Raw genomic sequence first — 72,089 nt, forward strand, 5'->3', positions numbered from 1 at the left:
CCCCGTCCTCGAGAGGTTTTAATAAACCTCTGTAACCTGCAGCTTCTGACTTGTGTTCACTTTGCCGACAGGAGAACTTGATGTGGTCTTTTACTCTTGTAATGTAGCTCATCCACCTCAATGTCAGACGTGCATCCTGACACGCTTCTTTTCTGCTCATTAGATTTGTAAAAACAATTATCACTTGAGGAAACCGTCTGTCTGGTTATCTTAAACCAGACAGAAGATTTCTTCTGACTACTCATATCAAGCTGCAGTCAAATTATTCGCAGTACTCAATTTTCTCTCTTTTCTTTTTTTTTGTATGAAATGAAAATTTTTAAATTTGTTATTAATACCGTTTCAGCGTAAGTTTAAGGCATTGTCAATTGGGCTGACCCCTTTTGAGATATCAAAAATTTCTTCACAATTTTGCATCCTCAGTGTCTTTGGATCACATCAGCCCCGTTCGGTGGCGATCGTAAATTTTTTTAGGAGGAGTATATCAAAATCCATAGGTTCCGTCTTTGCGAACGACCCAAAATAACTGACTTCCTGTTAAGTTGAGCCCAGGACATGCAGTGCGAAAGCTGTTCGGCTCAATTCCTTGAGCTCCAAATGTGTACCGAGTTCCGTGTGCAAGTGTATATGAGCTATGCAGCAAAATCTTGTGTGGGGGGCCCCTGAGGGCCTCAGGCTATGCAACTCTCAGGCATCCCAATCGCACCAGATTCCAACCTGTCTGCCAATTTGCATGAGTTTTTGAGCATGTTAAGACCCCCAAAAAGCTTAAAAGAACCATTAAGTATGTATAGATATATATAGCTGTACAAAATATAGGCAATAATGTATGGAAAATGTGTAAAAGTGTGCAAAATTAAATGAAATGTCCAGAACCACAAGTTCTAGAAACAGTTGAACACGAAAATCCTATTACAGGTGCATGAATGTTCCTATTAAAATGGCTTATAAGAATTTGTAAACCACTTAAACGAAAGCTGATTTCGCCCATCTCCGCCTCAATTTAATTCTAATTCTATACCACTTTTAACACTTTGGAAAAAGGAAAAAATCGTTAATCTCCCACCACAGGCACCATTTTAAATGGCGGACCATGGTCCAGGCCCAGAACGAGTGACTGTTCCATCCAGTCCCTGATGCTTTCGTGAAACACAACAATAATTAATATACCAGTAATCTAGCACTTTTTTTTTCCCGAAACCACCATTATGAGAAAAAACAAAGGTCATAAGAGCAAACATATTTACAGCAGTCTGTGGTTAGGGCGTGTACAATACCAGAACTGTGAGCGCAGTATGATGGAGCAACCAGAGTCCTCCCATATTCATTTACTGTCCAGCAGCGTGCAAATGAAGATTCACTAAAGATTGAAAAATACAAAGAAATATACAAGTCCAAAGTTTAAATTATCCACATGTTTAGCATAGTTACTGAAAATTGACAAATTTTATTGGAATGCAAATTTTTTTTTTTAAAGAGTCCATTTTTATCGACTTACAGAGAGACTGCATATATATATATATATATATATATATATATATATATATAAATAATATATAAATATATATATATAAATAAAGAGATCAGAATCCGAACACAAAAACTCAGCTCGAAGAAATTTAATTGAGCGAGCCTTTTTAAATATTTTTATTCAGTACCTCTGTTCTAGAAAATTGTCAAGTCCTGGGATGAAAAAACAAATATGATTTAATTTTTAAAGCAATTTTTCATACCGATCTACAGTATCCAGGTGAAATGATAAACTGATGAAAGGGTGTGAACAGATCACTCAATAATGAGCAAATCGTTTGCTATTATTAGCCAGTTAATGCGATTGTGAAATTGTTCCAAAGTCTCAGCAGAGAGACATCTTTCATCTTCTGTAACCTACTTATGTTGTGTTTCACAACAGTGTGCAGTTTGAAAAAAGTAAATGCGATTTCAAAATTATTATACATGGCTCTTACAACATCACCGTCTGTCACTGAGGTTCCCTAGAACCACCCCTGCACTTAAACGGCCACATGTAGGCTTATCGTAGCGCAGGAACGTAGCACATTAATCTTCTGAATCTGCAAACCTGCTTCTAACATCAGCAGGGTCTGTAATGGTGTGTCTCGGTGCGTACACACGAGAACAGAAACCTGAGCTGTGGCAGATGGTTCATTCTGCAAGAACCCGAAGTTTTGTGGTTTTGATAAAACGCGACATTAACAGCAGACCTCATGGCCTTATGACATGAGAAGAACTTGTGCATGGTAAAAGAGTTTAATTCGAAGTGACATTATGGGTCTTTTAATTTTTTTCACCTATTTATTAGCACCTCCGGCTCCATCGTAGCTAATTTGGTGTTAGGATGGATCATTCAAAAACTGGTAAGTTCTACAAGGAATGAATGCCAAGTTGGAGATAATGACTGCATAAAGAAACACTTTACCAAGTAGAATAATTTTCCAACACAATCATATTTATAGGTATAAATGTTTTACAGCATATTTACAGCATAAACATATTTTCAGTTACATTATAACTAGTGATGGGCCGATCCACGATTTTCCAGTTCCGATTCGATTCCGATTCACGACTGTCGATACCGATACAGATTCCGATATAATACATCTTTTTACTTTAATATTAGCATTATTTTTGTTGAAATTGTGCTGTTTGTAAGGTTACATCACAGAATAAATAAACTATTAAGCACTTGTTAAAAGAGCAAAAATATACACAACTACTTTGAATTTAAAGGCATTTCAAAGGAATTTATGTCACACTTTACAAAAAGGTAGCAGCAACAGCTGTATAGCAGTTTCTGAAACGTATTTTCTAGACGGCAGATTGTACCTGGGCTCTAAGTGCTCCAACAGGCTACTAAATCCGACATTTTCCACTACAGATAGCGGTTGGTCATCAAGTATAATGAAGTTGAGCAACTTCTCTGTTATTGCTTTCGCTTTTGGGTTGTCTGCTGTAAATTTGTTGCGTTTTTGGAAAACGTCAACAAGCGTCTGCTGCCTGGTGTCTTCTTCCCTGTTTGCTAGCATAAACTCCTGGTACTCTTTCCCGTGAAATCTCTGCAGGTGCTTGATTAAATTAGTTGTATTGTACGACGCAACCGTACTTCCACCCCTCGGCACGTTGGCTTTACACACATTGCAAGTAGCCGTCTTGCTTTTCGGCATTTCCAAACTAAAGTATCTCCAAACGAGCAACATTTTGTTCACAACAACGGCTAATGTTATTCGCTTGCTCAGATCGAAGTTGCCGCAGGTTCATGGTATGGAATAAGAAGCGGTGCATCGCGTCGAGTTTAAGGTAGAGTGCAAGCTGCGAACTGGAATATATAGATCGGGCCTGTCCGACCGATATCCGATGACGGACTTACGGCTATATCGGACCCGATACCGATATTATATCGGATTGGGCCCATCTCTAATTATAACCCACACTGTTCAATTCCGCACACTGCAAAAAAATGAGAGCAAGTAAAAATATGTTGAATACAATTACATTTATATATGCTTTCTTAAAGTTCTCTTAAATTGCAAGCAAAACTTTTTGTTCTACTGCTTCTGCCAAGAGATAAATTCCTAGAAATAAACTAGCAGAACAAGAAACATTTGCTTGCAATTTTAGTGATATTAGTTTAGAAATAAGTTTAATAATATTATATTCAGTTTGCTGAAACTTGAAATAAAATTAGAAATTTAGATCTATTTTTTATTTAGATTCTTTTTTGGTGTGCTTGGATTTGCACATCATGATGCTTTACATTCATTATTACAAGTGATTTTTATTCGATTGCGTCATTTCACTTCCACTCCAGTAACTATTTTCTTCACTGCCCTTTATTGTTGGGAGGAAATCCCTGTGCTGCCGGTTCAGACTGATGACATCGCCGCTCTATCCATATGCAGAGAAGCAAAGTCGGATGAATTCCGATCGGACCATTTACATTCAAGGTGGGTGACAATGGACAGGACCAGTCAAACGTTTGGACACCCCTCTCAATTAAATGTTTTTTTTGTAAAGCAGTTGGTCATCTGGTCATGAGTACTTCCTATTACGCGCACTTCCAGTAGCCGGTCAAAAAAAACCCTCTCAATATACCAAAGCCAAAGGTGTTTTATACAAAACAGACACTGCAATGCACAAATCTATCTACAACTACACACAAAATATTTTGGTGCATATGTGAACGAATGTACTGCATAGTCTCAAATCAAATGTACACTGAGGCAATCCAGGACCACAATGATGGAAAAATGCTGTCCTGTAATGCAATTTTGATGTATCCGCAAAGAGACGGAAGGATTCACAGTCTTAATGTGACCAGTCGTATGCGCACGAACAACAATGGGGCGTTGTCCTCTCGGCTTCTCTTTAAACATGGTCAGCTGACCTCCTTGCGTCACCGGGACTCCCCTCAAAATTTGGAGAGAGAGTCTTGCAAGAGTAAAAACGCAGAACCAAAACAACTGATGGGGCAATACATCATATGGAAACCGTATACAGCGGCATATAAAAATGATTGGCAGCTTTATAAAAACCTTTATTATAACATTATGTGACTGCAAAAAAAGCAGCCGGTGCCAAGAGGAATCATAAATTAAGGTTAAGTGAAGTTAAATGTCTATTTATTTCATATTTTCCTTTATTTACATGTCTTTTTATATGCAAAAATATAATTACAGTGGAACCTAGAGTCACGAATACCCCGGACCAAATCACTTTACGACCAAAAAAATTAGCCTAAAACTTGTCTCTGTTCACAAACTCCTCCTCGGAACACAACCCAAGAAACCACCATCCCAAGCCGCAGCTATCAGCTACCCTAACCCAGCGCCAGTTTTGCACAGTCCGTGGTCATGCCTATGATAAAATAACTTAGAGAAGTATCATCCGAACAAGTGTTTGACCTTATGAACGATAACGCGGTGTCTTTTTTTGTGCAGGACAGTTGCGCAAGTATGCAGTGCGAAAGAAACTACTCTCTCTGGACGGAGGTTTAGTGAAACTGGCTGCCACGTACGAACCAGAGGCCAAAGAAAACAAAAAAAAGTGCAGACCACTGACGGAGAATTACCCAGTGTTATTATGGAACACTAACACTAACCTTTTTCACCTTACCGAGTAAGGTGCGTCAACAGTGCACGTAAAAATGAAGTGTGCGCTCTCTCCTGTACAGTTTATATTTATACTCAGTGCTGTATTATTTTTTTAATATTTCAAAGTTAAATACCGTTCAAAGTGACGAAGAACGAATTTATTCTACTTGCATGTATTCCTATGAAAAAAAACTAATTGGTCTACGATCAGTATGATCAAAAAGTAATTTTTGGTAAAAATCTTATGGGAAATATGAAACTTTGCGAAGGTCAGCTGTTATGGATTAGAGATTAGAGCCGTTATGAAGGCTTTACAAAGCAGAAGTAGCAGACACATCTCAATATCAACTGTGCAAAGGAGATTTTTGCATATTTTAGACATCTTCAGCATTGTTTTACAATGTAGAAAAAATATAAATGAGGAAAGACCACGGAATTAGAAGGCGTGTCCAAACTTTTCATTGGTAGTGTCCACATATATATAGTATATAGACGAAAGTAACTCACATCCGATATGAAAAACATCTGATTTGTGAGTTCAGTCAGCCCTAAAAAAAAATCTATCACTAACATTAGGGTAATAAAAAAAAATTGGATTTGAGTCACTTCGACCTGTGAATGTTGTTTTGGTGATCAAAAAATGTTTAAAGAGTCAAGACCTGCTCGTTATTAAGGACACATCATATGATTTACATTTGCATTTTCATCCTCATCAAACCATTCAGTGAGCCATCAAATCATACGTGCACGCGACGCAAACTTTTTGCATGCAGCATGCAAAACAAACTGCACACAGCATAAAACCAAACCAAACGAATCACAAATATCAATAGGTCTGAAATTTCCTTCTGATGTGGTAAATTACCGAACCATCAAACTCTCTGTATAGTTATTACTCACTCACATTATGAGCAGATATTATTCTACAGAGCTAAAATGCTAAGTTTTAAATTAATGTTATTTTGGTTTGCTTTTTAATAAATAAAAAAAAATCTGAAAAGTGCAATATTATACTCTTGAGCTATCCCATCTAAGAAGATAGTGGGAGTCAAATGATCTATTATGTAATGCTATTACAGGATGCGATAAAATAAGAACCTTTTACGATTTTATGTTCTTACTGAACTCAGACGGATTACTATTTAGTCTACATTGTAGAGGTGGCCAAGAGACTGTGCCAAGTTTTCATCAAAAGCCAAACACTAAAAGAATAAGAGAGAGAGAATAGGCAAGAAAGAATTTAATTCCTTCTCTGTCCATACATTTACCTCAAAGTTCATTAGAGGTACTTTGTTCTCCTAACACCTTTTTGCACTCCTCTCTAACAGGATTTAGCTTAATACACCTTGACTCATTTTACTAGCATGAGGATTTGATTGAAACTATAAAACATCCTGAAGTTATACAAAGCGTTTGCGAAATGGCAGAAATGTAAATTTTAGTTAAATCAGGCCAGGTGTGGAGCTGATCAAACAGAAAGTGAAAACATGCTCGAATGACTGTTGCTGTCTGCCAATTCGGGTTACAACAGTGTGCAGTATTTACATCAAATTCTTTTCGTGATATATCTGTTATCTATTAACACGCGCTGCCGCTAAACGTCTCCTGACTTGAAAATTTGTAAGATTTCACAGTGATTAATATCTGTACTCAGATCGCAGGTGTGAAAATGTTGAGCAAAAGCCGATCAGTGATTTTTCGACGACGCTTGCAGTTCTGACTCATACGGACACTCCTTGATGCCTTCGTCTCCGTTCTTCACGTTCTGTAATGTCTGTTATATCTTGTCACTGAACGTGAGAACAAACCTCCTACTTTCACAGGAAGACACCGTTCAACTGACAAATTACAAATGGCCAACCATTTTTACTCACAACTGTTTATACCAAAACTTTTGTTTTTTTACATATGACCATGCTTGTTTTAAGATTTCAATAGTAACTTCTTGTGACAGGAATGTTCAATAAAATAATAGACTACTAATAAATTTATTTAAAAAATACACAAAAAAATTATTTAAGGAAGAAGCCTATTGTGTCAACGATATATGTTTTCTTTTACTTTTTTCAATTTACAACTTTAAGTTTCTCAGTTTTGATGCAATGATTTTTGTCTAATTCTAAAAAAAGAAGAGAGACAGAGAAAGAAAGAAAGAAGGAAGGAATGACGGCTTGTATTTGCTATAGTTTCAATAATATTACATTTCACCTTGCTGGTAATTTATTAGTATCAAGAACAAGTATGGTTGGTTAATTATTTTAGCCAAGCTGGATTATTTACACCTCATGCAGCACTGTTATGGGAAGAAACTCAACTGGATAAATGGTTTATTTAATAACCAAATGAATACTTCATGTCATGTCATGAGCATTGGTAGTTTAGAGGGTAAGAGCACTGAGGTACCGACTGGAAGATTGGTGATTCAAGCCCCAGCTCCACCAGGTTGCTATAGTTGGGCTCTTGAACAATATTGAACAGCTGCCTAATAATATCGAGTAGGTCCCCTCTTTTGCCACTAAATGCACTGTGGGTCCTGACACCTTTCTATTGGAATCAGCATTAACCTTTTCAGCAATTCAATCCACACTAGCGCTTCTATTAGATTGGACTACACGGACCAGTCTTCAATCCCTATGTGCATTAATGAGCCTTGCCCACTCATGACCCTTCCACCAGTTTATAGGTTTTCCTTCTTTGGATCACTTTTGGAAAATCCTGACCACTGCAGCCAAAGAACATTGGGTATATTAGGCAGCAATTGAACCTTTTTGTCTTCAATTTGATGTCCTGGAAGCATAAAAAATGGGTGAGCATAAGGATTTCAATCACACTGACAAGGAAGGACCCTATATATAGTCTCTTGTTGTTGGTCTGCAGTCGTCAGGACATAATAGAAGTGATCCAAGGAAGGAAATCTGGTTAACTGGTGACGACGGGGTCATGGGTGGCCAAGTCTTACTGATGCACATGGGGAGCGAAGGCTGGCCTGAATATTCTGATCTAATAGAAGCGCTAGTGTAAATCAAATTAATGAAAAGGTTAATGTTGGTTGTGACAGAAAGGTGTCAGGACTGTTATGGCGGCACAGGGAGGAAACCTACACAATATTATTTGGGTGGTCATAATGTTATGGCTGATCGGTGTATATGTGACAAATAAAGATTGAACTTGGTCAAAAACTTTAAGCAAATTTAAAAGCATGATTTAAATTAAGTGAGCTGGCAGGAAATAATGGCAGTGTGTTCAGGATGTAACGTTACACTGAAGGCCCTGGATACACACACTGTATTTTACAGTTATTTGGCTAATACAAACAATTTTAGTAACCTAAACGATACATTTAACCCAGGCCTTATCGTCTAGAAAGCTGGGAAGTGGACATTTCTCAAGCTTGATCCAAAGTCCGTTTAGCTTTCGTTGTGTTTAACGAAAAAACAAACACAAACAAACCATGAAAAACAACAACAACAACTCGTGTTTGTAAAAGGCCTTGTGTCCAGCAGAACGGCCACTGTCGGATAACCTGAAGCTAGCAACAACACCTAGACAAAGCCGGTAGACAATGAACAACTTGGAGGAAAAGAGCGCAAAGAAAGGGTTAAGGAAAAGGAAAGCTCGGTTGGTCAAAACGAGAGAGAGCAGGCCGTTTCGGGGCTAACCCGAGCAGCGCTAGTCAGCTAGCAAGCACACACACACAGCTGCTATGGAACTCTCTCTCTCTCTCTGTGCGTAGCAACTAGCTAGCTAGCTAAACAAATACCAGACCTTACACAGTGTGCATATGCATCTTACACTTTATTGTTTTTATCCCTCGTTCCAGCATTTTCAACAGCAAATTACATAACCTGAAAAACCCCAATCCTAATGCCATGCCCTCACTACTTTGACTTGTTTTTTTTTAAAACACACAAAAAAACCCGCCCAGATTTATACACAACACGTTGCTCCTGAGATTTTTCCTCCTTTTTTTTTTTTTTTTTTGCACATACACTTAACATTTTGCTAACGTCCCCATGCTCGGCTGCACGCCTGCAACGCAACGCAAAAACACAACCCGCACGTTTGCTTTGCATGATTTTGTTTGCAAACAAAGCTTTCGCGTGAAAACGAACAACGTTTTACAGTCATTCTGCAAAAGAGAAAAATCTTAATAGGAAAATACACATACAGATTGTGACAACTCAAAAAAAAAAAAAAAAGGAGCAGTGTTGGGGTTGTGACAGCGTCATACCTCGGCAGCTCCTCGTCCAGTTCCGCGGTAGATAAACGAGTGTCGGCATTATTATTGTTGTTATTATTATTTATTTATTTATTATTTAATATATATATATTTTTTGTTAATAACTGCAAACATAGATAGAAGTTGTGCGCGAGCTCCGGTCTCCGCTTGGACTACTCACCCGGAGCACGAGCGCCCCCTCTATGTCAGCGCGAGCACTCGGGAGTCGCAGATCGCGAGGCTCGAAAATCGTCTGAGAAGTCGGTATGGATTGAAAAAAAAAGTAATAAAAAAATCATCCCGGCGTTATGATGCACGTGCATATTTTATTCTTACTTTTATTTGTTTGTTTTCTTTATTGCAGCTTTTGACATGTAATGCGTGGTTCTTCTGTAACTACCGCCCTCCAGCGTCTACCTGGCAAGAGCGGGATTTCCTGTAGAGCTCTCGCTACGTGGCTGTCCGACCTCAGGCTCGTGCTCGTCTTCAGTGCCAGACTATTGAGGTCTGAGGTCTGTCCATGCATTACGTTTCATGGCCTTTCATGATTTTTCCAATGATGAACACACTAAATATGCGTTAAAATTCCAGAAAACTTTTTGAACCTCACAAAAAAAGTGAAATTAATTTCCATAACCTTGGTGCACTTCAGGGTGCGGGTTCGATTCCCGCCTTAGGGTCTGTGTGCATGGAGTTTGCATGTTCTCCCTGTGCTCAGTTGGTTTCCTCCGGGTACTCCCTCCCACAGTCCAAAGATATGCAGATTAGGTTAATTGGTGTTCCCAAATTGCCCATGGAGCGTGTGATTGTGGGTATGTGTGTGTGCCCTACTAATGGATTGGCCTATGTCTCCTGGGATAGGTTCCAGGCCCCCTGTGATCCTGTATGCAAAATAAAGCGGTAATAGATGCTAGATGAAACTTAGTATGTTTCAGGAGGAAAGCCTTTATTTATTGCTTAAAAATAATTTAAATGTGCAGATGCTTTAAGAACATTAATAGAGCTATTTCAGGTGACAGATGAAATATTTATTTTAAAATGTCATAATATGCTCTTGTTTTTTCTGTGATAAAAAATGCGGCATTTTGTACGCGGTAAGAATGCAAAACTATTTCATAGGCTATGGAATATATATGAAAAAGGGGTTTCTGTTATACTTTAATAATAAAGTATTACAGAGTTTGTGCACCACTGTTTATTTGTTTTTATTGTGTGTGTGTGTGTGTGTGTATATATATATATATATATATATATATATATATATATATATACAGTATATATACTGTATATTATAATATGTTATATATTATAATATGTTAATTTTAAAGCAATACATTTAGTTTTAAAATATTTTTACACGTTTTTCTTTTTGGCTGACTCAGTATATACACACACTATATTTACTGCTTTAAGTTATATACTGATATACTGTGTATATGATAATATTACGATGATAATAATATGATAATATTATTAATATTATATGAATATAATATACATCATATTTTTATTTTCCTGAAGTTTGTATACATTTTTGGCTGACTACAATATAAATATACTGTATATAAGCTGTATACAGCCCCACTCTGCAACCCACAGCACCCAAAGGATCTGCTAGCAACGTCCTCGTGCCAGACACAACATCACATCCCCACAGGTCTTGTGGAGTCATGCCCTGAGGTGCCAGAGCTGTCCTGGTGGCACAATGATGATGTGAATAAGGTAGGAAAAGTGTTCTTGATTGTAGTCCTGTTTTGGTTATGTAATGCCTTGCATAGGTTTAGCCTACAATTTCTAGCATTATATTGTCAATGAAAGCAAGCAAAGTGAACTGAAAATGAAGGCACAAAATGAACAAATTATGTTGACATGATGTAAATTTAATAATCTTTTTTTTGTTGGTCTATTTGGTAACAAAGAAGACAAGAACAAATTGTGATTTAAGTTACTACTTATGCAAAGAGACACCTGTCTGATGAAACAGTACTTTAGATCCCTGTGAAAGAAAAAGGGGACTGGGATGGCATGTGGGTGTCAAATTTTGAGCCATGATAATGTGATGCATAGAACACCGAGGACTGTAATGTGATGACACCAGATTTTAATTTGCTTCTTGCTGTAACGGTATTCTGAATGCTCTGTCTGAAGGCGGATCAAAGCTCTACAAGAAATCATACATTTTACAAAAAAACTCATCATTTTTTATTATTTTTGACATCATATTCTTAAAATAAAGTGAAAAGCATTACAGAACAATATATTGCTTTTCAAGGATAGCATAGGTTCAGTATAGGTTTAGCTTCTAGAATCTAAGTGGATAAACTTACCTGTAAACTGTAAACTTGTTCTTAAGAACTAGTGCTGCACAATTGTAATATGGACCTGTGCAATTGTTTAATACGAAAAGGCTGCAAATTCTTAAAGTTAACATATGCATAGTAAGGAATTTATGTTTAAGAGTTTGTGTATAATTTAGGTATTTGTTTATTTTATAAATACTTCTGAGGTGATTAATCAATATTGGCAAACATCCTAATGAGATCATTTGTGCCATTATTCACTTTCAGCCTAGATAAATTTGTTTGAATACAAAATTGCACAATCGCAATACGTGTCAAAGTAATCACAATGTAATTTTTTTTAAAACAAATTGTGCAGCCCTACTAAGAACTGCTGCTGTATTCATGAAGACCAAGATGCATACAACACAAGCATGGGGAGAACATACAAACTCGCACACAGACCCCAATGTGGGAATGGAACATATACCCTGGAGATGCAAGGCGAGTGTGCTAACCACTACACCACAGTGCAGTCATCTAGGGTTAAAAGTATGCCAATTAATCCGAAGTTTACTTTATGAAAACACACACACAAAAATTATATGTAAAACACAAACCCTGAAAATAAGTATCATGAGAAATATTGCAATACCAAAAAGAAACAAAAAAAAAGTTACCGTTACATCCTGAACACACTGCCATTATTTTCTGCCAGCTCACTTAATTAAATTATGCTTTAAAATTTGCTTAAAGTTTTTGACCAAGTTCAATCTTTATTTGTCACATATACACTGATCAGCCATAACATTATGACCACCCGAATAATATTGTATTCCTTCCTTGGATCACTTCTATTATGTCCTGACGACTGCAGACCAACAACAAGAGACTATATATAGGGTCCTTCCTTGTCAGTGTGATTGAAATCCTTATGCTCGCCCATTTTTTTATGCTTCCAGGACATCAAATTGAGGAAAAAAGGTTCAATTGCTGCCTAATAATTACACCAAAATTAGTTGGTTTCACCAAAATACATGATAGATGAATATATAAGCATGGAAACATGCTGATTATAACTTCAATAACATGCAAAATGTTAAGAAAGAGACTTTCTTGACATTGTAAGACAATTTTTTTGGACAGACTACCATTGTAGAACAGATGGATGCTTAGGCCATCTAGTGGATGTAGATGAAAATGTTCAATAAAAACTCAGGTAAAAACAAAATGAGTTGAAGTGCCACATTACATGGATGAACAACTTTCCTTATAACCACCTTATTTCATGTGGAAATCAATAAAATACCCTAACGTGGTGCATTGGGCAAGAAGGCTTTTTCTTATAGTAAGGTTAAGTGGGTTAAAATGGCGTCCGCTGTATAGCGTAGCGTCAATGGTAGCCGCTAGCTTAGTTTTGTTTATAGAAGCTTACAGTTTGGCTCAGTAAATTTGGCAGGTTGTTTTAACATATAGACTTTGTTTTAAAATAGGAAGAAGTAAATATTAAGCCTGATATATATTAGGAAGTAAAAAGGAATTCATTTAAGGAGGAGAATTATGTTGCTAAACTTTCTAAAACCCAATGTTTGTGGGGGGAAAAGCCGTCAGTGATGAAGTTTAAGTGAGGTGAATACAGTACATACCACACAAACTTTATTGACAGGAACAGACCACGTGGCTAAATTAATATATAATTGGTCAAATAAACACTAGCTAGTTATGTCCATAAGTATTCGGACACCTTCAACATAAGCTTGAAGCGCAGACATTTAGTTCAAATTTAAAGTGTTTCCATAAAAATCTAGTAAACAGTGTGGGAATTACAGCAGATTATGTAATCGCCCTGTTTCTCCTGCATCTTTTCAATAAAAAAAAAAAAGCATGTAAATGTCCACTGCTAAATTCAAGTGTACTGTTATCTGTAATAACGAAATATTCTACTTCAACAAGGAAGCAATCCATCAATAAGCTGAAAAATGAAACCCATCCCTATCAGAGTGGTGATAAAATAACGTGTGAAAGTTTGGTACCTTGGAAAAAAAAACTGAAGGAAGAAATCAGTTCATGGTAAGGGAAAACCCCTAAGCAACAGTTCTCCAGGAGACAGGTGTACCTCTGTCAAAATCGATAATCAACAGAAGACTTGACCGGAGTACAGTTTCAGGCCTCAGGCAAAGGATCATTTTTATGTCTTTATCCAATTTATCCAAATATAGATTTAAATACATACAAATTTAGGCTTATAATCTGGAGCTGGAAATAACCATTCCAACTCTAATATACTCTGGTAGACAGCAAAAATATCAATATTTCCACTAAATATTTATAGACCTGACAATATTTAAGTAAACTTTCAGTTTGATAGCAAACAGTTAACTTTGTGTCGTCATGTTACAGTTTAAGGAAGCCTTAGCTAGCCCACATTTTCTGGATTACTACGATTTTATAACACCCAGCTTTGATCCTGAACTTAGGCCACACTCTGTTTTCTCCTCCTCTTAAAATCATGCTCTAGATGGGTAACTTACTAATTGATTGTCATTAATTGTAAGCACCTCAACCCTGAGTAGAATAAATAGATGCGTACAGAAAAAGAACGACTGAATACTCTGGAAAGCACTTATCGTAAAATTGATATTTTAAAAGCAGCATAACTGTTGCACGTATTTGCTGTTTTGTGATTGAAACTTTGGGATACATCATTCAACCATTTAGCTTTTGGAATTAAATAGCTTTCATTAAAAATAAAATGAAAAGAGCAAGTACCTTAGCTACTCACACAAGATGCCTGGTTGTTTTTTTAAAAAAAAGGTAAGCTCATCTAGTTTATCTTTGCACTTAAAAATACTGGTTTTCCTTATTGCTTTTCCACCAAACTGACACAGAATTAGCTACATCCATGCAATTAAATCTTAAACAAATATTACCTAATGTGTGTTCAGACAAAGAATTCCTCCATTATAAGGGTACCAATGTTTGTTTGTAATTTATTCAGATTCAAACAGCATAATTACATTTCAGTAGAAATGACTTTATTCTACCGATTTGTGACTTCTGGGAATGCACACTTGTGCTTTCTGCCACACAGTTAGAAAATAACACCAAAAAACAAAAAAAAACTAAACAAACAAAAAAAAAAAAACAGTAAGGCTAACAGGAACAGAGAGTGAGACTAACACATGAACAGAATTCGCACACTATTAACTGCATTTGACTTTTGTCTAAACACTCCAGTGCTGTTTTAGGGAGATTTTTTTTTTGTCTCAATCAATCAGACTCTTTAATCTATTAATACATATTTAACATAACGTTATATTTCATAAACACAAACACACACACTATAGAGATGCGGTGTTCCCGATCCAATCTCTGACTCCATTTCACTGGTGGAACATCTCCAGTCCATAACTTCAGCAACAGAGAGTGAGAGAGGGTGAGAGAAAGAGAAAGAGGGACCAATAACACAGAGGGAAGAGCCGGCCATCTTTAAATACATCACGGGTAGGCTCTTCAGCCACTCCTCCCCCCTTCCATGACTTCATCACGTTATCCTAGAAGGGGAAGTGCACTGAATGAAGTGTGTGGGTTCGTGTTTGTTTTCGTGAATGATCCTCACTGGGGCAGTTGCAGCAGTGTGCCCTGACCCGAGGGCAGGTAGGTGACGTTGCGTGAGCGGCTGAGTTGGAAGGCGATGTCCTCGGCTGCCTCCAGCTTTCTTAGCTCCACCAGACCGTCTCCTGCCACGGCCAGAGAGTTGGCGATAAGCAGCGCAGCCTGGGAATCACCTTCTGCAGAGATAATGGCTGCCTGCTTCTGCTGCTCTGCCTACACACACACAGAAATTTATTATTTCGCAAATTATATACGGATTATAGTCACATTACAAGCTGTTTTATTTCTGTTAAAGTCTGAGCTCATCACCAAAAACTAGTTACAATCATTATTTAGCAGATTATAATAATAATAATTATTATTTTAGGCAGGATATTCATTGTACTAAAAAATTTGCAGTGTAAAATGCAAATTAGGGTGGTTTAGGGTGTTTAGTTTTAAAACATGTATAGGGGAGACTTGAAAAAAGATCCAATAATAATCAGGCTACCATGTGCAACGTTCTTCACATAGAAACAAAAAAGGATCTCTTTTAATTAGATTAATAATGAGTCTTAACTAATTTTGATGCTAAAAAAAAAAATACTCAAGCCTTAGCTTGTGAAATTTTTTGCAGGACAAAAAAAAAGCAGCTGCTCTTTTCTGTTGTTACTTTAACAGTTGTCTCTCAAGTTGGTGAAAAATGAAACTAATACTCGCTCTTGCACCTCTTATGGAACATGTTTTACTCTTTCACTTACTTTCTCTACAATGAACCTTGCTCTTTCGGCTTCCTGTTGGGCCACCTGCTTCATCTCGACAGCCTCTGTGAACTCTTTTCCGAAGGTTAGATGCGTCTAGAGAGATTAATGTAAAAGTTATGACCTATCGAGAACATGAAACATCTTTAACATAGAAAGAGAATTGTTGAAACAAAGGCAGAGGGAAGAGGAGTTTACCAGCGATACGTCATCAAGGATGAGCCCGAAGGTGGACGCTCTCTCGGTCAGATCTTCACTGACCTGCCTGGACACGAGTTCTCTCTGAGTGATCAGTTCTCCAGCATCGAACCTGGCCTAGAAATGCACAACAATAGGTTAATTATACAAATTATATTTAAAGACTAAAGATTTTTCTATACATGTAATGCTACTCACCACAACAGCCTTTAGCACTTCAGTGGTGATGGAAGGAAGCACTCTTTCATCATAGTCTTCACCGATGCTGGTGAAGATCCTGGGTAGTTGACCTGCTACAGGCCTGAACAATATTCTCAAAGTGATGTTCACATTCTGCAGATCTGACAAACAGAATGGGAGATATAATACAGTTTGTTAGGTTTAAAACAGAATTATAGACACAGGAAACACTTATCGTATAGAGCAATTTATGTTGTTCATGTAGGGCTGAAGCGATTCCTCGAGTGACTCAGGTAATTCGATTACAAAAAATTATTGAAGCAAAATCTTCTGCCGCAAAGCTTATTTTAATTAATTTTAAAAGCTTGCGTTATGTTTTTCGCAATTATTTGTTTGGCATGACACAGCGCGCTTCTGGATGCAAGCCCCCAGTAAACACCAACGAAGGAGAAGCGCTTACGTCACCCACAAAGCGGAAGGAGACGCAAACAGTTAGCTGTGTATTGATTTGAGGCAGCGTTCTGTATTGGCCTTGTGTTGTGTATAATGACAATGTTTATTTTTAATAAAATGCTGTATGCATAAAAAAAAAAAAACGTTGATTTTTCTAAAAAGAAAACCAATTAATTTGTTTCTCTTTACACTGCTGTTTAATTAAGCAAAAGTACACTATCTGATTACTTGATTAAATTTTTGTTAGAATACTCGATTACTGAAATATTCGATAGCTACAGCCCTATGTTCATGTACATTCATGATTACACCATTTTGCAGATCACTAAGCTGTCTTAAAACAAATCCTCAATACTACACAATGAAAATTAATTAAAAGATAATACTAAATAAATAAAATAAATTATTATTTTTACTGGAATGACATGATCATGAACATCTCATATTAAGATGATCGTCAGTCTTCTTTCGGATGGAACTTACCTTTGCTACCAGTGATGACAGGAACGTTGCGGGGTCGGGACCTGCAGTCAAAGATGATGGGTTTCTGTACCCAAGGAATCAGGAAGTGTGTTCCCTCTCCAACCACGACATCCTGAACTCCTCTAAAGCGGTCGAAGATGACTGCCCGGTGGCCAGCATCGACTGCAGAACAGATAGAGAAGAAATATACCTTATAACAACAGAATTCTAATATTTAAAATGATCAACTTATCAAGAAGTTGCAGTGCGATCTAAGTAAAGCTGAATCATTATAAATCAGCACCCTTTAAAATATTGTAATATTTACCAAGTCATAAGTGCGATCGCAAGGTTTGGTATGTAGTGTGTAAACAGTAACAATAAAAGTTACAATAGGAAACTTCTTATTCTGTATCTCTGTCTAACATCCATGTTTCAATGTTACAATTTCATATGGAGGAATAGTATTTAGTGAAGAAATGTTAGCCAACACAACAAAATGTTATGAAATGCTTTCATTAAAGTCAACTGGCGAATTAGAACTGGCTGAAAATGAGCAAAAAAAAAAAAGTTTTACGCAAAGTATTTAAAGTTAAACAGCTAAACACCGGTCGACCTAGCTTACCTTAGTCGACTTAAGTTTGTCTTCTCCTAAAGCCACATCTACTTCATCTACAGCACTTCACTATATGCACTTATGAGTGTGCAGTTGAAATCTACTTAATAAACGCAATCTTGCACGTTCATTCCACACACTTTACAGTAACAAGTAAAAATTTAAGTGAATTCCTAAATCCAACAAATGACGTTGTACATTCTTTAAATCATGCTTATGAGTGTGCAATTAAAATCCACAAAAAGACTAAAGTCATGGGTACATCTAGTATATAATCGTGCACTTATAAATTTCAACTATTTTTGCTTACATCTATCAGAGTGGTCTGGGCTTGTGCACAAAAAGGCACCACAAACAGTTTTCAGACAGGCCTTTACGGATATTATTTCTGTCCGTTGGGATGTTTTGTTTTTCGCCACAACTGTGTTCATAGCCTTCATGTGAATTTGGTGTCTGCCTACGCCTTCCTCCATTGGTGGAGTGTTGTAGCAGATAAAAAAAAAAAATATTCTGAAACTCTGCCAGACACTTCGTAGTCAGCTTTCTGTGGCCTAGTTACACTAAATCAGCAGCTACTGTATAATACGGCACCTATATTTGTGTTTATTGTGTTTTCAGGAAAACCAGATTGAGAAATTTATATATACACATATACGCACACACGTAAAACTTAGCTATGAATCTTAAAACATGCCTTGTACATTTACCGCTAATAAAATTATAGTTTAATGGAAAGGTTAAAGCAAAGTTTCCTCTGAAAGATATCTTCATAGAGTCACAAAAAGTCAAAGTATTTAAAATGTATTGGTAGCTTAATTTTTTTTTTTTTTATTTATTTTTTTTTTTTTACAAATTTTGTTGTATACTTTCAATTTTAAAACTGTGAATAACTATTTACGTCTTGAATTCCCCATCAAGCATTATAATGAAATTGGCTCTACAGGCTTTACAGGGTATAAGCAGCAAACACATCTCAATATCAACTGTTTAAAGGGAATCATTGCATGTTTTTACACAATGTAGAAATAAATATAAATCATGGAATTAGAAAGTGTGTCCAAAGTTTTTGACTGGAAGTGTATCAGACATATATTTATCTGAGATGTACATTTATGTCAGAGATAGAACCAAACATCAAAGTACAACTCACATCCGAACTAAAAAAAATATAGGATTTGTGTGTTCAGTCAGTCCTAAACAATAATTAATTAGATGGGTGACACATTAGTAAAAAATAATAAAAATAAATACATCAATAAAATGTTTTATTTAAGTCAGGTGTATCAGGGTAAGAATCATGCATAGTGCCTAATGTATAAGCCTCTGGAGGCAATGTTATGATATAGTATTGGTCAAGGTCTAGTCTCTGTAGGGTTATTATAATAAATTATAATTATTTAACTCGCTCAACCTTCTCACCATTGTATAGGGCAGAGTTAACCACGCCTCCTCCGATGGCCAAGGCCAATCCCAACTTTCCAATGGACTCGAACAGCTTTGCCATGGCAACAGAGACTCAGGGTTCTGTAAAAAAACAAAAAAAGCAAAAAGAGACAAGCTTTTATTTTACCCCCACACATCAGTTCAAAATGGGACACAACACACAATATTTCTATACAGTAATGAGACTGAAAGGAGCATGAATTCTGTTTATCTATTTATATTATTTTGCCAAAAGTATTCGCTTCTCTGCCTTCAAACTTGCATATGAACTTGATTAACATTCAATTCTTAGTCCATAGGGTTTATTAATACGATGTTGGCCCACCCCTGCAGAAATAACAGCCTCAACTTTTCTGGGAAGGTTTTCCACAAGGTTTAGGAGTGTGTTAATAAGAATTTCTGACCATTCTTTAAGAAGCAGATTTGTGATGTCAGACACTGACACTGGATGAAAAGGCCTGGCTCACGATGTCCGCTCTAATTGTTCCCAAGGTGTATTATCGGGTTGAGGTCAGAACAGGAAGGGGCCGTCCCCAAACTGTTCCCACAAAGTTGGGGGCATGAAATTGTTAAAAGATGTCCTGGTATGCTGAAGCACTAAGAGTTTCTTCCACTGGAAGTAAGGGGCCAAGCCCAGCTCCTGAGAAAGATCACGACATCAGTTCCAACATAATTCTGAATCAGTGCACAAAGCAGGGACCATAGAGACATGGATGAGCGAGTTTGGTGGGGAAGAACTTGACTGGCCTGCAGAGTCCTGACCTCAACCTGATAAAACACCTTTGGGATGAATTAGAGTGGAGCCTGCGAGACAGGCCTTCTCGTTCAACATCAGTGTCTGACCTCACAAATGCACTTTTTTTGGAAGAATGGACAAACATTTCCATGAACACACACAAATCTTGTGGAAAGCCTTCATAGAAGAGTTGAAGCTGTTATAGAGGTAGAGAGTGAGTCAACATTATATTAAACCCTATGGATTAAAAATTGGATGTTACTCAAGTTCATATAAAGAATACTTTTGGAAATATAGTGTATCTAACCACCCATCTGATCAAATTCTGTCAACTTATATGCAAATGAACCATGGGTTTGGGTAATAAAACGTGAGTACCAATAAAAAGTCAATTCTACTAAAACCGAGGCATATATTATTTTAATTCGAAAACAGACTAAAGCTGCACACTAATAAGAGTATGCAATTTTTCTAATTAGATTTAATAATGATTCTCAGTTGCAGTTTGTTTGAGCCATCTGACGCAAGCTAGCCTGCCTGACATGTAACTAGCCCAATTTAGCTAACCTTACACATGCACCGTTTTAGAACATACAATCCCAATCTGTTTATTCCTAACAGCAGACCCTATTTGTATTATTATTATATCTAACATGCTATAAAAGAACATACTTTTTATAATGTTATATAAGACAAAAAGCTGTTTGTTCTAGCGCAACGTGAGAACTCACCGAGCGGCTGACGGTTCGCTGTGACCTCCACTGGAGCGACGTAGGAACCACATGAACGTGCGTGCATTGTACGCATGCGCCAAACAGCTAAATACCAACTATTCTGATTGGTCGCAGCGCAGCTAGACGCATGAGTATAGCGAGACATTATTGGTTCACTTGAACGCCTCGGCTAGTGTATTTTTCTACATAGCGTAGTTACAGGGTTAATCCAATTTAAAGCATTTCGGAGAAACAAAAGGATATTTTACACACTGTGATAGAAAAACTATAATTTATTTTTTTAACTGATTGGAAAAAGAATAGTAACGGGATTACACTGAGTTAGTCAGCAAAGTGCACGCTAGTGGCATCTTCTGGTCAATAAGGTGAAGTGCATTGCACCCTAAATCTTTTTTTTTTTTTTTTTTTAAACCTATGAATAAATTCATAATGCACTGAACACAATGTGGCAACTTTATGCTATCTGTTCCTATTGACCTCAGATCAGGGTTACGTCTCTTCGCTTGTGTCACTCGACCTTAATTCAGATATTAGAAAATATAGTAGGAATTAATAATGAATTAACGCCCCTCTCCTGGCTCAGGTCTTATATGACTGATCATTATCAGTTTGTAGATTTAAATAGTGATGATTCTGAAACTCCGGGAAATTTGGGTTCAGGGTTTTAGGCCCACTACTATTTTCTCTTTACATGCTTCCTCTGGGCAACATAATGCATAAGCATGATATTAGTTTCCACTGAATAGCATTCTCAGAAATATTGCCAAGAAAAAAAATGCAGTATTGTCATAACACAACGCAGAAAAAATAGTTCATGCCTTTATCACCTCTACGTTGGACTACTGTAACAGCTTACTATCTGGATGTACAACTAGGTGCACAAATAAGCTTCAGTTAGTCAGAATGCAGCAACGAGAGTCCTTACTAGAATTAGAAGATACAAGCACATCACACCATCTTATCCACACTGCATTTGCATTGATTTTTAAATAATACTTTTCACCTATAAAGCATTAAATGGTTTCACACCACAGTACCCAGGTGAACTCCTAGGTGAACTGTCTTATGATCTGCCACGCCTACTTTGATCAAAGGATGCAGGCTGCTTGTCAGTACCACGATTTATGGAAACTACAGCAGAGGCAGAGCTTTTTCTTACAAAGCCCTAAAGTTATTGAATAGCCTTGAAATTAATTTTCAGGACTCAGACACAGACTCAGGCTAAAAAACCTATTTATTTAGCCAAGCATTGCTGTGAATAGATTTGTCTTAGGCAAAGATGCAGGTCTGGGGGACTTATGGACGTAGAGTATTATGTAGATACTATGTAGATATTATTAATATAATGTAGGTATTTTATTATATGTATGTAATTATACACATGATATAATATGTAGATCTTATAGATATAAATATAATAGATTTGTCTTAGGTTAAGATGCAGGTCTGGGGGACTTATGGACGTAGAGTATTATGTAGGTATTATGTAGATATTATGTAGTAGAGTATGATTTTTTTTTAACAAAAAAAGGCCTATTCTCTCTTCTCTTCTCTTCTCTCCCCCTGTCTCTCACTGCTGAGCTGCCAGTGATCCAAACCTTCTCTCATCTCCTATCTTCTCTGTCTCCCTAAGTCCACATCCACATTATACATTTAGTGACCATACTTAGTGGTTATCTTTCTTTCTGTCTCTCTCAAGGTTTCTCCTGGTGCAATAGCAGGGAGTTTTTCCTTGCCACAGTCGCCCTAAATTTGCTGATAATTCTGATTGATACATATTGCAACACGCGCAGCGTCACAATCAAGAGCTATTGAGCTGCGATTTACTGACTCGGCAGTAATGACGTGTGATCATGATGAGTGGCTTAGTTTTTGAAAGTGTCATGTAACCTGACAGCACAAGTGCCTGATGCTGTGCTCAACAGCGACTTTACATCGGAGGAGGTTCCTTCTGCAACCATACTATGGCCCAATAAAACAACAGCAATAAACATCAAACATCAAACGGGACATTTGTTACATTTGTTTTTTGTTTTTTTTTAGAATGGGAAACAATGTTTTAGTTTTTCTTAATGGCTAGGGGGAATGGAAATATTACTTTATTTAAAAGGCAGCTGTTATTTTGTTATGGTGGTTTATGGCAAGGTTGGTTTATACAGTAGCAAGGTTGTTCTGCTGATCCAGGGTTGGGTTTTGAGTCTCACCTCCGGTTTGTGTGCCTGAAGTTTGCATCTTCTCCATGTGCTAGATGAGTTTCCTCCAGGTACCCTGTTTCCTCCCCACAGTCCAAAAACTCTTAGCATTTCCAAATTACCAGTAGTGTGTGTGTGTGCCATGTGATGGATTGGAACTTCAATCCAGGCTGGATGAATATCAGTCATAGTAATAATAATGTAATGCAAACATAGAAACAACACATTGTTTTTCATTGCAGTATTTTAAAAATAGAAATGTCAACATCAGTTAAAATTAGGTAATTCTTGAAAAAAATCCTTATATAATGTAATACTATTTATTTTATGGTGCAAAAGTCTTAGGCACCATATTATCTTTAGTAAAAATTTAATTATAATATATTTTTTTTCATGTCTGCATTATTATGTAAAAACATTTACTGTTTACAAACATAACTTTTTATAAGCATGCCTATCAAAAAGCAACAAATTACATGGCAGACCAGTTTTTTGGATGGAAACAAACAAACAAAACAAAACAAAAACACTGGCGTAAGCTTCTGGGTTGTGCATGAAAATAGAACATAGCAAATGTGACAAAATTATTATAAGAACTCTGACAGTAAAACCTAATAGCTATTTTACTTACAGAACTGTGCAAAAGGCTTTGGCACAAAAATGACATGAGCAAATATGCCTGTGAAAACATTTCTACATGAAATAAACTTCTATAAAATGTCAGAAAGGTTTTCATACCAAATATTGACTGGTATTAAATAGTCAATATTTGGTGTGAAAACTCAATGCTTAAAAAATAATCAGTAGTGTTAGATTTGTGCAGTTTTATAAACAAACTATATAAGAGGTTTTGTAACGATGTACTGATGTAACCATAAACTGAACAGGCAAAGGCGCGGACATTTATACACGCTGTTGCCAGGCAACGCCGCCGTCAGGCAATCAGCCTGAATGAGCCGCACCTGGCGGCGTGTTTATACAGTATAAAGGGTCCTGATACCGCGCCACTTCGTGTGATCTTTGCACTGGTAAAGGTATTAGGGCAAAGACAAAGAAAGAAAGAAAAATTAAAGACAAGCGCGCAGGAAGAGACATAGAGAGAAAGAGCGCGCGAGAAAGTGAGGGAGAGCGACACGCATGAGATTAGCGCGCGCTCTCGGGTTAAAGTGCACAATGCGAAACCTCTCTCTATAAATCCTCGGTAAGGGCAGAAGCCCCGAGAGGATATTAGTTTTTTGTTTTTCAGAGCCCCGTCTGTTCTCGCGTAGACGGCGGAGCTCTGTTTATTGTGTTTTCAGTTTTCTCTCACAACTCCTATTTCACTGACCCCCTCTAAAGCCCTGCGTCAGGGCTCTTACCATTAAAACATCTCGTGGTGCGGCTCTCCACACCGCACCACCGTAACAGTTTTACTGAACATGCTGGAGAGTTCTTTTGGTAACTTATTTCTCTATTTAAAAATTGTCATGTTTGCTTTCTTTATGTCATGTTATGTTGCTATGTTTTAACACAAATCAGTTCATAGATTTTTTTTCTTCCTAATAATTCTACCTTAAGGTGATACGATTCTGGCTCAGTGGGTGGTCAAGGAAATGCAAACAAGTGATGTCATATCTCTTGCTATCAAATGTGCCTTGAAAATTCAGAAGGAGTTTGCCATTCAGTAGATGAAATATGACTGCGAGCTACAGGTCAAAATTGGTACTCATTTTTATTTCTACATGCATGCTTGTCACATTATTACTGTTTTATAGTGTGTTTTTATATGATGAAGCCTACTCATGCCTTTTTATTTGTACGTGGCAGCCATATCTGCTGGAAGGCTCTCTAAAATAATAGTGGAAGAGAAATCAAGGTGTTTTTATGTCATCACCGGCCCAGCAGTGGATGGGGTGCGATTGGCTGAGCCTCTGGCAAATCCTGGGGATGTTATCCTCTTACTTAAAACATGGAAGCTTTGTACACAAGAAAACATCAAACATATTGAGAATAAAAAACCCGGCAAGGTTATAGTTTTAAGCCTCATCTGTCACTTTAGCAGAGGCCTTTTTATTTACTCCACCGGAATAGACTACATCAATCTTTTCAGGCTTTTTTTCTAGACGTTAAACTTGCTTCAAATGTTAAAACAGATCATAACATATTGAACATATTGTTGAAACATATCAAGAAGGATTCAAAGTTCTCAGGGGAAATGTACCATCGGATGCTGAGCAAGGACAAGAAAATCTCTGCTTTCAAGGTAAGGAGCATTTTACATACATATATATACACACACACACACACACACTGCAGGAAAGCCAATTTGCGGACTTCAGTTAGCCTAACATGCATGTGTTTGGACTGTGGGAGAAAACCCAACAAGTACTGTGAGAACATGCAAACTCCACACACACAGACCGAAAAAGGAGTTGGACCCTCTGATGTTTAAGGCCACAGTGCCACCTACTAACTAACTAAGAAATCTTAAATAATGACACCAATCAGGGAAGTCCGAACACACAGCATAAAACAAAGAGTCCATGGGTGCAAGATGTCCTCCAGGGGTTATACCTGACATATTATGTATATTCATATGCTTAATAAATAATAGAGAATTTATATAGAAAATAATACATCATGTAAGCAAATCTATCTATTTTTGTCTCAGTATTTTCAATGAGACCATTTGAGGACTGTTTGGCCTTCGAGAACAGTCATGAGTCAGATGCGAATCTGGTGGCTGATAAGAGTCTGATGATGCATCTGTACTCTCCACTGGCACTGCGGTAAGAACCTTCACTCAGTCAGACATAAAAGATTGAGAACTGTCCTGAAAAGAACTGTCCTGAATGAGTATGAGAACTTCTACAATAAAGCGTTTGGCATGTACAGTACCATCAGCTGTCTCCATCCACTCTCTCAGCGGTGTGGTCACATTCCTCGAGGGGAGCGTTCTGTTGTTCAAGAAGGAGCTGGTTAAATCCAATAAACACTGGAAGACGTCCTACAAAAAACCCTGAAGGTTTTTAATACTTTAATTAGTAGCGTTTTGCAGACTTCACACAGCGCTTTGGTGAAGATCACGTCTTCGTTCCACTTAAATGCATTTCCGTACCGACTGGTTGGCAGGACGACGCTGGTGGAGAGCCTCCTAAAGGCTGCTCTGGAACTGTGTGGAAAACAGGGAAACCTGTTGGACCACAACCAGATCAAGCAGTGTAAAGTATACAAGCACAAAGCTCATATCCACATACTTTTCACCAACTTCCACTAAACATCTCTAAAAAGGAATAATTAAGATTACAATGGTTTGGCCTGGTTGTCGTAGCAACATCTGTGGCCGCATCAGGTCTCGAACAAAAAAACAGTTTACAGTTTAGCGTTTAAACTGTTCGACCAATCTTCTGCCTTTAAAGTTTAAACAAGGCAGGACACCTGGCTTTGTAGTTGTGTGTGCAAAATCAATCATCGGCGAGAAAGAGGTCAGGTTGTGTACTCTCTAGAAAACCCATTATAGTCTATGGAATAGTTTCTGCAGTGATTCTAGTGCCATTTTTGAAGGGCTGGATCATTTTTGATCAACATGGTTTTTATCAAAGTACTAGAGCTTCTTTAAGTCGGTTTGTACTGGTTTTCCAATCGGACCCAAATGAGTTAGCTAGGAATAAGGAGGAAAAAGTGCTTCAGGCTATGTACCAATTATCATAACTTTGCTCCGAGGGTGAGATAGTTTTATTGAGCGTGGGACGCCCGGCTGAATGTGTTGATATAATTTTCTTGGGGGGATAGAGGGTGTTGTGCGTGGAAAGGCGATAAGGCTGGCTAGTTCCAAATCGGAAAAATTGTAATTTTTGGAAAAAGCTGTTTGTCAGATTCCTTAGCAAAATAATAGCACATCATTTCCAGTGGGGAGGAGAGATCGCTCCATCATCATTTATTGTCAAAGTGTTCACGCTTCAGAAATACAACAATAATAGTAGGGAAGCATATGTTATTAATGAATCCCAGAGCTCACAGTAGCATTGCCTCACTGCTTCAGGCTTTATTTTGAGCTTGGTTTACTGTCCTAGTTTTCATGTTTTCTCTGAGTGGATTTTTTAAATTGTTTATGAAGTTCTGTGTTTACGTGCTGCCCTGTGATGTGTAAGTGTTTTATCCAGCTTCCATTTTGACTTAATAACTGATGATTTCAAAATACTGCTTATAATTTCAAGATATCAGGTTATGTCATATTTTACTGCAAATTCTAAAGCTGTTCAGTTATTAGGTTCAAATGCCATAATATATTAATTGCAGCTAATTATTGAACAGTAGCTAATAATATTCATGTCTATAGAAATTTTTCCACCACTTGTGGTTCATGGCTTCTGTAATGTCATTAAGTAAGTGTATAGAAATTACACTTTAATAAATTCACTTTTCTTTGTTTTAGGCAACATGGTCTGGTGCATGCAGTCAGGTCCAATCTGGTTGCCTTACAGACGCTATACCTACTGTATGCCCTCTGCGGATAAGGAAGCAATATTTATGCCTGAGAAGCTGTTTCTGTGTAGTTTTAATTTGGACCTCACCTCATCAGAAACACATTCCTCTACTGAAAGGTGCAAGTTGTTTATCAGTACCTAAGCTATAAAAGTCTAAAGTTTTTCCCTATACAAACCTAACACTTTTAATAAGTCCGTGGAATAAATTTTTTTGTGGTTATTATGTAAAACTGCTGATATTTAAAAACCAAACAAATATACTCACAGGGTTTTTAAAGTCTGCTAATTGTCACTTTTTTTTTCATGCATTTATGCCAGAATGTCTGAGCAAGTGCTCAGGGCTGAGATCACAGGTAAGGGTAGAAAGCTGTGGTCAGTAGTCACAGTAGTCAGGACACTTCTTGTCATATTGGCTGTAGCGATATTTCTGACTATGCACTATATGGCCAAAAAAAGGGCAGAACTTTGGGGAACCAATTGTAAGTTAATATGCCAATGCTCAGGTACCCACATATTTTTATCTATATAGTGTACATTTAATGAAGGACTAATGCAATTCATATGATACAATCCTGTGAAAATGTGTGCTTTATCTGAAAAAATATATTCACTATAATATACGTATATACTACTTATGTGGCACTAATTTGTCTATTTTAGATAAAAGCCAGCTGTGAAGGTGGTGTATGAGGATGACGAGTATTTCAGATTTTTTATTTTTATTTTGTCTGATTCAGTGTTCTGTGTACTGTCCACAGAGAACCAGACTAATCCTACATCAACTGTCATTATCTGGTGATACTGGGCATTCCAAAAACTACAATTCTGCATTTCTAAAATATCCACTTTGCCTCTGGTAATTGTATGACTATGAAAGAGAATTTATGCAAGAGCATTTCAACAATGGTGAAAGCATGCCGTAATCAAAGCAAAAGACTGAGATGTGATCAGTGAACAAAGTAGGGAGGAGAACCTTTCTTCCTTAATAGATTCTAACCACTTGGTACAATATTAGTGTGTGATGTTTTTTTTTGTCTATTAAACCAATATGAGTTCTGACAAAGTTGAATTTATTTTGTACAGACAATTTAATTGGCCCAAAACATATTTGAGCATACCTACCTTAATCCTTCGCACAATCTTGTGTAAAGAAATGCTGTAAAGTAAAAATTCTTTCAATAATGTACAGTATATTTTAATTGTTTTTTTTTTTTCCTTCTGTAATCAATCAGAAGAAAAATCTAAATCAAATAAATATTTGGTGTGAATCCCCTTTGGCTTCAAACCAGAATCAATTCTAGGCTTGCACATTTGCACAAAGTCAGTGATTTTGTAGGGTCAGAGTCAGGTGTACTGTATGATTAACCAATTATACCAAGCAGGTGCTAATGATCATCAATTTCAGTTTAAAATGCAGTCATTAAATAAACAGAAACAGCTGTGCAGAAGGCTTAGGTGAAGTACAGCCACACTCCGGCTACTGAGGTGAGATTGTGGAAGACAGTTTCATGTCAAAGGTCATACACAATGGCAAGACTGAGCACACATATAAGATACAACACTGTAGTTATATTGCACCAGCAGGGTCTCTCCCAGGCAACAATTTCTACGCAGACTGGGGTTTCAGGATTTGCTGTTGAAGCAATTTTGAAGAAGTGCAAGGTGTACACACAACACTTTATTAACATTTCACAACAGGGTTTTAATACTGATCACAATTTCAACATGTTTTAATATAATAAACACAATTTTGCTGTTTGATTGGAATTCTGACCAACAACATTAAACAAAATCGGTATCCTAAGCATTATACGTATTGTACCAAGTGGTCTTTTTTTTGACCTTTTTTTGTTTAGGCATAAAGCAAAAATACTACAGGAAATGTAAAAACCTTTTATATTTTCTTTCATAGTGTTTTATTGGTTTTTGTGGAAAATTAAAATAATCTTATTAACTGGGAGGATGAAGCAATCTTTAAAAAAAAGTAAACTATCTATAGATGCTACATTAGTACTGCTAGCACAGCTTGAAAATGCCCTTAGCCTACTCTTGCTGTACAATCCATGTATAAAATGTGTAAACAATAAATCTAAGTATTAATTAAAATTTAAATTAAATATGTGTGTGTTAGGGTGTACAATGCCCCGAGTCTTCAGGTTTCTTTATGACCCTGTACAGGATAAACTATATATATATAACTCACTATATGAGTGAGTGCTGCACCAAAGAATATAACAGGGTTATATTTTACTTCCTTTCTGTACACATCAGTTTTCTAAGTGTTTTGCAATTACCTCCCAATGTAGATCGGTGACTAGTTTGCTTTATAAGGTGTAAATAGGTGTGTGAAAGTCTATGTGCATGGTATCCTGTGAAGTGATGCTGGATAGACTCCAGATTTATTACATTTTATATCTAATCCGCATTAAGGCTTATTGTATTTTATCCAAATCCCATATTAATGTCCTTAATATTGTGTTACAGATTTAAGGCGCATTAGCGACAAGTGACAGGTTAGGAGTTATGATCAGAATCTATTAAGGAAGAAAAGTTCTCCTCCCTACTTTGTTCACTGATCACATCTCTGATCTGAAGACAGCCAGTCAGCCATCCTCAAACAGACAATGCTTCACTTCTAATCGATAAACAATGACAGGTTTTTGTTTTGCTTTAAATTAAAAGACCTCTGTCCTCCTGCAGAGCCAGACACCTTGCAGGAACATCAACAGTAAAGCTTGCATTTTGTAATCCTGTTATGCCAAACCATATTTTCATATGGAAAAATAGCCGGTAAATTTGGGTTCCAGTTCTCACATTTTAATATTTTTATACATGGGTATACTAATCAGCCATAACATTAAAGCCTTAAAACAGTAATCCCAATATTGTGTAGGTTCCCCTTGTGCCACTAAAACACCTGACCCCTCTATGCATGACATCACAAGGGGTGTGCTGTGGTATCTGGCACCAGACCGTTAGCAGCAGATCTGTAAATTGCAAGGTTTATTGATCAGTTTCATGGATTCTCAGTTGGATTGAAATCTGTGGAATTTGAAGGCTAGATCAAAATCCTTGAACTCTGTCAGCTCTTTTGACAGTTTATAAAAACTGTATGTTGGTAATTTTTTTAAACTCGTCAGTTAAAATTTAGCCATCAGTTAAGATTAAGCCATAACAAATAGACATAATTAGGGACGTGGGCAGTTTCCTTCAACAACCCAAGACATAGGTTGTAGGTTAGGCTAATTGCCGTTCCAACATTGCTCGAAATGTGTGATTGAGCAGGTGAGTGTGTATATGTATGTGTGTGCCCTGTGATGGATTGGCACCCTGTCAGTGGTGCCCTTCTGGGATAGGCTCCAGGTCCCTGCGACACTGAATACAGGATAAAATAGTATAGACGGTGAGTGAGTAAGTAAAGGGCTTGGGTGTCAGCTGCATTGCAGGTGTCAAACTGGAATCGCTGTAGCTTAACATACTACAAGAAATGTAGGAATTAACATGGGACAATGTGTAGGGTATGAATGACGGAATTCAATCAAATGCAAAGCAATATTAGCATATATATGTTAATATTAGACACCTTAGAATTTTACCCAAGTTAAAGCTAAGCTAACTAGCGGTAACTAAGGTAAGCAAGTGTGTTTCAACCAACAGCCAGACTCAGTTTGTTCTGCACATTCACCAATTTTGGATTAACTGGTTTAGGCCGGGGACGCAACAGTGGCTTAGTGGTTAGCATTGTCGTTTTTTTGATTCCTGCCTCTGTGAGCATGGAGTTTGCATGTTCTCCCTGTGCTCGGTGAATTTTCTCTGGGTACTCCAGTTTCCTCCCACAGTCCAAAGACATGCAGATTAGGCTAATTGGGGTGTCCAGGGTGTACCCTTGGGCCCTAGGCTCTAGGCCCCCTGCGACCAGAGCTCCCACAGTTGCACATCAAAACCGCTCTTTAGAAAACCTATGGGGGATTTATTCTACTGGGATTTATTCAGTTCTTTTACAGTCTATGGATCAGGCTGGACAGGCTAACATTTGGTCCCCACAAGCATAGACGAGCCTTGGGTGCCTGTGATCCTGTCACCAGTTAAGTGATATATAATTGATGTAATCAACATATAATGTTATGTGATAAAATAGTACAGTTCAAAGCATCCATAAGCAGACCACAAGATAATGTTATGTTTATCCTTTTTATTTACTTCAAATCATCAGTATAATTTTATTTTTATATTATTATTATTTATTTTTAATTATATTTTTATATATAATTATATAATTTTTTTTTTATAATTTTAGAGTTTGTTTGACACGTTAACTTTTTAAACAGACTAATAGAATTGAACAAATATAATGGTCCAAGACATAAATAAAAGCCTCCACAGGAACACTTTTTATTTTTCTGATTTTCTCCTGCTTCTTAACACGACGAATTGCTCTAGGGTGTGGATTAGTACGTAAATGTGTGTGCATTGTGCCCTGCAGTGGACTGGTGTCCCATAGAGGGTCTATTTCTGTTTCAGTTTTTTTGAGCTTTCTTTAATTCTCATCACCATCTGTAGAAAGGGAAGAGCAACTTGTTAGTTTTAGTGCCACTAGATGGCAGCAGTGTAGTTCTTTTATATCTCTCTTAGATAACATTGTGAATTACATTTTTTAAATTTGTTGTTCCTAAATTTGTACACGTGTTCACAAATGGCCTTAGCTGGCCAGTGTTGCTGTAATTGATGGGATAAAATAGAGTACTTTATCCCTTTCTCCCTCCCTCCCAGAGATCAGGGCACATTTTTGGACGTGCTGCCGCATCATCAGGATTCAAACCTGCAATCTTATGCTGATAGGTTTTTTATTTTTATTTTTTGCTGCTCCACTTAGCTCCACTTAGGAGCCTTCTGAGTCTGCTTCCTCTCAAGGTTTCTTCATGTCACATGGCCACAGTCCTGGTCACAGTCACATCTGGCATCCACATTAAGAATCTAAATCTTCTGTACACCATAAATTGTAAATAGTGCTATATAGATAAAAATCAAACTTATTTTTTTTTTCTAAGAACATAGAACTTGTTCATACTCATTGATTTTTAATAGAAGCCTTTTAAATCGACACCAAGTATGGGTAAGTAGAGACGACCCATTGTCCTGCTGTTAATGGTCCATCATTAATTTCCCCTGCCACTTTATAGAGACACTTACAATGTGTTTGAATATTCCTGAAGGTACAGTATAGAAAATGCACCTTTGTGCAAAATCCCAATGTGTTGGGAGAAAGAAGGCACCGAGATGTAAAGGTATTGCAGTGAGCTATGTGATTGAGGGCTGCTAGTATGACTGAGAGAAATATATCTGGGTCAATACACAATTTAGCAGTTGTCTTGGATGCATCACGTATATGGAGGTGCTCATTTCAGACTGAGGACATTAGATGGCATTGCAGAATCAGAATAGACACTCATTGTGTTTTTTTTTTTTCCAGATACATATCTTTGTATGGCAGTTATGTAAGTTATTATTAACTAGTACTTACAGTACAGTGCTTATGTGCTGCTGGAGGTTCAGCTCAAGGATCCTGGTATGATCTTGACTGTCCATGAGGAGTCTCACAGGTTATTTCCAGAACTGTATGGGTTTCTTCAGGTTTCCGTCCTCTTTTCACACCATGAAGAGGAAATGTGTGGTGCATGGGGTCCAGAGGTTGTCAACGTACATAAATCTTGTACTTGAGCAAAAGTAAAAGTAGAAGGCCTCCATTTACAAGGCCATCAAATTTACTTTCTGTAATTATTCAAAGTACTGAGCTTGTATTTGCTTACAGTAGCCTTATTTATAGTCAAAGTAAAAGAGTCTCTCTCTCACTTACTCGCTCTGTCTTTGACTGTGGATCCCTGTTTTATCACTATCTGCAACCATCTCCAATTCCGAATTCAAACACCTGCTACATGATGAAAAAAGGCAAATCACACAGTTAATCCATAATAGGCAGCAGGTGGCAATATTACCACTCCAAATATTTCATACTTCTCTGGTTATGTAATGCAATGCCATGCAAAAATGCATTGAGGTAAAAAGTACAAATATTTGTTGTAGGATGTAGTGGAGTAAAAAGAAAATTTGTCCACTAATAAAACTACGCAAGTAAAGTACAAATACATTAAATACTTATTTACAGTACTTAAGTACATTCATGAATTTCTACTGGCAACCTTTGATGGGGTCATCCAAGGTGAATTCTTCCAATTTGTTTCAGGTATGAGCTTTGGGTCCACTCCAACCAGCATAAAGCAAATCCTTGTGTAAATTGTGTAAATAATATACTGTATATATCTCACTTACTCACTAACGCTTTATCTAGAAGACTGAGGGCACAAGGTGGGGTACACCCTGGACATGGTGCCAACCCATTACAGGGCACACACATACTGTACACACCCACCCACACACTACGGGCAATTTGGGAATGCTAATTAGCCTAATCTGCATGTCTTTGGACTGTGGGAGGAAAACGGAGTACCCGAAGGAAACCCACCAAGCACGGGGAGAACATGCAAACTCCAGGGTCCGTGCTCGATTCCCACCTGTGTGCATGGAGTTTGCATGTTCTCAGTGCTAAGCCCTAAGCCACCATGCCACTGTAAACGATATACGTCTAAATCTTATTTAGTCAGAGCTTGTCCCAATCTGATTTTGTTTGGTTTTTAAAAATAATAAAAAAGTACACATACATGGGTGGTTGAAAGTATTGGGACAAACATGAAAAATGTAATGTTTAAATGGCAGTCAAAATAAGTAATAATAATAATAATAATAATAATAATGATGATGCAATGGAATTGCACATCCAACAATATACAACAATCAATATTTAGTAAAAAGTCCTTTATTCGTCAACTTCTTGAATCCAGCTGTGAATAGAGTCAAAAAGACGTCTGCAGTACTCTGGTGTCACTCAGTCAGTCCATTCCTGCTTGATTGCTTTCTGAAGATCACATACAGAAGACAGTTCCTTGACTACTGCTGCCAGTTTTCCATTGGGTTCATGTCTGGAGATGACCCTGGCCATGGCTCCAGAAGCTGAATACCATTGTCACATAGCCACAAAGTTCACAAATTCATGCAACTTTTCAGCCAGATAAGCTCGAACCAATTATTTGTTATGTGCTCAGGGAGAACTAATACATGGCATATGTTGTCTTATTACTTTTGGCCACCACTGTACCAGATACTCTGCTTCTTTGTTCTCATTTTTTCCACTGTTTTTTTTTATTTTTATCTCAGTGTACTTTTAATTCGTGCACCGCAGTGGAGATGTGAATAAAGCCACTTCAGAAGAAAAGTAACTCTGTGATCCGTTTATTCTAATGAGCTTAGAAAACATGCAGTATGAATAATAATGCAAGTAGGAAACACAAACACTTATCATATTATGTCCTTCTAAGTGGCTTCAATTGCATGCAGTTTTTTTTTCTTTTTTTTTTTTTTGACTCAGAACAATATTTATTTATTTCGAGCAGTTCTGCTGTGTGAACTGGATTGGGAACTACATGGGAAAGAGTTATTAATCTCAAATCCATATGCTGTTGGCTATTTCAGAGGGCAATAAAAGCCAGCCTGGGTTTCTTCCCATGATGTGTCCTCTTGTGTAGCCAACACAGCTGATCCAAGGCCCAGGAGAGATTAGTCATGCTTTCTTTTTAACACAGACTTGAGGTAGTTCAGTCAGACAACAAATACATAGCAACCACATTCTCAGCTCTTCAGCACCCCATAGCTTCTCAGATGTATCTGAAATTGAAAAGAGACTTTTCATTTACATTAAAGTTTTCAGCATATGGCGGATACCCTTCTCCAGAGTGACTTAAAGAAATGCTTTAAGGTCTCTATATAAATATATATAAAAAAAAAATTCTGATACTGGTTCACTATGTTATTAAGAGTATAAGAGTTAAACCCCTGCTGGGGAGATTTTTCATTTAACCCAAGTACTTAAGGAAAAGGTTGGTCTTAAATCATTGTTTGAGGACTGCCCATGACTCTGCTGTACAGAGATCAAGACGAACTCTTAGAGTAAAGGTGTCGTGATGAATGCCCTGAGAGGTAGTGGGACCGGCTGAGCAGTACTAGAGGACTGAAGGGAGTTTGGTTCAATGTGAGATATGATGAATGCTTTAAGGTACTGTAAATGGGGACTGGCCCATTTTTGGCTTTGTAGGCTAACATCATGTCTTTTAAATCCGATGCAACCAACTACCCAAAGCCAATGGAGGGAGCAAAGTAATGCTTCAAAAGTTCACACCTGAAATAAGTCCCAATAATTAAAACTAACTATGAGTTGAATTATTGATCTGCTTCACTGCTTTACTTAAAGGAGAATTTTTCCTTCTGATTTTGTTTCCTCCAAATTACCCTAATCATTTTAGGCAGCTTATTACCTCGCCGGCCCCTAAGGCTTCTATCAGCTAGAAGATTAAATGCCATGTGACTACATTTTTCATGCAACAAAGTACATAATTACACATCATTAATGATTTCAAATTAGATTATTTATAAAACACTCTTACTCATCTATACCGCTTTATCCTGTGTACAGGGTCATGGGGACCTGCAGCCCATCCCAGAAGACTTGGGGCACGAGGCGCGGTACATACTAGACAGGGTGCCAATCCATCACAGGGCACACATACAAACACTCTAAGTTTGATTCTTCCAGGTACTCGGGTTTCTCCCACAGTCCAAAGACATACAGATTAGGCTAACTGCCATTTCCAAATTGCCCAGAGTGTGTGAATGAGTGTGTGTGTGTGCCCTGCAATGGGTAGGCACCCTGTCCAGTGTGTACCCCACCTTGTCCCTATAATGTTTCTTTTTTTGTTAAGTATTGAAGGAAAAACAGGTAATAAACCATCTAATTGATTCATTCAGCTCAAGTATACCTAAAGCACTTTTTTAACCAGACATTTTATTGTGTGCTATGCCTGAATACGCATTTATTTTGTACATTGGCTTATATTAATTCAGGCAACTTTTAAACTTTCACCCAACTTTAAAAAATAATCATTAATTCTGTATTTTTAAAAAAAAAATAATTTGTTTAAATACATTATTAATATATTAACAAAAATATAAAAAAAGGTTATACCCTGGTGAGTTCAATAAATGATTTTGGATTATTTTAACAAATATTTATGCCAACAGTATTGAAATTAGAGTAAGTAGAGTTGCAGAAAGTAAAAGGGTTGAATGAATCCATTTACTTTGATTGTAGATTGTGACATAATGTGACTAGTAAATGCTTAAGACCTTACGTACTCACTCACTCACTTACTGATTATCTACACCACTTTATCCTATATACAGGGTTGCAGGGGGCCTGGAGCTTATCCTAGGAGGCATGAGACAAGGTACACTCGGGTGCCAATCCTTCACAGGTCACACACACACATACATTCACACACAATGGAAACTCCAATTAGCCTAATCTGCATGTTTTTGGACTGTAGGAGGAAACCGGGGTACCTGGAGGAAACCCACCAAGCCACACAGACCAACACCACAAGCTGAATCTGATTAAATATACAATGGACAGATGCATTGGTCATATTTCTGTAGGATATGAATGATTGTGAACATCAAAAACAGAACTGAATGATATGGCCTGAAAAGTACAGAACGTTTCTGCATTTAAATAAGTTTTCCATTTTGTCAGTTTTCGTTTAAATTAGTTTTTAATTAATATTGAAGAAAAAGGGAACGCTTAGTCCCTGTTTAAAGTCAAAATGGGACAACGGGATCCCTTAATTTTTTGAGCAGCATACATTTAGTTCAGACAATAAATAAAAACAACAACAGTGACTCATTTCTGTCTGTAAAAGTGTACCAGTTGTTACTTTATGTTTTCTGCCTGGTCACAGTCCTCAAAGTCACAGAACACAAAAAAATCCTGTTATGCCCAAAACAGCAAAAAGAACCATCACAATCCCATAATCATGTCCCATTACATATTTACAGCCATTTAGGGTTGGGGTACAAAACAGGCACGTTTGAACATTTAACAGAAAAGTTTGAATTGAAAGAATAAACTGGCTTTTCTAGACTTTTTCTAAACTCAGGTTTCACTCTTTAACCCAACTGCAACTACAGTAATGATATCATCCGGCGAAGACTTGGAACTCTAAACTGGTGCTACACATCTTATTAAAATGTATTTGTTTAATGTTTTTTTATGTAACCCTGAGAAGATATGGCCATATTTATACTAACCTTTCATCTATTTTAATAGCTTAAGTTTAAATTTGGGTAAAAGTCTAACCAAATAAAACAGTCCACTCTTCTTCTCTTTTCAGTCGACATGTGGAGAATATCGGCCATAACGGCTCCACCCTAAAAAACTGAGTGAAATAGCAAGCAAAGTAAAGAACAAAAGGCTCCTTTACTAAGAAATCAAAAGCATAAAGTCTTCAGTAAGAACCCTGATTTGAGCTGTTTAGCCATTTATTTATTTATTTTTTAACAAAACGGCATCTGACTAAATTCAAGCTTTCACTTGTTACAATGTGTAAACATTTTTTTCCCTTTAGTTCCAAAAAAAAAAAAAAAAATTCTTAGGTTAAAATTATTTTTGACTGCAAAAAGAATTCTAACAAAGTTACTAAAGTTGCAATAGTTGTAATACTTATAATGCCCCCCAGAATCACTCACTCACTCATTGTCTATACCACCTTATCCTGTATACAGTGTTGTGGGGGGGCTGGAACTGTGGGGGACACCCTAGCCCTAATCTATCGCAGGGCACACACATACACACCCTCACACTCACATGCTCATTCACCCACTATGGACCAATTAGCCTAATCTGCATGTCTTTGGGAGGAAACTGGAGTACCCGGAGGAAACCCATCCTCAAGAATCGAACCCTTGACCCTGGAGGTGCAAGGTGACAAAGCTAACCACTAAGCCACGTACCCCAGAGTTAGCCTTAGGACAATATTATTATATAGAGTGCATTACATAAAATATGACCTACTTGAATAACTTTGAGGAAAGTGTCTTTGGCAATATGAACTAAAAAGTTAGTATTCAGTTGAAATAAATTTTAAGTGAATAAAATTTATTAAAACACACACTTAAATCTGGATAAATCAAGTTAATGGGCAAATTAATTAAAGTATACTATGTATGATCCCTGAAAATACTAGTCACGTAGCATGTCTAACCTTGACATTCTAAATTTAATAACAGTAATTAATTAATATGCCACCCTCGTGCTACTGATCAATTGCCAGAGTCAGCTCTACTGTAAGAGACAATTAAGAAAATGGATGTTTTGACACTGAGCTACTAAGATTGTACATTATTAATGCTTTCTGTGAAACTCAATGTTTAATTAACGGCTTGAGGAGAAAGAAAAAAAGAAAAAATATCCACCAAATATCTAAATATTTAATTCATGACACTGCAATTTTTAAGCCACACCATTTTTAAACAATGTTGTTAGCTTGAAATTTCCTTTCCCATTGCTGTAGGCACTTCAAGAGCTTTTTGACACACCATACTTTTTATTTTTGTTTACTTACCACAGATCTTCAAAGTATGAAAATAAAAAGTTAAACAACCTTATAAAAGCTACTGAATAACCTTAAATGCAACTTTATGTCTTACAGTAACCACACAAATAAATGAAAAGAAAAGGAGATGTAATGATTGAGGATACATACAAATGGTTCCTTTCAGGGTTTCTTCCTAATTCCTTCTCAGGGAGTTTTTCCTTGCCACCGTCATCCTCGGCTTGCTCATCAGGGACAAACTGATAATTTTGATTATTATGTATTTTCTCACACATTTCATACTTATTTCCCAATTTTTTTTAACCTGTAAAGCTGCTTACCCACAATGACCATAGTTAAAATACATTAAAAGTTATTTATATAGCACTTTTTAATATTATTTTTTATTTATATAGCAGGAGCCCCTCAGGGATGCGTTCTCTCCCCACTGCTCTTCTTCCTCTACACCATCGACTGCACCTCTACAGACCCCACTGTCAAGCTCCTGAAAGCAGGCAGTTGTCTCCTGAAAGTGAGGCAGCTGTCTGGTGCAGTCACAACAACCTGAAGCTGAACTTTTTCAAAACAATGGAGATGATCGTGGACTTCACACTGTAAACCCTAATGTTGTCTTTACTTATACAATCAAGTAATGTTGACTAAACATTACTTAAAATTTTGCATTTTGGACCCATCACTTAAAAATATAAGTTCATTTAACTTATTTACCATCAAAATGCATAAACTTAAGATTTCAAGTGTTGTGAGCTCAAAATTATGATTAATCCTTTGGGGGAAAAAACATTTTCAAAAGGTCAATTTTCACAAATGTGAATGTGGCGTGGGCGGGGCGGCGGCTGACGACCAGCATGCTTTGCGGGGATGTCGGTGTGTTCACCATGTTGGGGAAGGGTGTTTGGGTTAGTGGCTTCGGCCCTGTTTGTGTGTGTGGGTAAGGGGTGATGTGTGAAATGTGCTCCGGTTCATGCTGATGCTGAGTTGGATGGTGGTTCCTGTGTGAATGTCCTGCTCATGCCGTACATGCTATGTGCCTGATAAAGTACTCTCCAACATTCTTTCCAGTGGAAAATTGTGGCATTTTGTCAATAAAAAAAATCTAAGCTTAAAAATGCTGTTCATTGTTTTATTTCAGTTCGGTGTGCACAAAGCTTGCAGTCAAATATGAGAACATTGTTTAAAAGGTTTAAGTTACATTTTCATGTTAAGTTAACTTAAATAGATAAGTACACTTAAAAAATATTTATACCAAGTGAATGCAATATTTTAAGCACATTAAATAAGTGCTAAGTTTGTTGAACTGAATGATTTAAGTACAGTCTACAAAACCGCCAAGTTAAATAAACTTAAATATGCAAGTTTTGGAAGATTCCATTACTCAATTAAATTGAGGCAACGAGTTTACTCAATCAATTTAGTCCAATTAACTTATTAGGGTTTTCAGTGCAGGAAAAACCCACCTGCACTTCCCCCACTCACCATCATGAACAGCACTGTGACAGCAGTGGAGTCATTCCGTTTCCTGGGCACGACCATCTCTCAGGACCTGAAGTGGGACATTCACATTGACTCCATTGTTAAAAAGGCCCATCAGAGGTTGTATTTTTTTGCCAGCTGAAGTTCTTGCTCAACTCAGCCGTTATTAAATCTGTCCTGTAACTGTCTGGTTTGACTCAGCTACGAAAGCAGATTTCAGAAGACTACAAAAGGATGGTTTGGATTGCTGAAAGAATTATTGGCACTCCCCTTCCCACGGAGCAGGAACTGTATATATCCAAAGTGAAGAAAAGTGCTTGGAAAAAGTCACCTTCTATTGCACCGAACACCAGGACAGTATCTAAATATAAATGTAATAAATATTTTTGTAATGTATAAATACATGTAAGCGTACTTGGCAATAAAACTATTTCTGATTCTGGTTTCTTATTCTGATTCTAAATTAATAATTAAGCAATATCACATGAGAGAGAGAGTGCTGTTGTGATGAATATCAACATGTGGTCACTAACAGGGGTAAAGCAGTTTTGAATTCTTACTGGTACTACTGTATCTATAAAACATGGAGATGGTGGACAATCTTGTAAATCTTAAAGTTTTTCTTTATATTTCTACTTATTCTGCTTTAGAATATCAGCCTTATTAACTTCCAGAATTCAAATAGTGTTAAAAGAAAACCCCTAGCATCTCAAATAGCGTTAAATGACAAGCTAGTGCACTAGTATATACAGTATATACATATATACTAGGATGTATATATTCCCTTGTCCCATACACCAAGTAGTGCCCTTGATTAGAGGGTTACAGAGAAATAAAACAACTTAGAAGCAGTTATTAAGTAGACAGGGTGTTGTTTAAAATAATGTCATCTTTTCTTGCTAAAGTGCATTCATGTCTGGTTTTGAATGTATATTTTAGCAGGTAACTGCTTTTTTAGAACAGTGTTGGATAGTAACGAAGGATTGTAGAACACTGGGCCACATACAACTCAGTATAGTTATTGTTATTATCATCACTCATGAAATGCCTTCTGTGCAATCAGTTTGCTTGGTCAGGAATGAACTGTTGTATAATAATGATTTCAAATAAAATAGTAATTCAAAAATGTTTTATTCTGGTCATATGTACTGTAACGCTTCATGCCCTGTAGCCACCAAACAGGTTCAGATTTGTGCAATGCATAATTTCATTCCCATTGCTTCAGACTGGTTTCTGTGCACCACCAAGGAACAGGCCACCTGGGACATATCCACTCTGCTCGCACATACGACACTAGGTCTCACGGTCATGAACTTGCAATCCCTTCTACTGTGATACACCACAAAGTTCATTGGTGTGACACTAGAGTCATTGGGAACGCTAGGTGTTTTGTCAAGCCAAGTTGTGGACGACAAACCAATTGAATCCAGGCAGACCACTTTGAGTGGTGATTCTGATCACACGCTATCCAGTGTTCATCAAACCACATAATAAGTATAACTAGTGGCATGTAGCAAGCAGAACAGTGAACTATTTTAATAAGGTAAAACAAAGCATGGATTATTTTTCGCATCCAGCAATGCACCATGTAACGAAAACAACAGTTGCATAACACAAAACCTTTCCCTCTGCGCTTTCTGATCACTTTCTGTTATACTTGTTCATTTGATATTTAATATTATCCTCTTGTCTTCAAAAAGAATTATAGGAAGCATTCAAGTTAAACTTGGGACTAAAATCGACTGACTGGTGCAAACATTTAAAATAAGTCTATACGATCTCAGCCGAGGTAGACCGAATGTAGTCGTTCCCGAGGACATTCGGCGAGTGGAAAACATGATCCCTGAAAATTGACGAATAACTTGTCGTCAACTTGCAGAAGAGATGCATCTGTTGGTGGGAACTGAAACACGATCATTTATAGAATAGTACTGACCCATCAACTTTGTGGAAGATATGTGGTAAAAAAAACCCAATAAAAACATGACTTTATTTAAATGCTTCGTAAAGTTGCATAGTAAAAAAGAAACTAAATCAACAGTCAAATAATAAAAGGATTTTAGTGTATTTCTACATGCACAATGCAAAAAAAAAAGCTCACAGGATTGAAACTAAGCTGTGTGATCATAAGAAAACACAATTGAAAATGGTCATTTGGTCTAATAAGTCAAGGCAGAAACAAACCATATAAAATATAGTTAAAATAAGTGCATGATGAAGAGGTGTCTAAACCAGTTTCAGAGGAATTCTCTGGTCATTTGCATGAATAAAACTGGGAACAATGCAAAGTTGTAATATTATGCAGAGATGCACCTAATAAACTGTTGTAAAAATGTTTTAATACTATTATTAAATGCAATAATTAAACATTCAATTTTCCCCTTGCCTGCATTTACACATACACAGCTGGTTGGTTCCGTTATAAAAATTTACTTCTAGCCTCCATATGCTTTTTTTTCTCATCAGTCAGCAGGGTTACCATCGTACACTTCTTTGAATTAAAAGTGAGAAGGGTAAACGAGAAAAGGTTAAAGTAATTAACAAGGTGTTCTATCGAAAAACAGCCCAGCGTGACTTTGAGCTTGCATGGCTCATTGGCTCCAGTAAGTGAACAAGAGATGAGTTGGTTGTGTCAGTACCTAAAGTTCTGTGAGATAAACAAGAGAAAGCACACAGGAGAGTCTGAGTTGTTTTGACACCTTGTTGCTCATTAAGACAATGTGCTAGTGGCTTAAAATCCCCTCCAAAATAGCCGGCAAGTTCTCTTTCCTTTACTGCTCTCTGCTTCTTTCAGAGTGCAGAATTAATACCATTAAGCCATGTTTCTGTTTCGGGTAGTAATCACTCGCTGATTTTGAGCCTGAGAAGGACAACAACTTAAATAAAAATTTGGGGATCATGAATACATTTTGCATCTGTGTAAAATCAGATGCTTACATCTCCTACAATTTTCTGTCAAAACACTAATTCTTGTAATATCCTTGTATTATTCTTGCATTCTTCTAATATGTGGTAATCTTACAGAAGTCCATAGCGAAGCACACAGATCAAACGGCTGGGTAAGTCTCAGATCAAACGACTGGCAAGTTTCAGAAAGTCTGAGTTATTTTAACGGAGTAGCGTGATGGCACACACGTGCATGACATTAGTAATGCAGGATTGGGGCATGACTTTAGACTTTGTGATGAGGTTGTGGGCTGACACGAATAGATTTGTGCTTTTGTTGTCTGGTACAACGTTCTGGAAAGTCTGACAAGTTCTGGAAACATGTCATCCAGGGTTTGTTTAGAAAAGATATTTCCCAAACCTTGAACATTCCACGGAACACCATTTATACCATTATTAAAAATGGTTACAACCACAACTCTGCTTAGAGGAAGATTTCATAAAAAGCCAGTAATCAAAGAAGCAATCAGTAGAGCAAGGGTAGAGCTGGAGAGTTCCACAGCTCTGATGGGATTTGTTAGGTAGCCACATCTCAAACATTGAATTGTGGGGCGGTGACTGCTCAGGCAATTGAAGATCTGGGTTGCTGGTTGGAAAGTCTAGACCCTGTGGGGTCCTTGAGCAAGACCTTTACTCCAACGCTCCACACAACCCAGCCACTGCATACAGTGTCAATCCCAAGCCAAGTTACAAACTAGGAGGGCTGCATCAGAAAGGGCATCCAGCTTGAAACAATGTGGTAACCCCTAGGATCAAAAAGGACAAAGCCAAAGGGAAAAAAACTGTGCATCTAGACAGTGCTCAAAAAATTCAACTGGTATGCTCCGGGGCAATGTATCCTGGGCCCAATAACCTGAATGTGTTAGAATGGGTCACTCAAAGCCAAGACCTAAATCTGATAGCAGGTTATGTGGCTAGAGTTACTTTATAGTCATCCCCATTTAAACAGACAGGGATTGACCAACATCTTACACATCTTACTTGTATACTGATGATATTACAACTGGTGGATATATTGTGTAAATCAAAGGGTGAACACCATAATGATGTTCATTTCAGTTTGGAAACTCCATGGTGACCTGGACAAAAGCATATAATAGATCATATTAAATGAGGTAATCGAGGCATAAACATTCTGTATGCTTTTATAACAGCCATTATTGTTTACGAAGAAATGCACTAGTCTTGATGGAAGCACTTAAGGGCATCTGTTCTTTAAAGAAGCCATGAAGTTGGTGGTTCCTGGATTGTTTGGAGTTTTTGTGTTTTAATATTGCACATTTGTAACTATGGATGCAATTATACTGTATACATTCAGAAGGTTCCCAGTTTGTATATATGAAAAATCTATTATGGGATAGCAATGATCACAAATTCAGTAATTAACTAAATAGGCTTAAGGCAAATCATATGCATAAATCAAATCTCTGTTGGGTGTGCACTGTTCTAAACAAGCCATCCTGGTCCACTGAAAGTACACAGTAGGAGGTCAGGCTCAAACAGAAACAGATTCTGTTGACATAGTGACTAAGACCCATGGAGTGCCAACTAAGTGAGTCAGATGCCAGATGGCATCTCGCCAATCCCAAACCCAAACAAAGCAGATTCTTCATGCACAAGGGTGATTGACATCGGTCACATACTGTACTAAAGGATGTATGGGTTTATTAGTAAATTAATAATTATTTGTGGCATCAATACACACTCAGTAGGACTGTGTAATTTTCATTAAGGATGTTAATACATAAACAATATGTATATACCTTAATAAATAAATAGATGAGTGAGTATGAATGAAAAACTGAACTTAGAAAAATGTTACAAGTTTGACTGATTATAAAATATTTAACAGATTACTAATTAAATGAAAGAACTGTGAAATGAATTCACACATCCTGCATCGCTGACAAATAAATATGACTCAGAGTTGCACAGCAAAGTGGCAAAACCTCGCAAAAAGCAAAAGTGAGTGAAAAATTTATATACACTGTGAAAATACAAACAGGTGTCAGGAATAAGGAAAGAGTGCTTGATGTACAGTTCAGACTGGAGCAGGGTATGGAGCTGTGATGCCTCTTGAATTGGCAGTGGATTCAGTATCCATGCAGAAAAATACACTTTTTGACATAATTTTGTAAAATTCCTATCTACTTTAAAAAGTAGTGCTCATATTTTTGAAAGGGAAACATTTGTATAAAATGTGTGAATTATAATGGCAATGTGGAGCTTTTCTAAAAGCATTCTTTCTAGATGCTCTTTCATTTATTCAGCTTTCCACTACTTTTGATGTTTCGATGTAGCTCCTTCTTGTTTGTTCTGATGGCATCAGAGTAGTATGTGTCAACATGCAACAAATTTCTTACATTTATTCACTTTTTATTATCCAGTACAGTGTCACGGGATGCCTGGAGCCTATCCAAGGGCACTAGGTGGGCTACACATGGCGGCAATCCATAACAGGGCACACAAGAACATGGACACTCCCTCAACAACTATGAACATTTTATAAACATCAAACTGTCTACTCTGCAGGAAACTAGAGTACCCAGAGGAAACCCACCAAACACGGGAAGAACATGCAAACTCCATGCACACAGACTTGAGGTGGGAATCAAAGGTGAATATCTACAGTGCTAACCTAAATCTCTCACAAAGAAAAAAAAATTCTATGCCAGTAGAGGAGTGTATTGATCCTAAGCCTTTTATCTCTTTATCACAGTTGTTTGATTCTAAGGGTTAGCAGCAGCTTCGGAGGCTGATAGAAGGAAGAGGTGAAACACAAGTGATGTAAAACTAAACTCATTAAACATACAATGTTGGTTTTGGTATTTAGATAAGAAGTGAACCAAAATGAACCAATGTATTTGCGAAATAAATGGGGTACTGTGCTGCTGTGGTTTGTCCTACATGAATGATCTAAACATTTGCACTGCCTAAAAATACTTTTTGCAGTATATTGGCATCACCTGGATAATGTAACAAAGAACTATTTCACTAATTAGTATGCTTATTCCAGGACACCTATTCAGTAGTATGAGAAGTATAATGGCTCATAAACCCATGCATTTGGGGTTACCACGGCGGCATTGGTGACTTTGTGGTTAGCACTGTCGCCTCGCACATCCATGGTCTGGGTTTGATTCCCACCTCAGATCTGCGTGCATGTTCTCCCCCGTGCTTGGTGGGTTTCCTGCAGGTATCTGGTTTCCACCTACAGTCAAATGACATGCAGATTAGGCTTATTGGCTTTCCTAAAATTGCCCATAGTGTGTGAATAAGCGTGTATGTGCCCTGTGATGTATTGGCACCCCATCCGGGGTCTACTCCGCAACGGACCCTAAGTCTCCTGGGATAGCCTCCAGGCCTCTGGTGACACTGCATACACGTTAAAGCTGTATAAACAATGAGTAAAAGAGTTGGTGTCAGCAAGAAGAGAATGAATTCCCTTTGGGCTCTTTTTCCCCTCCAGGCTTCTTACTTATGCGGGAGTACTTTGGAGTTTGAGATGGCAATGATAAATCTTGTATGGCCATGCTGCCAAGTGCGGATATTGAAATGACAATGATTCTTTCTTCTTCCTATTAAGATCAAAGAACTTTGTCACTTAATAATCTTTGTGTAAAATAATTGAACTCATCTGTAAGTTTATCTTGTCCCATATGCAAAGTCTGCTTGTCACTCGCTATGAAGTGATCTCATAATAAACCTGCCCGATTGTTTAAAATGAAAATGAGAAAACGATGCGCAGGCAGCAGCCATCTCATGCACTGTAAGGCTCACAGTAATGAATGCAAATGTAATGCAGACCATTAGGTGCGACAGGAAGCTGAAAGTTCATCAGTCGTCATCATGCCCGCACAAAATGTGTGCTTTCACCTTTCATGCTCCATCAGATAGATGCTACAGAAATATGGCTATATGATACTGGAAAGAGATTTTCATCATTTACCAATTTGAGAATAGCTTCAGGCTGAGAGTTGTTTTATTTTTTTGGGGAGAACTGTGCAGATAAAATCTAATAATATTTGTGAAGGCATTTGGAGAGCCTTATGAAGTCTATGAATAAAGTACTCACACAAAGGTCATAGAACATCTGTGTACGCATGATGAAATTAAAGGTTTGTGATCTTATACTTGAGAAATCTGAAAGGTTTTGTGACAGAAGGCCAAATATTCCTGGGTTGTTTTTTTTTTAGACTGGATGAATTCAATCCTGCTGGGTGGAAGAGTCTACGAGATGGCTTGTCAAATGCACTTTTTAAACCAAAGCTAATTACTTCTGCACCTTTTCCTTTACCTTTTCTTATGAACATATAATCCAAGTCCGACAGACAGCATTACCACGTTTTCGTATGTGTGTAAGCAGTTACAACATTTGTAAGTTTGTAAGTTAAAACATTACAAACCCTTTGGACAGAAAGGACAACAAGCTTATTTTATACTGAGACGTTTAGCAAATACAGCCAAACACAACATTTTAACTTTCATATAGTATATATCAATTTAAAAGTTTTAGATGTGCACTGCTCTATTTTTTCTGTAGCTGAATTGTAAAATTGGAATTTAGATCTTATATTCATTTTTGAGAACGGCCTATTGTTTGCATGTTTTTTTTTATTTTATCACAAATGTATCATGTTATGTGGGACTTGCACCAGGTAGGTCTTTTTCTTGACTCAGTCTTGCCGTGCTTTTGTCTCGATTTGGCCTTGATTTGGTCACGATACACTCTGGTCTTGATATTGTCATTGTTCAGGTGGTCTTGACTGCATCGCTAGTTAGTGATGTAAAATGTTTGCATGGTTTTATGGCTGTTTCCTTGTGATTCACTGATTTCATCACCTTTGTAAAATGCACTTACCTGCTTTATGACTTTATGGCTATGTGATTTTAACCCGCTGAAAAAAGAACAAATTCAACTAAACTGAACTGTTTCAGTGGCTAAACGTAAAGGTTACTATACGTGGCAAAACGTTATGAATTCTTAGATATTTTATGCAGTTTGTCATTGCTGTCAGTTGTCACAGTAGAACGAGTTTTTTTGACATTAAATAACTAAAGTCTGTTACTTAGAAGATACAATAAAGATTTTCATATGAAAATGGTCAAAATGGCATATTTGGTTTTTAAGCAAACGAGAAAAAGGCTCAAATGTTTGACAATAAAAAAAAAAGAATGAACAGTGCTGTTGTTTCCTTTGTTGTGGTGTTCAGTACAGACATGATTAAACAATTTGAACAGCATATGATCAACAGCAGAACAACAGAAGCAACAATGAAAGTTGCTGCTAATACAGAGATGTCATCTGTAGACAGAGCACAATGTCGAACAAAAACGTAATGGAATTTGTTGCTTTAGGGGACAATCCATTGTCTGATGTGGAGAATGGGCTTTTGTTGGTTAACAGTGCATACTGAAACTCATTACACAATACTAACAGGTCAGTTTTTTGCAAAGCGCATGGATAAACATATTTCAGCCCTCAGGTTTACTACTAAATTGTCTTTTATCACTTTCTAACTTTTTGTATCCTAAAATCCAAGTTGTGTTCAGGAATTTCATTATTAGGACTTCGCTAATACTGTTTAGTTTTTTAGATTGATGGTTCCTTAAGTTTAGAACACGTATCTGAAGGTCTGAAGTCAGGGGTAGCTCAGTGGTTAAGGCCTTGGACTATGGTTCGGAAGGTCCCAGGGTCTTCAAATCCCACAGTCACCAAGTTGTCCCTGTTGGGCCCTTGAGGAAGGCCCTTAACCCTCCACTGCTCAGATGTATAATGAGATAAAAAGATGTAAGTCGCTCTGGATAAGGCATCTGTCAGATGCCTAAATGTAAACCAAAATCTTTACACTATATTCAATTAGTACTAGTGTTGTAGTACTTAAGATCGGTCTTGAAAGGTCTTGGAACTGTTTCCTTGAATAGATTTTTCATTTACTGATTTCATCACCATTTGTAAAATTCACTCCCCTACTTTATAATTTTATGCCTACTGGATTTTAACTGGCTGGAAAAAAAAAAGAAAACAAAAAAGAGAAAATAAAATGACAAAGTAATTTATAACAAGAAGACATTTAACATGTTAGGTTTTAATATCATTATACTAGATATTAAAATATTAACAATTATATTACAAAACTAGATGTGTCAGCGACTTTATTTGCATGAAATTTAAATGCTCGTTCATACAGTAGGTGCATTAAAAAAAATGTACAACACCATCTTTTAAATTTTAAAATAAACAAAAAAAATTTTACGTGTTACTGTTAAGGCTGTGGAATGAGGGTGTGAAATTGTGTTTATTAAATTAACTTCAATTGAACACTTAAGCGCATATAAAAAATGTACGGCAACATTTTTTTATGATATAAGGACATTTTACATTTAAATTTTTAATTAACTTCCTGTGGGTTGATCTATATGATCAAGTTTATATATTTCCTCAAACTTGGCCAATACACCTATAAAAACCCCATTAAAATTTGTTTAGTAGTTTTAATGTGATGTCTGCACAAACAGACAAAAAGTTCCAAAAACCATCTTGATCTGTCCTATTACTCATCTTATGTCCCCCCAAATTATTATTATATATATATATATATATATATATATATATATATATATATATATATATATATATTTTACAAATATCTTTAATATACAGACATGCTGACTTGGCAGTTTTATTATATTTCTCAATCTTAAAAAAATAAAATTCTTAAAATGTGTATGTTTACACTTTGTCTCTATAACTGCTCTAGATCTGCTTAATTCTTTAACCCTGTTAGTGCCATATGTAATCTATCAACTTTCTTACTGATCAACAAGGGAGAGAGCAAATTCCATGTCTAACCACCCAGAGAAGTTTTTTTTAAATCATTTTTTACCCAGTCCCATTATGCATTCATGTCTTTAGTCACGGCCTGCTGTAAAATTTTACCTTTGCTGAACTCAGCTGATCCACAATGCTGCTTTACTTTGATGAAATGCGCTTTGTCCCTATGGGGTAACGTGAGCAGCTTGCATCTGTCTCTGATTATGAGGTTCATTTTTAGTCAAACAGAGTCTATAATTTTATTTGCAGAAATTGATACGATTATGGGTACTGGGAGTGTATTTGCGTGTGTTAAAATTATATGGCACCATCAAATTACATAAAATTCAACAGACACAGTGTCCTTTTTAATTGGACTTTCAAGGAAATCTCCTTTGGTTTATTTACCACTAATTGCACAGCTTTCAATCAGGTGACTGTCATGCACTGAAAACCTCATTATGTCAAAGTGGTTATAAATATGTATTGCCTTTGGAAATAAGTGCATGAGAGCATACAGTAGATAGACATAAAAATTCTGTTGTTGTATCATCTGGGGCTGACAGTAGGCTACTCTTAAAAAATATTTTTAAACAAATATTTTTTTTTATTAAACCCTGAAAGAATAGTGTCAGCACATGATACACACTGCTCCTAAATCCCTACTGTACATACACAGCTTTTGGATAAGACCTGAATGACCAATTTGTACTCAAGTGTAACCTTAAGCAGTAGTTTCACCTTTATTAGTTCATACATATGAATCTTTATGCTGTGCTACCATGCTCAAGAGAGTCTATTCAAACTAGGTTTGCAGAAGGCTACATGATATATTATTTTGGCCAAATGATTTTGGATGCCTGACCCTTATAATCATACCTGTATTTGCCTGTTGAACAAATCTAGTTCTATTTTTGTTGTTATAATTACCTCCATTCTTACAAGAAGGCTATTTATTAGATTTTAGAACATGGCTGTTGGATTTGTCTATTCAGCCGTAAGGACAATAGTGAGAGAATCTCGGGTGTGGAGACCTGGGGTGCAATTGGTGTTCCAGTTCGTCCCAAAGGTTGAGGTATTCTGTATGGTTGAGGTCAGGGCACTGTACAGCTTATTTGTGTTTCACAACAACCCTGACAAACCATATATTCCTGCACGTACATTTGTGCACATGCACATTGTTATCCTGGAACCTTTTTGGGCCTTTTATTTCCAGTAGGGATAACTATTAGAACTACAACAAACAAAGACATTCTATAAAGTTGTGTTGGAAGATCCTCATATGGAGGTAATGGTCCAGTGTCCACAAACTTTTGGTTGTATATTATACATTTTTGACAATATCCATATACAAATCAGTACCAAATACAAATGTATCTGTGTAATGGGATCCAGGCCTTAGCTGTTTAAAAAAATGTGAGTGACAATCTCTATCGGTAAACATTCCACCTTTTCTTCTATCTCTGGTCTCAATTACTACAGTTACGATTATTTTCAAAGGTGAATAGCAGGGTAATTTTTATATTCACTTTTTATTTTGTATAAATTATTTTTATGTGAATATTTTTGGGTTGTGGAATGAGTTGTTAGAGTTTCAATTATTTCTTATGGAAGAATTTGATTTGATATACGAGTGTTTTGATATACAAGCACACTTCTGGAACAAATTATGCTTGCAATGCAAGATTTAACTGTATAACAAATATTTACTGGAAATAAACCAGAAACGATTTCAGATTTTCTTATAATGGTAGCTCATATACATGCATGCAAGTATGGTTTATAAATAAGGACATCCTGCCTCGCGTCTATGTAGAGTTTGCATGTTCTCCCAGTGCTTGGTATTCTGGTTTCCTCCCACAATACAAAGAAATGCAGATTAGACCAACTTTTGTGATTAGACTACTGTGTAAATAAGCGTGTGTGGGTAGGCATGTGTCGGGGTGCACTGCGTTTTGCCGAGGTCCCTAGGATAGGCTCCAGGCGTCCCCCAACCCTGTACCGGATAAGCGGTATGGAGAATAAATAAATGAATTATTGACAACCACTTTGACAGATTCTTGTGTTAATTATGTAAAGGCTCTTGGGTAAATGTTGAGCAGCATACTCTTGTCATAATATTACATCACTTCTTAAATGGTTGCCTTGATTACGTCACTTTGAAAATTACATGCAACCAGACTAATATAAAGAGAAAAATCATGCTTAAATGAAAAAGAAATGGACCAGACAGTGCCTGCTGACTTGTTGGCATTCACACAGGAAAGAAAAAAAATAAGAAAAAGCAGTGCAGTTGACTGCCTACAGTTAACCTGAAAGGAAGTCTCTGGCACATAACCACATAACAGGGTTTAAATCTGTAAAGCTTAAGGCCAAATCTCTTAGCCTTTTTTAAACTGTGCGTCCCTGAGGTAACCAAAGGCATTAGTTTTTTCCTTTTGCCTGTTCTGTTGCTAGAGGGCAGATTAGCATGAATTTGTGCAGAATGTCTGAGACACAAATTAGCACATTTAGACATACTTATTTTGGGCTGAATAAAGAGGTGATTATTGACAAAGATTTGCATACATCTTTTCAAACATAGGTGGGATAAAAGCAGTTTCCTGCTTGTATGTGGTGGACAGGTGGACAACAGCAACTAAACGTGCACTCATGTACTAAATGTATAAATATATAATACAATTAGACTACATAAAGTGATTGCTACTAAATTAAGTTTTATTTACAGGACTAAACTATTGCCCCATGATTATCTAGTGTTATAGTCCTCTACTTTACAGTGGTAACTACACTGCTTGCCCAACACACAAAAAATTGCAGACATTAATATTTTGTTGGACTGACCTTAGCTTTGGCATTGTTTCAGCAACCTTACAAAATTTATTTCCATCCAGTGATTAATCAGTTTTTGGCCAAGATTTTGTAATGATAACGGGAGAGTCGACCTCTCTGTAATGTCTTCTCTAACACATCCCAAAGACTTTTAATGGAGTTAGAAAACCTTTGGGGATTTAAGGTCAGAATGCCAAAACGTGGTGGCCAAGTGATGTGAATTGTGATAGCATTATGTGATGAAATGCCCTTGCTTAGACTAATAAAGTTACTGTAGATGTGATGCCTACTGGCAATTGTTTTTTAAATAATGCAACTTGGTCATGGTCATTCATGCTTTTTTTTTTTTCAACCACAGTTCTTCTAAGAAGTTAATGGTTCAGCACTGAATGGTATATAGCACTGAATGGGAAACTACTTTTAGGTTGGTATTAGCATATGAAAGGAGCAGAACTTTAAATAGCAAAAGGAAAAGCAACCCTGAAAGCAGAAAGTATTTTTGGAAGCTGGGAAAAACAAAATAAAGTGGGAATTTAGACTGTATAAGAAGATCTGGAGAGACCTTCTGTGATGTTTCCTAAAGGGTTTTCTAAAAAGCAGTTTTAAAACTGGACTGTGGGAACTCTGGACAGGAGGTGACACCATATAAACCACAGTTAATCCATAAATTGGCAAATGGGCATAACGAATGGAATCTAGCTGTTGTTTGGAACCCAACGCACCAAAATGCTATAGTGGCATTAAGTTATATGTTAATGCATTTGATTGAACTCCATCATGCAAACCCTACAGTACACATCATTCTGTGTCATTTTTTTTACATTTACTGGGTTACATTAAACCACATGGATTCCATTAAGCTGGGTAGCTAAATGAAGCATTGCAAACAGCTAGCAGTTTAGCTAGCATGAAATGCAGTCATCACTTAAATATGCCACAGCCCCAATTATGGGTACATTTTTGGCTTAATATAATTTTCTCTAATAGGTTATATATAAATCCACATGTACAGGTATAAGGGGAAACTAAGTATTGAGACCAAAACCATATTTCTACCAGGCTGTATTCATGTGTATTTCTGTGGTAAAATTGGGCATTTTAACATGAGGCTCTATGGGGATTGACTCGCTTTTGCAGCCAAGCCCCTAGTGGACATTCGAAGAACTGCATATTTTGGCACTTCATTTTTCAGAACTGGAGGTTGCATTCAGTTGAGTGGAACTTTCAATGAAATTGAAATAGAGTAGTGTCCAATACCGTTCTTAGAAATTTGCAGTTAGAGATTTCCCTTATATTTCCAAGCTTATTGTGCAAGTCCTTTGTGTCAAAAGTTTGTTATTAAGGAATTATTTTCATCATAGCTATGTCTATGCCCTCGTATTGTCTGAACCAAATATTCTGGTGGTTTCTTTTGAAATGCCCTTCAAACAAACCCTTAAGGACTTTATATCATTAACAGTCACACCATTTTGAGGCTGCTTTTGGCATTGAAACAAAACTAAAGGGTAATATCTCTGGTATGAGGACTTTCATAACATTATTCAAAATCCTTTCATGTCTGTTGACATCAGTTTACAGCCCTGGAACAAGGAGTTCGCTTTTATTGAAGGACTCTTACGTAAGACTACAATGTTAATTAATACACATTATTCCATTCACATTTCAATGAGCTCCTTGTCTGTCTTGATAAGGTCTCTGACTTTGTGTAAACATGTATTTTAATGATAAAGAGCTGCTACCAAGATATCCATTTCAATGACCCCAATGCTTACCTGCTAGCCCTAATAAATGTAAAAAAATATTGTGGATTATAGTTATAATTAGCGATTAATATATAGCTCCCGAATTTCTATTTTAGTCCCTTATTGTAACAAGTTATTTGTTCAGCTTTGTTAGGTGTACTAAATTGGACCATATTTGATTTAAAGTTTTGCATGCAAAATAGCTGTAAATATTACAATACATTTGCCAGTGACAGTCATGATATTAGAGTTTAATGTTGGATTTATAGGAAAGGACATGTGTTATTTATAGATAGGCTAGATATTTGGCCTTGCAGGAACGAAGCTCTTTGTCATACCATACAACCTCAAGAAAATCCAATTTATCTGTACTGATACAGTCAGTTACACCTTCCTTGAGGAAACTTAGCATTTCTGCTCCATGGGGTCCTGATTTTGTGCAATCATTAACTGAAGTTATTACACCCAAAGATTAAAACTATGATATTTATTATGTTAGTTTAATTTTTATATTTATAATTCAAAATTAAACTAAACATAATTATAAATGTCATAGTTTGATATTTATAATTATGTTATTTTAATTTTGAGCCGGTGAATATGGGAGACTGTTTAAAAAAAAAAAAGCTGTGCTTTTAATGGGTTAATTCAAATTTTTTTTATTAAACCCCTTGAATTTTCTTCTTTTTTTGACATTTAGTTTAAAGTTTTATGTTGAAAATGCATTTAAACTCTCTAATAAGCTGATAGTGATTTGTTTGTGTTTTTCTTTAGGCTTTGATCCAGTTTGAGCCATCATGGGCTAATGGTTCTGACCTTAGTGTTTAAAGCTGCCCTGCTGAAGGGATACACAACACAACCTTATCGAAAAAGAACAAATAAATAAATATTGCATTTTTAAAAACAAATTCCCTCCATTTTTACAAAATCAAAATTATTTGAATAAAGTAACATTATCAAATGTTCTTATACCTTGGATGACAAAACTTTCCAGTTAATAACTGCCTGAAGTCTGGACCACATGGAGATCAGCAAAAGGGATTTTCTTGAGGTTATATGCTATGACCAGGAGCTGTGTTCTTTTTGTGGAGCATTTATGCCTTTAAAATTTCCCAGACGTCTGCCCTGCAAGGCCCAATATCTAGCCCATCTATAAATAATATGCACCCTTTTCCATAAATCTAACAGTGAACTCCAATATCATGACTGCCACTGGCAAATGTACTGTAATATTTATATTTTGCATGCAAAACTATACCTTAAATATGATCCAATTCATTAGCTAGCACAAGCATTAGAACAACTAACAAAGATGAATGGCGGGGCTAATAAATAAATAAATTATTGTTACAGTAAGGGACAAATCGAAACACAGTAGCTAAATATTATAAGGTCATCATAACTCTATAATGAGTCAAAGTATTTCCACACTCGCCACTACGAATTCTTGTGCCAATACTCTAAATATTGTATCACCATTAAATAGTGCTCAATCTCGTAGTATCAAAAATAAATAAAACAAATAAAAGAATAAATAAAAAGATAAATTCACTTCATTTCGCATTACAACCTTTCCCTTAATACTACAATGATTGATTATTAATATTTAACATTTGTAATGACTCGTTATTAATAGTAATCATTATTTCACTGGTATATGCTAGAGAGAACACTGCTTCACTTATTAGTTTTTTTCCACTCTTTATATGTATATAGGACACAAGGAAATTTGTTGCATGGCTGGTAGGCACTGCCTTTTTTCTTTCTTTTCTTTTTTTTTTTTTTTACAGTGATCTGAAACTAGTTTTGACATTCATGTCTATAACGATTGAGGTCAGTATTTCACCAGGAGTTGCTGAGGCAGCAGTCAGCCGACTGCTTTGTCTCAAAGTCAAGGTGAATGGTCAATAAAAAGCCCTGGCCTGTTCTCTGGAAGAGCTCTTCGTTTAGCATATTGTGTCAGTAAAAATGGCACCGGTGGAGGCTAGACCTACTTACTGACATATTGCGAATGTAGGTGGGCAGAAAAAAAAAGATCAGGCAAAATGTGTCAAAGAAATGAGGTCAAAAGACGCATGCAAAGATACACAAGTTGTCATTTGATTGGCCTTGTATAAGTGTAGATAAATAATGAAATCCAGGTTGTGAATGTTCTGGTTAAGGATGTGTGCTTTCACATGCTCTAAAATCATTTGATGTATTGTATAGTAAGTTCTCTGTCAAGGAGGCTTCAGGAAAACAAATTGCTTTAATATAAAGAGGCAGCATTCTGTTGTTACTGAGCAATCTTCCACACTCTATGGCTGTCTTGGTCTTCAGTGCACTTTCATATCCCATCCTTCATTATTGTCTGGCTCTAATACGCAAAGTAAACCGTGGAGATAAGCACAGATCAATTTTGATAAAGCTTCCAGAAATTCTTAAGTTCTATCCAAAACTGATATTGTCTGATGGGAAATCACAGACCAAAGCTTCTCTTTTGGTTTTACTCCATATGTAATGAGTGCTGTTGTTATAATCCTGCGATAAAAAAATCGAACTTGATTTACAAAGCTGAAATTAGTATTCCATATTATTCCTTCTCTAACTGGCATTTTATTTTTCATGAAAATTGGCATTGTTTTAATGGGGTCTTCAATAATAAAAATCAATTTCCACAGATTGTTCCATGCATGGTGTAGACTGTGTACTGTATTTAACTATTTTGTCTATCCAAAATCATCATTGTTATTGGATAAATGGCTGCAGTAACCTACTGTATGGCTATGTTTACATTACAAGCCACCTTGTTTAATTCAGATTTTTTTTGGGTAAGATCGGATTTGCATGTTTTTATTTACCAGTGCCTTTTATACAACTTTAATGTGAATTTGTCTGTCCTCTGAAACGGGCCGACGTAGATCTGGCCTCAGGTAAGAAAGACGGGATTCATTAAATTAACTTAAAAAAACACAGGTATATCATAGGCGAAGCCAAGGGTCAGAAGTTTTACTTCGCAAAGTCCCTCCATGGCTAAGTCCTATTTAAGCACCTGAGTAATTATGTGCAAGTGTGTTTAGAACTCAAGTGACTAGGAACATGATAGTTGGGAATTGTAGTTTGCTTCCAGCATGTTTCCATGCTGATATGACTTTGTCTGTTTAACCATCTTACTGTAGCTGACCTGACATGGATTTGCACAGTAATAAAAGTTATGCTTGCACCATCTACGTAGGTTAAAGTCAAGTCAAAGTCAACTTTATTATCAATTCTGCCACATGTACAGTGCATACATATAGAGAATTAAAATTACGTTACTCTCAATCCCCTCATAAACAACACTAAGTCAAAAAAAGAAACCCAGAAGGCCGATATGGTGCAAAGTGCAACACTGAACAGTGCAGTAAGAGTAGTGCAAATGAGCTTATTTTAGTTGTTTAAAGTGACATTATATAAAACAGATGGCAGCATGGGGCTCTGCGGACAAAGTAGAGATGTTGTTGTGCTATCTTGGATAGTGCTGCAGTGCTGTTGGACCAGGAGAGATCTTTTGTAATGTGCACACCCAGGAATTTGGTGCTGCTCACCCTCTCCACAGTTGCACCATTAAAGGTGAGCATCAACAACAATCTCCTTTGTCTTTTTCACGTTCAGGGAGAGATTGTTGTCTGTGCACCATCTGGCCAGGTGGCTCACCTCACTCCTGTAGTTAGTCTCATCTTTGTTGCTTATAAGACCCACCACAGTCGTGTCATCCACAATCTTAATGAAGAGGTTGGAGTTGTTAGATGGTGTGCTGTCATGGGTCAACAGCGTGAAGAGGAGGGGGCTCAGCACACATCCTTGGGGGACACCAGTGCTCAGAGTGTTATTACTGACCCGTACTGCCTGAGGTCTGCCAGTCAGGAAGTCCAGCAGCCAGTTGCACAGAGAGGTGTTGAGCCCCAGCTAAATCAGTTTGTGAGTGAGCTGTTGTGGGATGATCGTGTTGAATGCTGAGCTGAAGTCGATGAACAGCATTCAAACATAAGAGTCTTTGTTTTCCAGGTGGGTGAGCGCCGAGTGGAGGGCCGTAGCAATGGCATCATCGGTTGAGTGATTGGACTGATAAGCAAACTGGAAGGGGTTCAGGGTGGGGGAGGGGGGAAGGGCAGACTTAATCTGCTGCATGACTAACCGTTCAAAGCACTTCATAATGATGGGAGTAAGTGCAACTAGTGAGTTCCCCTGTACAGTCTCTCAATACACAGCCAGGAATGTTGTCAGGACCTGGGGCCTTGCGTGCAATGATCCTGCAGAAGGATCTTCTCACACTGCCTGAGGAGAGCGTCATCACCTGGTTGCCGGGAGGAAGTGGGCGTTTCTGTGTTGTGGTGCTGTTGTGTGTATCAAAATGGGGGAAGAATGCATTCAGCTCATTCAGCAGAGAGATTTGTAATATGACTTTTGTAATATTCTGACGTACTGCATTTTGGATTTTATCTGTAATTCGTAATTATCAAAATTAAAAGAAATAAACACTTGATCTATATCAGTCTGTTTGTAATGAATCTATATAATATATAACAAAGTTTCACTTTATGTGTCAAATTACTGAAATAAATACACCTTCCAATTATGTGATATTCTAATTCACTGAGAAGCATCTGTGTGTGTATATATTGTGCCGAATGTACAACTTTTATATCTTCATTTCTGTTAGGCACAAGGGGTTAAGATTAAAAATAAAATGCCCTCTACCTCCATCTTATTAGCCATGTTTTTCCTCCTCTTGGTGTCACTAATGTCTCCTCGAATCTTGGTTTCCCTAAAAGGAATTATTATATTTTTTTCTGACAGCTCCTCTGGCTAATTGGCATGGACAGAAGCTCCATCAGCTCTCAATAATCATCTTTAACTGCCCAGTGGCAATCATTTCTTCTTTTCCTCCACAGCAAATACGCTCAGCACACACCAGGCGTAATTATAAATCAGCTCTTCAGCAATTATTTTCATAGCACTTTTGACCTGTAGATGTATGTGCTAGACAGCTCATTCCAGGTTGGACATACCAACCTTAAATTGTATATAGCTATTGGCCAAAAATTGCCATCATTTATTGGCATTGGGGTGAGGATTTGGGCTCATGGTTTACATGATTCATTAGCCTTATGGAATATTCTTTTTGCTAAAAAAGTGGGAATGTATGCGATGTCAAATTAAGCAGTATGAATAGCGTGAATAACTAATACATGGACATAACCTAATAGACATTACATGGACATTTTTGCAAAAAACAAACAAACAAAAAAATAATGTCATAGATAACTCATTTACGGAGCCCCTTTGTGTTTTTTGGGACTTGGCATGCTCTGGACTTTTAAGTTAAAATTCTACTCACTGTCACCTGTTTATGTTCATGGATGGCTTAGTTTAGTTTTGTAATTAGTTTTATTATTTAAACTCTTAAATATTATCTTGTCTTTGTCTCACATCTGTTTTTGCTGTTGTTGTTCAGTTCCTGTTGATACTCTGGTGATAATCCTGTCATCATTTTGATTTATGCTTAAGTCTTAACTTCTGTGCTAAGTCTACACTTGAAGCATGTCCATTACTTGACAAAACCACTTCAAAATGATATATAAATGCTATGAAATAAAACAATCCACTTTTTAAATATCACATTCTCCAAACAGTCTGATTTATTCTTTGCCTTAACATACTGTAGTATAGTCAAGATACAGGGAATGGATGGTGAAACTAAAACACCTGGTTTTAGACCACAATACTTCATTAGTTAATGTACTGTAGGGCCTCCTTTTGCGGCCGATACAGCATCAATTTGTCTTGGGAATGACAGATACAAGTCCTGCACAGTGGCCAGAGGGATTTCGAGCCATTCTTCTTGCAAAATAGTGGCCTGACTCGCTCCTCTAAAACACCACAAAGTGGCTGAATAATATTTAGATTTGGTGACTGTGCAGGCCATGGGAGATTCACTCTTCACTCTCATGTCACCAGTCTTGCTGTGTGTATTGGTGTATTATCATCCTGATACACAGCACTGCCTTCAGGATACAATGTTTGAACCACAGGGTGAACATGGTCCTCTAGAATGGTTCGGTAGTCCTTGGCAGTGATGCGCCCATCTAGCACAAGTATTGGGCCTATGGAATGCCATGATATTGCAGCCCAAACCATCACTGATCCACCTCCATGCTTTAGTCTGGGTGGTAAGCTTCTTTGTGGCTTCTCCTGTGAAGACAGTGAAGGTGGATTCATCAGAGAACAATATATGTTTCACATTGATACCGATGTTTGGCATTAGCACAAGTGACCAAAAGTTTGCCTATAGCAGATGTGCAAATGTGACAAATTGGACAAAATTCTGTAAATGAAAAATTAAATGTTCTAAAACTCTTACTGTTATAGCAAAACACAACTGAAGAAATTGAGACCTTGGAAGTGTGCACCAACTGTTCACTCACTCACTCATCGTCTTTATCCTGTATTCAGGGTCTCAGTGGGGCCTGGAGCCTATCCCAGGTGACTAAGGGCACGAGGCAGGGTACACCCTGGACAGGGTGCCAATCCATTGCAGGGCACCATACACACACTTATTCACACACTACAGGTAATTTGGGAATGCCAATTAGCCTAATCTGCATGCCTTTGGACTGTTGGCGGAAACCCACTAAGCATGGGGAGAACATGCAAACTCCATGCACACAGAGACGGGAATCAAGCCTGGCTGGAAATCAAACTCGGACCCTGGAGGTGCAAGGCGACAGTGCTATCCACTACACCATCGTGCCACCCTTCAAACTTTCAAAATTCTCATTACTTTAAAAATCATTGCATTTGTAAATGTGAAAAGTTTTGCTGATAGGGATTATAATTGGACACCGATATGGTGATATGATATTTATGTTCATTTAAAATATACTGTATATTTGGTATCATTGTGTTCTATAAATATGCAATTTCAATGCACATAAGGTTGCCAATACATAAGGGTGCCAATAATTATTGTATTACCTATTTTAATTGAAATACACAAGACTTAATCAAAAATGACAAGACTGAAGACTCTCTTTTTTAACTTTAGTATTATACTTATAAACATAATACTAATCTTCCAATTAACTTTCTATTCAACATAAAACTATAAACCTAACTGTTAACATTAAAACGTGTCATGCAATATACTTTAGTTGACATTTTATTTTTGGAAATAGTATTTCAGTGAAAAAATGCTGGAATTCTCAAATGCATCATCAAGGCCACATATGGGTATTCCTGCATGACTACAGGCAGCTTCAGATTGATTGGTTTAGTAAAATGACATTCAAGCCATAGAGCTTAGAATGAGATGGAATAATTCATACTGGCATTGGTGAGATGTGCAGAGGCGGTAGCAAGGTTGTCAGAAGGAAAGTGAAAGTGTTAGGAAGTGTGAAATGTGGTAGGATGTGTGAAAAACCATTTCCAGTTGCTATATGTTGAAAATATGAGAGCTGACCTTAGTTAATATTGTTTTACTGGTCTATGGGATAAGCTCAAACTGTTTCCAAATAAAGACTCTTGGCAAGGACTGCAAAAAGTGCCAAGTTCCTGAATTTGTGGAATTGGGACTGATTTACCCACTCAGTTACCCTTTAATGAATCCATCCATCCATTCACTGTACACTGTACAGTAACTGTTAAAGAGAATCACCTATTTACAATAAGATAACCTAGACCAGAGGTGTTTATGATAGATAGATAGATAGATAGATAGATAGATAGAATACTTTATTAATCCCAAAGGGAAATTATAAAATGTCTATATATTTATGGCTATAATTAAAACAATTTGGATAAAATAGTAATATTTTGTTCTTCCACATATGACTAATGCCATTAATTTAACAAATGCTGGAATGAAAGTGAATGAATACATATTTCTTTTAACTTATTATTTTATCTTGTCTACATGTGTCTACCACTTTCGTTTCTTGTGCATAATAATAGTAATAATGTGTTAGTACTTTTTCTTGTGTGGCATCAATACATTATTAGTCAGGATATGTTTATAAGGTTTTTTTTTTTTTATAACAGTATGACTTCGGTGGTGTGGTGACATAATGGCTAGCATTGTGGTCCTGCACCTTCAGCGCCTAGGGTTCGAGTCCCGAGTAGGTCCGTGCATGGAGGTTGCATGTTTTCCCTGTGCTTAGTTGGTTTCTTTAAGCTAAGTGGTGTTTCCAAATTGCCTATAGTGTGTGTAACGGCTCATTTATGTTGATTTGGCAAATGCTTTACATAATCTAGCAGAATAAAAAGTGAGTTCTATTAAAAAAAAAAAAACATTAGATGACTGGGTCATTCAGAAGGAAAAGAGAATTACCGTGGCTTTATGGTTAGCACTTCACCTCACAACTCCAGGTCCTGGGTTCTATCTCTGCGTCAGGTCTGTGTGCATGGAGTTATTGTCCCTAGTTAGACTATTGAGGTTCCTGGATGGATGGATAGATGGAACTATTATATTTCATTTATTGTTATTTGTTAGAAAATAATGTGTAACTGTTCTTGCCTTACATTTTTTTTGTGTAAGAGAATTATTACATTTTTCTTTTTTTCCGCATTTCGTATAGCATGTAGGATTATGGGATATAGCCGGTCCTCCGAAGCGTAAAATGACATTTAGAATTATTTAATAGTTGAGTAGATTGTGTTCAGGACATCTTCAGAAATCTGGATTTTTTTCCTCCTTTTTTTCTTATTTGCATTATAATCCACCATAGTACCTCCCCCGACAACCACCGCCACTATGCTGCCACTGTTGGATCCTAAGGCAAGACAATTAACCCTACGCCCCATTTACCCTGGCTGCTGCATGCAATAAAGCCTTGTTCACACGGGCGTTAAAATCAAGCGTTTTTGGCGTTTATAGCGTCCGGTGAGCGTTGATCAGGCGCCGAGGGTTTTCTACACATAGGAGTCAATGAGAGTGTCATTACATCCGACAGTAACTGAAAAATTTTCGCAAAAATTTTCACATTTCTTCATAAACCACAAAAAAAAACTTCCTTTAGTCCGACGTTGTGCAGTCAGAGGGTGAACTCAGTAACGGCGGCCATTTTTTCTCTCCCAAGTAGATTAATGTCTAATATAGCAAAATGGTCCATATTAAAAGGAGGCACCTCAAATAAAACGACAAGGGCTTTCATATCCAGTTCCCGACACTGCCTCCACAGGTTAACACACAGACTACAATTTGTGCTGCAGGCTGGCGTTAGACAGATCCAAACGAATGCCGGTGTAAAAGTCAAATCGAGCGGCACTACAAAACACAACATAAACGTCTAGGACTTTAAGAGCGTGTTCGTTTATCCAAAAATTTAAGGCCCGTGTGAACAAGGCCTTAGGATAAAAATGTACAAAGCCCAAGGAAAAAAATTAAGTGCTATTTGCTTAATAAGTGGAGAGCACCTATGACTCGCATGTGTGCATATGAAAGATGCATTACTGCAGGAATGCACTACTGCCTAACACCTACGTTGCAATTACATTCTTTTTTAAAAGAAGTGAAAGTTCATCTTGCTGCCAACTTTTTTATTAGACACTAACATTAGCTATCAACAAAGCTATATTTTTCACTGATAGCTTTTAAGGTGCAATGTTTTGTGTATTAGTGTTAGGAGTTGTAAATTAATTAGCACATCTTAAATTTTACTGCAACAACTTATTCAACCATTCTGTTTAATTTTTTTTTAGCTCTTTTGCATGACATATGCTTTACTGATGATTGAATCTTTGAATGCAGCGCGGTGTTGTAGTGGTTGTAGCACTGTCACCTTGCACCTCCAGGGTCTGGATTCGATTCCTGGCCAGGCTCAATTCCTTTCTGTGTGTGCATGGAGTTTGCATGTTTTCCCAGTGCTTGGTGGGTTTCCTCCCATAGTCCAGAGACCCGTAAATTAAGCTGATTGGCGTTTTCAAATTGCCTGAATTATGTGTGTATTGCCCCCCCCCCCCCATGACCCTGATAAAGCAGTACAGATGATGAGTGAGTGAATCTTTGAACGCTTACAAAACTGAATTTCAACTGGAATTTTTGTGTTGTTGTTTTTTCACACTTGCGCGTATTGCATGGGACCTGGAGCCTAACCCAGAAAACTTAAGGTATAAGGCAGGGTATTGTCTGGGCGGGGTGCTAATCCATCACAGGGCACACACACACTATGGGCAAATATGGAATGTGAGAGGAAACCAGAGTATCCTAAGAAACCCACCAAGCACAGCATGCACACAAACCCAAGGTGGGAATCGAACCCAGACCCTGGAGTTGCAAGATCATAGTGCTAACCACCACACAACCGTGCTGCCCATATGAATGAACATATATAATATAAAAACACATTTTGCATGGTAACACGGCATAGCATGGCCCATTGTGTGTTATTTTCTATGTAATAATACAATTATAATACACATAAAACAGAATATTGTTTCTACTTCTACTATACCAGAGTGCCAGAAAACAAACCAAAAATTTTTTTTGTGAAACTGAGGGCTTAAAGAGTGTGATAGAGATGTCATATTAAAAACCTGTTGTGAATAATGATGGGAATTATCCCACCAACACCCACCAACTAACCAGACTAAATAAGTTACTCCACTGTATGAATACTTCAATTTTAATTATTCTGCATTATGACTGAATTTGCACATGAATCTGCTTTCCATAAGGGTCCAAATACATTATGTCATCCTGTATATCCTGTATGAGTGGTACCAAAGTGGTATATAACCATTAGATGTCCAAATGATGTCAATGTCTATAGACCTATAAATTTATGCAAATTTGGTGTGTAGGATAGAATGAATTTCAAACCCTTTTTTGTTACACTGCTCAGCTTAATATATGCAGTATTTTCTTAACATTACATCCTTTTGCAAACAGTGAATCAAACAGCTTTTCTATGAGGCCAGAGGCCATGAAACTGTTTACAGGAGCTTGTTTTTTCACAGTCAGTTTTGCTGCTTCTTTGACCCACTGTGGGAAACTGCAGTGCTCTCATGTGTTGTTTTGTTCTTTTCTACATAAATTATGTCTTTTTTAATATTATTATTTTATAAAGTGTCTGAAATGAAATTTCACAACAAATATGTTGTTTGTACCTTCGTTCATCAAAAGTTGTGCAAAATCTGAACAGAAACGGATACGCAAATTGCACTCATAGATTAACTATTCATTAGTTTCATCTTTTCATCTTAATGACAAATTAAAGTTTCATTATTTATCAGTTTAATATTCTCTGCACATTGGCTATAAGTCTAGTGGAAGTATGTGGAACAGTTTGACAACCTGGAAAATGGGTAGAATTACCGCAGAACAGATTCAGGGTCTGTGGTTTTTATCCTGAACTTGGGAAGGTGTCTGTACATGGCTCTTTTTTTGTGTGTGTGTCCTCCCACTTTAAGTACGGTACAGTAAGTAAACTCACAAGGATAACAGCTGTCCCATCCAGAATGTACTTTTCCTCTCATACTAAGTATTCATGGCTGGTTGATAGGCTTCAGATCCACGTTAACCTTAAAGTTAACCACTTTGGGCCTATTTAAGAGAAAAAGTCAAAACGACACATCTATTAATAGCATAGAGCACCATAGGTAATGAAAATGTAAAAAATATTGATTACCCTAATGACAGGCTTGGGAATGTTGTTACACAGCTAATGTAGTTTGAATAGTGTTTATATGTCCTTTAAAAATGCTAATAGGAATGCGCTGAATTACATCTTTAACAGCTCATTAGATTCAGTTCATTAACAGGTGAATTTATATAAAAGAGGTTTATGTAGCTGCACAGGGCTGAGCACATGGATGCATGGATATCATGGTATGCTTTTTGAGGCTACAAAACAAACAAACAATTATATTTATGTTCTTTATTTCAAGTTATTTTATTGTAAGTTATTGTATGGTATTGTATGTTAGTTTAAGATTTGTATTTTTCAGTCCATGTTATATTCTTTCAGAATATTCCTTGGAGTATGTACTCATTACCTCTGTTTACATGTGTAATATCTTTTAAAGCTGATTGAAACCATCCTGTTTAGAGATACCAACTTAACTGTTTACATGGATGCTGAACCGAAAATACAGGTTCAGTTAAAATTAACTAGGCAATATTTAATGGCTATGGAACTTCACTAGAGCACCACCCTATTTTACTCTCACTGTATGTGCGTGGTTAGATCAGAATTTTGTTAGACCCAGGACGTTGGTTGGGACGACGCTGACTTCATGAATGGCCTTCAAGAAGTCCAGATCTTACACCATATTATTTTTACTGTGGGGCTATGCAAAGGTGGAGGCGTACAGGACAAAGCCTCACACAATGGAGGACTTGGAGGCACGGATTAAGGAGGACAAGACATAGAATACGTTCCATCCCTGTCCGTTTAAGGAAACTGGTTGATACCACCGATGCGTATATTGCAATTGTGTAAAAAAATTTACAATTTGTTTTAATAAATGTGTATTAGAAATTTGGGCTTTATTACTATTTAATTGCCTAGTTGCTTTTCACCCAACCTGTACTGTATTTCTCTTTAGAAGCTTAAAGCAATTAACCATAATGAAGCATTTAGCCTGCCTAAAATATAACAAAAATTGCTTTTTCTTCAAATTTGAGGTTAGTTTAGTCTTTTCATCTTTTCCCACTTTCTGCTATATGATTGGTTACAAGAATTCATGTACAGTTGACTATAATATAACCCTCAATTTGCAGCATATGTGCAGAAAGAATATTCTTATTCAAACAGAAGGAAAATGATCGGTTCAAGTGTTCTCATGGCTTATTTTAAAAGGTTACACCACTCGACTCATTCAGACTAAAAATGAATTCCAATCAGGCCAGATCAGTTTAGTCTGTACTGATTAAGGTGGTTACATTATGCATTTTTTATTCTGATAGGGCCATTATTTCCATTATTAGTAGAACATTAGGGTCCATGTAAATGCACTCACTGAGAAAGTTCTATGCCAGTTCTCGCCTAACGGCATTCCGTATAAGTTGGGGGTTCAGATTAGGTTAATGTTTAACTTGTATAAAGCTTCAATAAGATCTGACCGAGGATAAGACTGACCTGTTGGTATAAATACAATATTTATAAATTAAAGTGCAGTTTTCGACTTGTGCTTGTCCTGCTGGTGTGTGCATGGCAGGCTGTGGTGCACTGAGTATTCTGGTGCTTTTCCATTGTTGCTTCTCTGTGGGATTGGACCAAACGTGCTGGCCTTGAGTATAGTAAGCCTTTGGTGCATATGATCCCCTTATAAGTTTGCTGGTGTATAGATTTTATAGTGATATTTTTGGTAAATTCACATTGCAGTGGTGTTGATCATATGGTTGATCGTTATACAGTGGACCCTCGGATTGCGAGTAACCCCGTTTATAAGCATTCTGCAAAATAAGCAAATTTTGTAAATAAATTTGGCCTTGTTAAACAAGCTAGTCTTGATTTACGGATACATAAGATAATTGAGTATCATGTAGTAAGTATGCGCTTCTTGTTTTGATGCCAAGCGTCATGTGATCACAACTGAGACAATGATTTTTCTCTTGTGCGCGCTGCGGAATTGTGGGTAATCGTCTAACAAGCTTGGTCTCAGTGCACGGCGCCACTCGTATAGTTAACATCTGTGCGTGCGTGTACTGTTTACTATAACACTGTGACCGTGTGTGTGCACAAAGCATTGTTTATTTTGCGTGTGTGTTTTGTAAAAATCTTCCTTCTATTATCATTCTGTTTCTCTCTCTCGGGTCAAAAAGCACTGACTCTGAGGATGATGGGGGGAGGGAGTCATTTATTTTATCTTTTTTCAAAAGATAAAGTGCAGGTTAATTTGTTTTATTTTAAATGTATATTTTATGTTAATTATTTTTGGATATTTTGTTTTGTTGGGTTGTGGAACAAAAAATCTTAGTTTTCCTTATTTCTTATGGGCAAAAATGGCTTTGATAAACGAGGGATTTGATATACAAGCATGCTTTCGGAACAAATTATGCTCACAATCCAAGGTTCCACTGAAATTGCATTTTTACGTTGCCACAAACAAATGTATGCTTATTTATTGACAATTGGGAGAAAACTGTGGCCAGTGAATATATATTAAAAACAAAACAAAATACAAAATAAATAAAACTGAATTGAATATTACACTAATATTTAAACAAATCTTGGCATAAGTTCATTTGTGTTTTTTTTTATCACCTTTGTGACCTAAAAACAATATAATGCACAAAATATTTTTCACCAAATTGTAACACTCTTCTTCTTTTAAAATAATTAAGTAATCGCAAAATTCCGAAAATGGATTTACATATTTTTATGTAAACTAGTTTCATCTTTCCTACCCATCTACCATGTTTTATTTCATTTATCAATGTGTAAAAATTATCCACAGAGCAAATTAATTTCTAAAATCTTGATCTTACTAATAAGATCATGATCACCTTATGAAATTACAAATAAAAGTCTCCTCAGCAAATGAAGTAAAACATTTCCTTTTTGGTTATTTAGAAGTCTCAGTAAGCTCTGATTTATGCTCGAATAGCAAAGAGATTAATAAATGTGCAGGTGTTAGTTTTTTTTTTTCCGAGTGGAGAGTCAGACTTGGGACACAGGTGGAAAACTTCAGCAAATACCTGAAGTAACCCAGGTGCAGTGGAAAGACTTGCTGATACTAATTTTCCTTCTTTATCCAGAGAACGAGGCCAAGATAACTAATTATATTCATAGCCAGTATCACATGGAAGCAATCTTTTATTTTAGCTCTGAAATATGGATGCATTACAAAAAGACAAACAATAGGCAATACTTTATATTTTTCCCTCTTATATATTCTATTTTTTTTTCTTTTCATGTAGCATTTAGAAATTTCTCCCAACTCCACTCAGTGCCGTTATGGAGTGTACCATCATTTCATGTCACTAAGAACATTTTAATTACGGAGAAAGCGCGTTGGGGACGCTGGAGAAGTGCTTTCACTGTGATTAAGGCTGACAGATAATAGTTAGGTGAAGCTCATGCTTATAAGCATGGTTATTATCATAGCACTACTGAGGACAAAGATAATGTAGGGAAAGTAAGAGGGACTACTGAGCAGGCATCATTTCAAGGAGATGACAGGTGATGCGTGTGCGCAGTCGGCTAAAGACATGCGGCAGTTGGTGGATTGCTTTGTATTGCTGTGCTCTTATTGGCTGAACCTGGCTTGCATGTGCATTTAGATGCATGTGTGGCAAAAAGTGACACTTTTAGTGTGTTCTTTGCAAATATATTATTTGCAGTAGAAGCAGAGTTCGTTTGTCTTAATGTCTTTATTGCTGGGAGAGACCTGACACGTCTTTCTTTTAGAATCAGGTGGCCTCAGTGGGGTTGTGGCTGTGTAGGTTGATGTTGAGGCAGTGCTGGCTGAAGAGGATGCTGCTACTGATGCTCTTTGTGTTGCTGATGGTGTGGAAGGAGTGCTACGTGAGCTCTGCAGCTGTCTGACCAAGGCTGCAGCGGCTGGGTCCCGGGCAACCCGTTCCCTTCGCTCAATGTGTGCCTTGACTAACTCCTCAAGAAACATTTTCTGCTTGGTTGAGTTCCACCCTAGATGAATATGGGTCCACACACAAATGCATTGTATGCAGACACATCTAGAATGTTATAAAACACAATCATTGGCCATCCCCTGGTCATTCTCTGGTCCACCATGGTAAGTTTCCACCTGAAAAGTTCTTGTCCAAGGTCATAACTGGTAAAGAAATTGTTACACGTGATATTGTGACCCCGCAGTCCAGTAGTCATATTGAGGACGACACGTTTTTCATGTTTGGCTTTCTAAATCTGCAATTTCCATGCATAGCTGGATTTTGCATCACAGGCTGCCCAAATGTTTATGCCGTATTTCCATGGCTTACTAGGCATGTACTGCCGGAAAGGGCATTTTCCACGGAAAGGGATAAAACATTCATCTACTGTTACCTCTGGCCCTGGGTTGAACATCAGTGGAAGGAGCTGCACCCACCTTTCCCAGACACCCCTAATGGGAGCAAGCTTTTCAGATTTTTCTCTCGTTTCTCTGTTGTCAAATCTAATGACTCTTGATATCTTTCGAAATTACTTAAGTGACATTTTTGCCCAGAAAATATTTCTGCCTGTTGATGAATCCCAGAGACTATCAGTGGCCTCAGTGCTGGATTTGTAAACACCAGCAAGAAGAACACCAATATAAGCATCCAGGTATTCCTCATCAATGTCATTCCACGTCGCCATGAACCTTTGTTTCTTTAAGGACATGATTGTCATAGCAATCATGACTTTCTTTAGTGACAATGGCATAAACAGATCTAAACATGTCTTGATGTCACTTACTCTTGTCACAGCAAACCTTGTGATCTGCAAGTCACCAACGCTAAACTAAATTTATCTTATGTCTTATATGCTGACCCTAACAAAAGAGGAAGGTTAAGTGACAGTGGCATGGGGTAAGTATTTGCCTTTAGGGTCCATACTGGTGGTGGTTGAGAACATGCATAAAATCTCAAGGCTGAGAGAGAGAGAAAGAGTTGTGCTGTTTTACTTGTTTTGCCAATCACTAACTAGCCTCATACAGATTTCCTAGAAAAGATCAATGCATCCTACCATTCTTCTTTTTCTTTTCTCACGGTTCACTTTCTCAGGTGCGGCAGGAAGATGTAGTTGGTTATTCATGACCCAGTTAGTGGCTTCACAGATGGTGAGGTGGTGTTCTCTCAATGTCCAGCTCTTCGTTCTTGTCATTGGAGATGGTAACGGGGAAAAGTGGGGATTTGCAGGGAAAGGCAAATTATGTTGGGAGTCTAACTTATAGGCTGCTGTAGTAACAATAAAGGTTGTCCCAGGTAGTCCCGAAATGCCTCTGTCCAACAGGACTCTGGTGAAGTTACAATAAGCCCAGCGAGCTGGCGAGGTGGCTCAATTATCTGTGACGGGTGTTCATGTCTTGTCCAAAGTGAACCGGTCCGACAAGTGAGACACTGGTTGAATCTTGACTGACACTTAAGAAATGAAGTGAGTGGCTTTGAAGTACTTTTTATAAACACTCCATATAAACTATGTCAGTCGTAAGATATCCAAAGAGTCAGAATCACAGTGGAAGTACTTGGTGCTATTAGTGTTAAATGACTTGGCCTGAAGGCTAAATGAAAGAGGCGTGCACATCAAACGTTGGACAGGTTTGTCGATGAGCAAAGTCTAACAGCTTGACAGGGACATAGCTGTTATGCCTTATTTCTAAAATAAA

General features: G+C 37.1%; 1 protein-coding gene across 1 annotated transcript; it reads right to left on the bottom strand.

Moving 5' to 3' along the window:
* Nucleotides 1-14,567: 14,567 nt before the first annotated feature.
* Nucleotides 14,568-20,852, bottom strand: phb (prohibitin). Its single transcript, XM_053514134.1, has 7 exons — nucleotides 20,781-20,852; nucleotides 19,290-19,394; nucleotides 17,276-17,437; nucleotides 16,358-16,500; nucleotides 16,160-16,276; nucleotides 15,962-16,057; nucleotides 14,568-15,434 (listed from the first exon to the last, which is right to left on the bottom strand). The coding sequence occupies exons 2-7, from the start codon at nucleotides 19,372-19,374 to the stop codon at nucleotides 15,222-15,224; spliced, it is 816 nt and encodes a 271-aa protein (XP_053370109.1). The 5' UTR covers nucleotides 19,375-19,394; nucleotides 20,781-20,852; the 3' UTR covers nucleotides 14,568-15,221.
* Nucleotides 20,853-72,089: the final 51,237 nt, after the last annotated feature.

Source organism: Clarias gariepinus, chromosome 16, assembly GCF_024256425.1.
Source record: "Clarias gariepinus isolate MV-2021 ecotype Netherlands chromosome 16, CGAR_prim_01v2, whole genome shotgun sequence".
Taxonomy (NCBI): domain Eukaryota; kingdom Metazoa; phylum Chordata; class Actinopteri; order Siluriformes; family Clariidae; genus Clarias; species Clarias gariepinus.

Bases quoted from the DNA above. Each gene is read 5' to 3' on its own strand.
- phb (XM_053514134.1), bottom strand. From the start codon at position 19,374: ATGGCAAAGCTGTTCGAGTCCATTGGAAAGTTGGGATTGGCCTTGGCC. The intron at 17,438-19,289 runs GTGAGAAGGTTG...TCTGTTCTGCAG, and splicing joins TAACTCTGCCCTATACAATG to TCGATGCTGGCCACCGGGCA. The intron at 16,277-16,357 runs GTGAGTAGCATT...GTGCATTTCTAG, and splicing joins AAGTGCTAAAGGCTGTTGTG to GCCAGGTTCGATGCTGGAGA.